The 72,089-nt window shown below is 35.0% G+C and overlaps 5 protein-coding genes, 1 long non-coding RNA gene and 1 pseudogene across 6 annotated transcripts; 2 read left to right on the top strand and 5 right to left on the bottom strand.

Annotated features, from left to right (window-relative positions):
• Positions 1 to 21,547: 21,547 nt before the first annotated feature.
• On the top strand, positions 21,548 to 24,046 carry LOC147511444 (uncharacterized). Its single transcript, XM_086603145.1, has 2 exons — positions 21,548 to 21,684; positions 21,852 to 24,046. Exon 2 carries the CDS (start codon positions 22,153 to 22,155, stop codon positions 23,794 to 23,796), a length of 1,644 nt encoding a protein of 547 aa, XP_086459271.1. The 5' UTR covers positions 21,548 to 21,684; positions 21,852 to 22,152; the 3' UTR covers positions 23,797 to 24,046.
• A 912-nt stretch (positions 24,047 to 24,958) lies between these two features.
• Positions 24,959 to 28,320, bottom strand: LOC147511443 (S-adenosyl-L-methionine-dependent methyltransferases superfamily protein). The gene is made up of 9 exons (XM_086603144.1): positions 28,134 to 28,320; positions 27,999 to 28,055; positions 27,823 to 27,920; positions 27,673 to 27,742; positions 27,493 to 27,541; positions 25,768 to 25,856; positions 25,628 to 25,675; positions 25,476 to 25,535; positions 24,959 to 25,312 (listed from the first exon to the last, which is right to left on the bottom strand). Exons 1-9 carry the CDS (start codon positions 28,191 to 28,193, stop codon positions 25,199 to 25,201), a joined length of 645 nt encoding a protein of 214 aa, XP_086459270.1. The 5' UTR covers positions 28,194 to 28,320; the 3' UTR covers positions 24,959 to 25,198.
• A 2,555-nt stretch (positions 28,321 to 30,875) lies between these two features.
• LOC147511442 (uncharacterized) lies at positions 30,876 to 36,349 on the bottom strand. The gene is made up of 10 exons (XM_086598461.1): positions 36,302 to 36,349; positions 35,906 to 36,028; positions 35,527 to 35,818; positions 35,381 to 35,478; positions 35,111 to 35,224; positions 33,971 to 34,732; positions 33,341 to 33,439; positions 33,064 to 33,205; positions 32,336 to 32,639; positions 30,876 to 31,041 (listed from the first exon to the last, which is right to left on the bottom strand). The coding sequence occupies exons 1-10, from the start codon at positions 36,347 to 36,349 to the stop codon at positions 30,876 to 30,878; spliced, it is 2,148 nt and encodes a 715-aa protein (XP_086454587.1).
• Positions 36,350 to 37,049: 700 nt separating this feature from the next.
• LOC147511441 (uncharacterized) lies at positions 37,050 to 42,762 on the bottom strand. The gene is made up of 3 exons (XR_015219379.1): positions 41,963 to 42,762; positions 40,832 to 41,031; positions 37,050 to 40,056 (listed from the first exon to the last, which is right to left on the bottom strand). It is a non-coding gene; the product is annotated as an uncharacterized LOC147511441 (long non-coding RNA).
• Positions 42,763 to 42,952: 190 nt separating this feature from the next.
• On the top strand, positions 42,953 to 43,826 carry LOC147511440 (uncharacterized). Its single transcript, XM_086598460.1, has 2 exons — positions 42,953 to 42,977; positions 43,120 to 43,826. Exons 1-2 carry the CDS (start codon positions 42,953 to 42,955, stop codon positions 43,824 to 43,826), a joined length of 732 nt encoding a protein of 243 aa, XP_086454586.1.
• A 1,151-nt stretch (positions 43,827 to 44,977) lies between these two features.
• On the bottom strand, positions 44,978 to 46,479 carry LOC147511439 (uncharacterized). Its single transcript, XM_086598459.1, has 5 exons — positions 46,456 to 46,479; positions 46,092 to 46,323; positions 45,914 to 45,990; positions 45,439 to 45,730; positions 44,978 to 45,204 (listed from the first exon to the last, which is right to left on the bottom strand). The coding sequence occupies exons 1-5, from the start codon at positions 46,477 to 46,479 to the stop codon at positions 44,978 to 44,980; spliced, it is 852 nt and encodes a 283-aa protein (XP_086454585.1).
• A 13,326-nt stretch (positions 46,480 to 59,805) lies between these two features.
• On the bottom strand, positions 59,806 to 62,794 carry LOC147511438 (autophagy-related protein 13b-like; annotated as a pseudogene).
• Positions 62,795 to 72,089: the final 9,295 nt, after the last annotated feature.

Here is a 72,089-nt window from a genome sequence, read left to right as displayed (position 1 = left end):
ACCCCTAGATTTACTTCTGTCATCACCTCTAGAACGAGATGGTTTTCTGTTTCTACCTCTCCCTCATTTCTCTGTGGCAAGGATCTTTGAGTGAGAGGAGCTGCCTTTTGAACTCCTTCTAGTCTCCTCATTCAACAAAGACGCGGTAGCCATCTCCATGGTAACGATTCCATCCTTGGTTGCTCCGTGTAGAGAGATTGCTAACGTCTCCTAATTTTTGGGTAGAGAGTCTAATAGAAACAAAGCCTCAACTTCGTCTCCCAAATTAATCTTCATCAAATGCATCTGATTGATGGTATTCTATACTTCGTTAAGATACTCAGACATTGAAGAACCTTCTTGGTACTTCGTGTTGGCAAACTTCTTAACGACCAACACTTTGTTTCCGCCCGACTTCCTCTCATGCATAGAGGTCTTCGAGTTTCTTCCACAAGCCAAAAGTTGTAGTCTCTTGGGATACATGGTGAAAGACACTGTCATCAATCCATTGTCGAATGTACCCAATTGATTTTCTGTCAAGCTTGCTCCACTCAGGTGTAACAACCGTTTTCGGTCTTTCTCCTCCATTCTCAATGGGTTGTGCCAAGTCCTTGCAATAAAGCAAGTCTTCCATCTTGGCTTTCCAAATGGTGTAGTTCTTCCTATTCAGACTCGTTATGTGAGTGTTCACGGAATTGTCCATCTCTACAAGTTATTTAAAATCAAATCTTCTCTCAGGAGTTTTGTCAAACACCTTCCGACCAAGATTTGGATAACACCCTAGGCTAATCTAACCAAGGCTTTGATACTACTTGTTGGGGTTTATACCAATACTAATCGATTCCCCACTACACAGATAACTTGTATTTGAATAATAACCACTCCAATCAACAATCTAAAATATTCCCTACAACCAAACTAACATGCTCAACTCGCTAAACAACTATTAACAACAGATAATAATATAAGGCAGTAAAAGCATACCACAACACAAAGATATACCGTGGTTCGGCCAATGGTACCTACTTCCACAAGAGCTAATCCTTTTATAAAGTGGGAAGAAAGATTACAATTACTCCTTGCAGTCTTTCACCTTACTAGATTACTCCTCTATATTTACGAGATTACTCCTCTATATTTACAGGCTTGTATCTCTATAAAGGTTATCTCTCAATCTTGATAGCTTGCAAGATTGAGTTTTCTCTTACTTCTGTGTTGTCTCCCGTGTGTTTTGACTTAGTTAGGTTTTGCCAAAAACCCCAACTTGTATTGCAAACTAGCGGTCCACAAAAATAGAATTCTCTGAAAAATAGGCATGGGTGCGGGGCGCGCCTTGGCCAAGGCCAAGTCGAGTGTGGGTCGCGTTAAAGTGCCTGGAGGTCGACCAAGGCATGAGCGTGGGTCGCGCCTTGGGCAAGCCTATTCAAAGCGCAGGTTGCGCTCAGGCTTCTGTACGCAAGAAGAAATCCTTTTCTTCTCATGTGAGGGATAACTCCAACAATAAGAGCAAGTACAATAAGGTATATGGGCTGTTAGATCGAGTCAACATAGCATCCTGCACCCCAAACCACAAAAAATTGTTTCCGATGGGGCTGCTATGTAAGTTCTAAATTTAGCTGGTGTCATAAACTCAACTAAATTTAAGGGATTGTATAACAGCTTCTATAATTTAAGAGAAGGGTGGACAACAGATTTTGTTTGTGCCATTTGAATATTAAATTACCAACGGACGGACGACATACTTTGTGTTGTTTGTGCCATAAATTTTTTATTTAAGGGTACATACTAATGAGTGGACGACAAAAATTGCGCCATCTGAATCATTTTATCACTTCAAAATTAAATCTTGCACATGGCTAGCAAATTCGTGGTCAACAAAAATTCAATACATAAATTATTCGTCGAAAATTCAAAATTTTCGATAATAATTTATTTAAAAATTCTACCAAAAAACTGAAAAAAATGCCAAACATATAATTTGTTGGGTATATTACGAAAAAATTGATTACATTTTTTGACAGTTTAAGTTTAGAATGTAATATTTTTTCCAGAATTGCTTATGAACTAGGGAACTATACATACATAACCTACTTTTTCGTTTATACTTACTAACACTTTAGTTATTTGATATTCTTTAGGTAGTGCATGTCCAACTTAAATAGATTTTCAAAACCTTCCATTTTAAAGTTTCAACATACTTTATATAGTCAATTTATTTTATTTGAAAAATAACCTTATTATTTGCAATTATAAGGCTAGACCATAGAATTTGCAAATTAATGTTTAGGTTTGGAGCTTCGCCTTATTATTCATATTATACGAAAAAAACATATAAAACGGATATTAAACGGAGTATTACTAGCTATGATCGTGCATTAGAATTAGAATAACTTGGGTATAAGTATAAGTGCTAAAACAATGATGTGGTACCTAGTTGGTAGGCTATATTGAAACCCCCTATTGGACTTGCTCTAAAGTTACACTCCCCGAAGGCAGGATACATGTGTTATATCCTTTCGATTTAGAAGAATATGTTACAAATTAGAATTCGAATAATTATACATTTTACTCAAAAAAATAATAATAATACAATGAAAATTTTGGATCTACTTCCTCGATCACATGAGAATCTTTACGAAGGTTTTGTCTTGTGAAAAATTAGGTTTATATATGACTCACCATGATTGACTTAAAGAAACTAATATATAGTTGCATCGTTTTGTTGCATGTTTTCCTCGAATTGCACATGTTGTTTATTCAAATGCCTTTATTTTTGTTCAATCATTTATTTAGTTAGCTAAATAGATAACCTATTTTATATATAGAGATGTAGAGACAGATATGATGACAAGCAATAAGCATGAGTTTCATAGCTTTGACGGATTTGTCTAGCTGAAAAAATCAAATGACAATAATTTTAATGTGATCCAAAGCTGTGGCAGAGCTTTAGCATTTAAGTATACTAGCAAAATGACACATGAACGATACACAAAACTTATTGAAGGGAATGTGAACATAGTTAGCAAGAAGAGAGTTAAGTTGCTCCATATTTAACCGTAGTGTCTTCTGCGAAATATAATGCATTTCAACCCTCTTCACATCTTATATGATACATGCACCATATAGTAGGACCATTATGTGTGTTGGCCCATTTGTGGTTAAGGGAAATGTGGAAAACGCAGCATATAATTTAATTGTAATCATATGTTAAAGACCATTGCCCACGTATGCATCCTTCTTATTAAATTTTATTTTGTTTTGTTGTTTTGGGCAAGACTTATGACTTAAATTGATATATATATATATATATATATATATATATATATATATATATATATATATATATATATATATATATATTGATAAAGGACTTAAGTTGATCTTAAGAAAGCTCAAAAAGAAGAATCAAAACGGCAACCGTGATCATGGACAATCATTAGCGTATCGGCCCATTATGATTGTTATCCCACTATGTTCACTTTTTTACTTGTTTTTTTTTTTTTTTTTTTTTTTTTTTTTTTTTATTATTATTATTAAGATGTTTTAAATTTGATTTATATATATTTTTTTTCTGGGAATAATCACATTGCTTTAATTGAGATAAAAATAATTAAGTGTGGTGATACGTGGGAAATTTCATACTGCCTTATTAATGCGAAAATAGTATCAGTTTCCGAAATTGTGTTTTGAGGTGCACATTAGTTATTTTTCTTCTTTTTTGGTTCAAATGTACACATTAGTCATTGTAGTTGGTATGCTGAAACTATGTGAACTCACTCGATCACTGGACCAATATAATATACTTATTGAACTAAAAAAACGTATATAGATATTCGCAAGAAATGATAACTTGCTCACATATCGTCTACGGAATCAATCTAACATTAAAAATAAAATAAAGAAACAATAATAATTTCTAAAAAAAAAATGGAAAGAAAACCGAAGAGATGTAATCACACCACCACAACATACAATAGAAATATATGCTCTCACATGAGGAATAGATCACGTTGATCACTCACTGGTGTTTTTGTAGATCAATATGTTTTTTCACCAGCAGGCCTTTTAAAGCATGCTGCAATAGCATCAATTCAAGGTGGCTGCTGAAGTTGACAGAGTTACATACATGAAAGCCAAAACAACAATATGAAAATAAAATACAATACCAATGGGACCTCAACAATATAATGTCAGTACAACGTATGTAAGAGAAGATGTTATTTGATAAAGCAGGAGTGCGCAAAACATCCTCTCGAAGTGGAGATCATGGAGTCCTAACAAACGCTCATTTCTTGCCTTTTAGGTGCAAATAGAAATGTCAAACCATCCAGTAAGCCCTGACATCCTATTGCAATGGATCGGTCACTTTCTGCAAGGGCAAAACAGATCGGTTATTGTATCGTTCAGATATCAGACCAATTATTACATTTTCTATCACCACCAAAATATTGCATACAACCAATACATGAACAGAGTAGAAATAGAACGAATATACTTTGATGCTCTAGAGACGAACAACAAAATCACATTGAATACCAGTTCCCACGCTTAACCAAGCTTAACGCTGACTGCTATTATCATGGCCCAAAGTGTGTTCCTCTTTTTGGTCCACCAGCCAGCCTGCTGCACAGAAGCTTCATAGACCTTTAAGATTTGAGGTTATGTGTACTATGGAATAACCTGTTGCTATCCATAGACAAAGTTAAGACAAAAATGTATTAAAGGTACGACGTAAATATCACAGGATGCCTTGACTATTCTAGGAGTTTCATCTAATATGAGCTAATCTAAATGTCACAATATACATCAAAACACATTCAAGCACAAAACACTACAATAAAACACTTTTCTTACATCTAAACAGGCCGTCAGTGGCATTAAATTCATGGCTTACTCAGAATTTTGTCAAAGATCGACACACTACTCTAAGATAGAGTGATACAAAATGGAGAAAACATCATATCATGTCATGTCATTGAGTGGGTATGGATGTTATAAACCAACAAAAATAAGGATATTTAGAAGTAAGTTACATAAAATTCATTGTAATTCACAACACCACTCCCATCTTGGCTGGCTTTAGCCTACACCTCCTTCGTTTCGTTAGCACTAAGTCCATGAGGATGATCCGACCAACACCAAAGCATGCACTATCATAGGAAAGTTACATGCAAAAACCTGAATGACAATGTAAAGAAAACTATAAACATATGACCTGCATTCCAATTTAATTTTCGGCTACTAAGGTTGAGTATGCACCTGCATCCCATAGGTTACGTTACTCCTCATGATTATATCCTCCCTGTCTAGTAACCCACAACTTCAGCTCCTTTCTATCACTGCCAAAGAAAAGAAGTAATATATTACACTAGATGGTAAGCCCATCATGTCTATCCCTGCCTCTTTTATCACAGATGCTTATAGGAATTCCTTCCAAATAAAATAATGTTTTCCCTCACCGCTAAACCATAGTTGGAGTTTCGAGTCCCTAACTGATCACCATGAATCAACATGAATGCATTTTACACAGCGGCCGTGCAGAGCTGGAATTCTAAATGCAATACCGAAATACTGGCCAGAGGAATTGAAGACCTGCCAAAGCAAATTTATTCCAAAGATGGATACAAAACATGTTTACATTGTATTTCAATCATCATACAAACGTTAATAAAATAATTCGTACACAATATTATAACGAACAACTTCATGACATCTCGTGTAGAAAAAGAAGATACCATGCATTTATAGACATTTTGGAACTTGTTATAAAAATTATGCAAATGAAGTAAACATGTAATGAGCGTTTAGTCTCGTAGGTTTATAAGTTAAAACATTCAGTAAAGACACGACCAAAAACTGCAGCTCAAAGCACATAAATTAGAAGTTTGCAAGATTCAATCAACTCGAACCTAATGCACAGATGCACGGTGGCGGTGGAGACACCTTTTAAAGAGAGAAAATAAACACAGAGAAACTCAAAGAAGTACCTTCCATCCTCTTCTTTCCTTTGAACTCAAACTTGAGGTTTGAAATTGAAGGGGAGAGGTGGCAAAGGGAAGATAGAGAAACCATTTGTTCTGGTCCAACACTCACATTATATAGTTTAGGAAAACTAATCCTTATACCAGGTTGTTCAATTATTATTTACAACGTGAAATATCATATTTAACGCTGCAATGAAAAAAGGTGCATGGAGGGAGATAATGGAAGAGGGGATAAAAGGCAAGTGGTTTCTTGTAGAAAATATTATGAGTACAATTAGTGAGATTTGAAAATCAATCATCTTAACCAAGGATCTAAAGTCAAATTTCTAAGCAGATACTTCGAAAAATTGCAAATAATATTCACCGAGTGAAAAAGGGTATGAAAATCATACTAACATTATACTGTAATATTTGTTCATGTACTATAGCATCAAGCAGGCTATGACACATAAAGTAAAAATAGATAAGGAGTTCATTTGAATAGCTTTCAAAACTAAAAAGGAACATCTCCTTAAAGTTTCCAACCTTTGCTTCTTAGAAAGAAGTATAGATCAAAAGGAAGTCCTATAAACATAGAAGAACACCATCTATCTCACATTATTTCTTTTTATCATAGTCCAGAAGTTTATGCTAGCATGTCTTTTACATCATGTACGCAGAAGAGGTCAAAATGATGCTAAGAGATAATTTTATTAGTCAGATATTACCTCTCAAGGTCGAGACAACGAACTGAAAAGCAACCTCTTCATAACCTTACTTCCTTGTACGTCTTATAATAATGGAATTGTAGAGTGCCACATCCCATACATATACGTCTTCAAACAGCCAAACCGAATCATCCAATCTGCTGCATTTGGAAAGCATGTCAATAGCTAAAGCACTCAAAGAGTCGTAGGAACCAAAGAGTCTTACAAAGATACTCATGACAATGAATAAACTTTTCCGTCATAGAATAAGTTTCAGCAAGTTTTATTTAATAATCGCAAGGTTGGAATACCTATAAAAAATTAAGTAAATTGCAAAGAAAAAAAAATGGCAAATAATTTTTTTTACTATCCATTGGAAAAAAAAAAACTTTATTATTACCCCAATCATTGTTTAAGTAATGCAATAGGCCGCATGGCAGAATCTGTCATCAATGGTCTTTCTTGAGCACTGAAAGTCTATACTTCCTAAACCTCAAGCACCAAATCTAACATTGAAAGGAGTAATCCCATAAATTATTCAAAATTTGCAACTATGCAATTTGGTAGACGACGTAGCTGACCAAATCTTCCATATATAGAAAGCAAAGACCTAGGAATAAGTACTAAGTCATCTAATTCAACCAGACAACAATGATTGTTAGCTTGATACACGCCAATGCAATCTCTCTTCTTCTTCTTCTTTTTTATGGCGTTATTGATTAAACAATTATGCTGAAAATCTGACCATTCTCTCTATACAATGAATTAGTATTGGTTGAATTGCATGCAATACATGCCAAAAACTTGACCAAAAAAAAAACAAATGAAGTAAAATCACAAAACATTAACTAAAAAAAGAGAACTAAAGAAATAAACTATGAAATTATTGAAATTATTGACTGTTTGTGTAGGTTACAATTTGGCTTTCAATAGAGCAATTGGTACACTAAATCATAAAAATTTACAACTTTCAATAGTCTTAAGTTAAGTGTTGATCAGCAACATACATTATCAAAGTCGTACAAAAACATACGTATTGCAATTATACGAAGCCAAAAAATTGATGCAAACAGATTATTACAAAAGCAATAAACATATTACAAAAACTATTTGCAATTGATACCGAACCTGTAAACTTTGCTTCTTGAACCAAGGTGACTCCTTGTAATGTTTAAGATGAATTCATTTTTTTCAGAAAAAATATAAATAAATAACTATTACAGAATACATTCTCAGTAGTACCTGACATCACCTGGATAGCCTGCAATGACATAGAGAAACTTTTGAAATGACTCACTTTCTTTCAATGATGGACTGATCCCAACCTTAATCACTTCTTCATGATGATCTGAAGTCACCTTAACCATATTCACAATAACAATATTCATGAGCTTGAGCTTCTAAAACACATCATACAAAAGTAATGAATCATCAGGTATGACCGTACCGGCTACATTAAACCAAGTTATATGGAGCAAACTTAACTTGGGAAACTAATCGACAGTCAAAAACCCACTTTGAGATAGCAAAACCGCCTTTTGTAAAATATAAATAAAAAATAAAAAATAAAAACTCAAAGATCAACAAAAAAAAAAACTCATATGAGAAATTACATACCTCTTTCTAAACTCTCTTTTCTCCAATAATCATGTCAGAAGAAAAAGATATCTTCAATGTTGATATGGTGTAGAAGTCTTATTATATGTAGCAACATTGGTTTTCGGAAGATTGCTTCCTTTAGGAGTTGATTCTTCAGCTGCTGCTTCCCTTCTCTTTTGCTTTTGCTCTATCCATTTCCTCAGTTGAGCTTCAACGGCTGTCTTAGTTTTTTCAGCTTGCTCAGCCCTATTCACAGCGTTCTTTGCAACGGACTTGAGCTCCCTAATCTCAAACTTTGCAGCTTCGAGGTCCATCTTCAAACCATGCAATTTGCGCCCCGTATCAGAATAATCAATTAAGTGTGATGTAACATGAGGTGATGATGGTGCAACCTGGTTTGCTCCCTCAGCTTTCTGGACCAAGGATTCATATTATATTCCTTCGCTAAAATTGTAACCTAGGCTTCACTGTCACCTATTTCGAGTTCTAGATATTGATTATATGCAGAAGCTTGGAGATTGACAAAGGTAAAACTTCCTAATCCTTTTTCTGCTTCTATTTTTTCTGTTTGGTTTACCAAGGTAAAGCTCTCAATTGCTTCTTCTGTATCTACTTTCTCCATTTCTTGTTTCAACCTTTTCAGTTTCCTTTTTGGCTTTATCTGCTTCTATTGATAGTTGTTTCACAGCAATATTTTGTCAAGATTTAACACTCTTTGCCTTTTCTTCGGCACCCTCAGCTGCTGCAATCATCGACCTCCCTTTGTGAACCTGTGCTTTAAGTAATGCAATTTCAACCTATGTTGCGAACTCTTTTCCACTGATTTCATCAGTATCACTCTTTGCCTTCAGTATTTCACTTCTAAGCATATCAAGTTCATGATTCAAAAGGATGGATTCCTCTTTTGCACTTTTTAATTCTACTTCTGATTGCCTCAGCTCTGTTTCCAATGATATCATGTAACTTTATCAGAGCTCTCTTTTTCCAGTAGCTTCAGCTCTGATCTTAGCCTGTCCAAGTTATCCATGGCATTAGATGCAGCTTCCTCCAATGAAGCATAGAGCTCTTTTACTTGTTCTAGTTCCGATCGTAAAGAATCAATAAATAGGGTCCTCTCTGACAAATGATTCTCCAAATCTTGCATCATTTCGATTCATTTTCTCATCTCTTCCAACTACTCCTGAGCATGAATTGCTGCCACCTGCAATTTTTTCTCTTTCTCTGATAAAATTATAGAGTACTTGTTCCCTGCTTCAATTGCAGCCACTTTTGACAGAAGAACAACATCATTAAATTCAGAGACGCACCTCAAAAGCTCCTCGGTCTTTTCCTTCTCCATGTCGACAGCTGTTGCCATTAATTCCACTTCTTTCATGGCAGAAACCTTTGATTCCTCAGCGGCAGAAAGTTCAGCTTTAGCATTGTGCAACTCTTCCTTAGTTGCATTCAACTCATTTATTACATGGATGAGCTGCTCTTGAGCGTCTCCAGCTTCAAGGAGCAGATCAGACATCTCCTTGACCTTGGACTCAAGTTTGTTAATCTGTTCTCTTGCTTCTTTGGAATTTTCAATGGCTTGGTCTCTTTCAGCCTCACAGTTCTTTAGCTGAGCAGACAGTTCATCAACAGTTGCATTGTATGATTAGAGCTTGAGAAGAGCTCGCTTGTAAGCATATTCTTTTACTTCCACTTGCACCTTGTAGTTGGCTAAGTCTGTTAGCAGAATCTCCTAATTCTCAGATCTCATCTTACCCTGAAAAATGAGGAAAATCAATTGTCTTAAATCATTAATCACGAACAACATCTGAATATAGTGGGTAGACCAACATCAAGGTGGATCCTGTAACAGTAATAACACATTAATGGTCTAATTATACAGTTCCAACCAAGTGTTAACCATGAATTCACATTAAACTTTGTAAATTGTACCTAAGTAGTGCTTATTGACCTATGTTTTCTTTGATCATTTTTCTGCCTAAACAAAGAAAGTGCAACCTGAACCGATTCAATTGATTTTATATCAATTTCACCCATAGCTTGCTATTTTAAGTTTAGTATGAACCTTGTGGAATTGAACTTGAACGACAGTGTGAAGGCTGTAACACATACAATAATAATACTTAGGAGTTTGGACAGTCCTGAAATTAATCCGATAAAGGTTTTGAGCTGATATATATATATACATAGTAAATGGGAACAGGGTGAATACCAAAAGAAGGTAGAAAAAGACATTCTTCAACAATTGTAACATAAGATTGGCCACCATATTGTGCCTTCGAAGAATGAAGACGCCCACTGACCAAAACATGCAAAAACCAAATTTCGCAAAACTCAAAAGTCATTAACACTAACCTGATGAATATGAAATTGGTACAAACAGGACACTTGAGCAATTCATGAATTCCAGTACGTAGTAGGAGGAATAGTTGTTGTTGGTGTTGAAGCAGTATTAAGATGTTGTGAAAAAAAGAAGAAAATTGATGATTGCAACGATGAGATAAAGATGGAAAGGAAACTTTGTTGGTTAATTTTGAGCCTTTTCAGTTTTGGAGAAGAATGATCTTGACCAAATGAAGAGAGGGGTCAATGTTTTAATGGTGTTGAAAACGGTGAGAGTGAATGAGGGGAGATTTGAGAGAGAGAGAAAGACGTCTGGTTTCCTAGCAATTAAATTCAGTATTAATGTGAAGCGTAACTCACAAACAATTGAATAGTGGCGTGTAGTTGATTTTCCACTTGAATTTACACATACGTCCTTAAGGTACTATGTAATCTTAAGGGTATAAATGGTAGTAAATTTTGAAATGACGAAGTAGTCCTTCTTAAAGGCCTTGAATAATTTGTTTGAATATTTTATCAAGGGTATTTAGTAGTAGAAAAAAGGTTGGTCCAATTTAAATGTCCATGTTAATTATGGTGTACTTTACTAATTGAGATAGACAGAACTTGGGTTGGGTTACTAGGCTAAGTGGCTAACTACTATTTTGGTGGGGATATATTTTCTATGGTCTTTTAGACATTGATCTTACTATTACTATGGTAATTAGATTTTGGTCCAGAAATGCTGAAATATTAGTTTTTGGTCCTACTTCTGTTACTTAACCGTCAGTCAACTCAGTTGGTTGTGGTCATACTACTTGCTCTTTTGAAATGACCAGAATGTCCCTGAGCGTGTGTCACATGCGCTCACAAGTAGGACTAAACTATAATATCTAACTTACAGTAAGAACCATGTCCTAAACGATGACGTTATTATCTGGGTCAAATTCTAATTAATCTTTAAGAGTGAGAGGGGACAATGGTGTATCAATGTGATTCTTACTGTTCATATAAACTGGGTTATGCTATTTATAAGATTTTGTGATATAGTGGATCCAGGTGATATTTGGGCTAGAACCCTAAAACCATTATTTTTATTACAAACCAACATTAAGGAGCATAGTTTTAAACTGATTTGAAGGCGGGGTGGACTGCATATGACGACTTTCTGCTCAAACAAAAATTGATTGGAGTTAAGTCAAAATAGGTTACAAGTTATAACAAAAAAATTACTGATCATGTTCAGTTTTAGTCACAAGGAAAAAGTGGATGGGTGTAGCTGCCTTCAAATCTAGATGCATCCAGTGGTGTAAACACGCATCTCATTCCATGTGTATTTCATATTAAGCTTTAGTTTGTCAAAGACTTATGGGTGCATATATAGTTTTGCATGTTATATCTACCAGTGTAGTCAAGTCAAGCTTAAAAAGCTTTAAAGCCAAAGCACTTTTTAGTGCCTCGCCTTGACCAAAGGCGAGAGGTAATATAAAGGCGTCGCTTTTTATGCTTTTTGTCAAAGGGCATGTGGCATTTATCAATTTTACAGTTTTTTTGTTTTTTTTTTACAATTTTTGCTATACGTGACACATTTACACTCGATCCAATTGTTGTATGATATAAGAAATTGTACAAATTTAGTAAGTTTCATTGTGGAGTACACTTTAAACTTAATTTTGACTAGTTTATGTTAAGTTGTATGGATTGAGAGAAAACACAAAGATGGATTAAATTTTAAATGAAGTTTTACGGGATTCTAAAATTGAATCATGTGTTCTATTTTATAAAAAACTCATTTGACTCAATTCTATCGGTTCATTATTTTAGTTTATTGAAGTTGAGCTAAATTGTATTGAGAGATACGAGTTTTATTTTGCTTTTTACTTATTGCTTAAGATTTTTCTTTTAAATGACTACAATGGTTTTATGTTTACAATCACATAAAATTAATTTTAAAGTTTGGCTAAGCAAATCAGTAATAATTCATGTCATATTTAATATTTATTTTATTTTTTATTTGATATATATATATTTTTTATTACTACGCGCCTCACTTCGATCGGTACATGCCACTTCAGCGCTAAGGCCTGTGGGAAGGTGTTATAGCTTTAGGTGCTTTTAACGCCTTTACTACACTGATATCTACTATAGATGTGGAGTCGTGGAGTACTTAAATGAGCAGACTGTAGCTTTTTGCCCTATTATGAATTATATTTTGATTGCTCCTTTAAAGTGAATTTACGTGATAGAGTGAAATTGGTTGAGAAGCCTATGCAAGAAAAGATAAGTCGTACAAGTCAATGCTAGCTTTTTTCCCCCCTAAGTTAGGGATTAAAGATACCCCAACCTTTTATTAATGAAAACTATAACCTTTGATACAATGTTCCAATTTTATCCATCTCCACGAGAGCAAACAGTCTAGCGTCTAGAGGTGGAGTAAAATACACAGTCTCATGACATTCATAATCACTTAACTTAGACATATAGTTTGCGGCTTGGTTTGTTTCTCTATAAGAGTGTACAAACCCAAGTCTTTCAAAATACTTGCTTTGTTGATTTATCTTCATCACCAGATTCCTGCATAGCCATGGATGAGCTTCCGTACCTTTCAATATGTTCACTGCCTTCAACAAGTCAGACACAACTTTAAGTCTTTCGCAACCAATCATAACTGCTCCTTCCATTCCAGTTGAGATGGCCATGAGTTCTTGGAACAATACAGACTGCTTCTTGGAGGACCCATGATACGCCAATCTAACAACTCCCTGTACATCTCTAATAAACCCACCATATTTTGCACTCCCATTTCTCACCAATCCATCTGCATTCAGGACCAGTTCATCATGTTCAGGTCTGTTCCATTCACACCAGGTCGAGTTATTTTGCCGAAATGTGACATTGATACCCAAGTTGTCAACCATACTTATCAACTGCTGAAAATCAGGAACTTGATCTAAGCACTTGTCTAGGTACAACTTCATCTTATTTGTTATCTTGTTACTAACTTGCAAGGCAGTACCATACCTCTCTTTTGTTCTTCTTTTGTTCCTCTTACTCCGGATACCTTGTACCGTAACACGTGTAAGTTCTTATAATTTCTGACCTACAAGAGTTTGTTCTACATGCCCTCAGAATGGAGTACCACTCTTCCTTCAAATTCAGCACATCTGTTCTCATCCCCATAACTTCCTTCACCTTCTTCCACACTTGTTTAGAGCGAGAAGACACAATAATAGGTGTTTTGAGCTTTCTTCATGTTGACTACATAAGCAGCACTTAGACTGATCGACTCAGAACCTTCTTTTTAACCAGTCTATTATGAGTTGGGAGACATCCTGCAAAAAGCATCCACATAGTAAAGGAATGCTTAGGAATACACAACTTCCCCCAAACAACCTTATACCATTTCACATACGCCCTGATTTTTTTTAGTCCAAGATAAGCAGATTTTAAGGTAAAGTCCCCTGAAGATGTAGGCATCCAAATGACTTGGTCTTCCTATAAGTAATTATTTATGTCAGTACTTTGGATCATGTCTTTCAAATCTCCATCTTGCAACTACAACAGGTTCATGTTCCATCTTCCTCTGTTAATCACAAATGCCACTTTTTCATTTTCTGGCACTTTCTCTGCTAAAAGCAACCTAGCCCTAGGAATTTGCCAAAGTGGGGTTTCACAACACCACGGATCATGCCAGAAGCTTGTACTTTCTCTATTTGCAATGCTATGTCGAATGAATTTCTAGCATCTTCCCTATGCTTCAGGATCCTTCTCCAGACCCATGAGCAATCTGCTAGAGAATCCTCATAGTCCAAAAATTCTTTCCTCTAATCTGGTGTTCCCAAGACCACCTTACCCATATCAAATCACCTTTTTGAGCAATCTTGAAAACCAAACCACAATATGCGGCCTTGTTCCAAATGATTGGGTCAAGTAATCCTAAACCTCCTTGCATCCTACTCAGTCTCATAGTATCATGGTTAGAATGATGCATAGTTCTAGACATATCTGCTCCAGCCCATATAAATTTGTTGCAAAGCTTTGAAACTGTTTCTAGGACTGTTTTTGGTAGAACAAAGGTTTTAGACCAATAAGTTTGAAATGAAGATAGAACTGACTGTACCAGTTGCACTCTGCAAGCTCTTGATAAACATTTGTTCTTCCTACTAGAGATCCTCCCTGTTATTTTTTCAATGAGAGGCTGACAATCTTTTATACCCAACCTAAACGCAGTCAGAGGGAGACCCAAGTACGTAACAAGGGGGTTAATAAGACTAACACCTAAGGCTTCTGCAAGTTCCACACTATCATCAGTCCTTATACTACCGGTCATAAGAGTTGACTTACTCCGATTGAGCTGGAGCCCCGTAGCCATAGAGAACTTGTTCAAAACCTCTTTTACAGCCAAGATGGAGTTCATATCCCCCTTACAGAACATCAAAACATCACCTGCAAATACTAAGTGAATAATGGCAAGAGATTTGCACTTCGTATGGGGTTTAATAGCTTTGGAAGAGATACCCATCTATAGAAGCCCACTAAGTACCTCCATAATCAGAACAAACAAATATGGTGATAGAGGATCACCTTGCCGAAGAACCCTCATGCCTTTGAAATATCCTTCTGGAGTACCATTTACAATAATGGAAAAGGATGGCGTGGTGAAGCACATCATAGTCCACTCAATGAACCTTCTTGGGAATCTAAATCTCTACATGATCATCTCCAAGGCTTGCCAGCTCACTGTATCATAGGTTTTTTTAATGTCGAGTTTGATGGTACATCTTTTAGGATCATTCTTTCTGTTGTAGCCCCTTAAGAGTTCATGAGCCAGTAGCAAGTTCTCCAGAATGGTCCTTCCAGGAACAAAGGCAGCTTGTGTGTAAGAGATGAGAGATGAGATGCATCCTTTCAACCTAGTTGTTAGTACCTTTGAAATGAACTTATAAACTATATTACAACATGCAATAGGTTGAAACTCATAAACTTTTTCTGGCGTATTACATTTTGGAATTAGACAAAGAAGTGTTGAGTTGGTACCTTGATGTATCTGATAGTGCTCAAAAGAGTATAAAATAGCTCTAGTGAAATCATCCCCAACAATCTCCCAACATGATTTAAAGAAGAACACATTGAAGCCATCAGGCCCCGGGGACTTGTTGTCCTTCATAGAAAAGAGGGCTACTTTCACCTCATCAGAAGTGATAGGGGCTGCAAGAAGCTCACTATACAGAGGACTCATTTCTTTGATGTCTAGAGAATCAAGTAACTCAGGTTGACACCAAGCATCAGATGCAACCCCCAAGAGATCTTTGTAGTACTTGATGAAAGCATCTGCTACTTCCTGACCTTCCCTTCTAATATCACAAGAATCTTTTATTGCCCATATTCTGCCTTTACTCTTTTTTTCTTTGATGGAATTAAAGAAATAAGAGTTGCATTTTTCTCCAAAGTACATCCAGTCCACATCAGATTTTTGGATTAGATCTACTTCCTCCATTTTCAACAGAAGGCATAAGTTCTCTCTCGCTTTTGATTTGAGTGCACTAAGAGACGCATCTAGACAGTTCAGAGCTAGTATACTTTGTATATCTTTGAGGTGAAGTCTAGCTATTTTCGTTCTTTTGTTGATACCATGACAGTGTTCTCTAGCCCATCCTTTAAGAGTAGTTTTGAGGTTCTTCAATTTTTTTGAACAACATAAACGATGAGCTACCATGAATAGGTATAGACCATGCTGCCATGAGGGTGTCCCAGAAGGAAGGATGTAGCTTCCAGAAGTTATAGAATTTGAATGGGTGGGGCTTTCTTACCACTTCAGCAAAAGACATCACACAAGGAGAGTGGTATGATATACCTGGTGGCATGAACTCAACACTACTACAAAAAGACCATTGTGGATTAATCAAACATCTATCGATTTTTGACCACTTCCTGCCAACAGATTCACCACAACTTGACCAAGTAAAGAAGCATTCAGATGCATTGTGATCACGCAGTTCAGAAAAATTAAGGCAATCAGCCAGAGGAGAGGTCTCCCTAGGCAGCATTGGTCGATCACCAATTCTTTAATGGGTATAAAGAACATTGTTTAAATCCCCCATAACACACCAAGGGCCTATGGAGCTTCCATGTAGATCATCTTTAACTCTTCCCATAAGAGTAATCTATCTACACTGTTATTGCTACCATAGATAAATGTCACCAGAAAAGGTTCCTAAAGTTGCATCATGGACACCTTACAATGTAGAAACTGAGAATTTTCTACCTCCTTCTCCACCTTTACTGTAAGTGGATTCCAGAATACTAGTATTCTTCCATTAGTATCACTAGAATAGTTGTTCATAGAGTCCCAATTCGGGCAAACAACCTTTTTGACCTCATCAAACTTATCCAACTTACCATTTGTTTCCAAGAGTGCAATGCAATCCAGCTTATTCATCCTCCTAAATTTATCCACCTCTTTAGCTTTAGTGGCATCATTTATTCCTCTGACATTCCAGAAGCTTATTCTACTCATAGAGATTAATGTTTTTTCTTATTCCTTGACCTTGGTGGTCTACCTCTTTTCTTCTTCTGTTTCCCATTCTGCTGCTGCTGATTCTGTTGTTCATTCTAGACCCTTTTTTCCACTGCCAATGGCATTTCAATGTTCAACGGGGTTGGAGTAATTTCATCCTCAAAGAATTCATCATTGTTTTCTGAGAGGTCATCCTCCAACTCATCCCCTTCCGCTACCAAAGCTTCAAACATACCCCTTGTCCTACTGCATAAACCCATCAATTCACCTGTTCTGGTTCGTCTTCTGCATACTGTCGAGGAATATTTTCTTCCAAGTGGGTGACCACTACACTACTAGATAGTATTTGTAAACTACTACTCCCAGTTCCTTCCATTCCATGTTCAAGTACTGGGATAGGCCTCAAAACTGACATCGGCACAGCTCTTGGACTCCATGCGATATTAGACCTCGCACTGCACTCGGTTAGGATAGGTTCAACGTATGGCACCAGTTCTCCTGTAATCTGCTCAGTCCCATGGTTATCGGCTTCAGTTCTTCTACTTGCATTTTCACTGTCCTCATGTGGTGGCCTGGATTCTACTATTGGCACCACCACTTCTGACTGAGGTCCCTGTACCTGTGAAATTTCACTGGAACCTTGTGGCTCTGCAGTATTGACACTCCTTGCTCCGTTGCCTTGAGTTCTCCTCCAAATTTGGTTTCTCATAGTCCTTGAAGGACCTATACCACTAGAACATTTAACCGTTGGATGCCCAAAATTTTCACACTTCTCACAAGAGCTTGGTTTCCATGTATATTCAACACCAATGACCATTTTCCTCCCTTGTACTTTTAGCTTCACCGTATCAGGAAACTTGAAACTCACTGGTATTTCCACACATACTCGGGCAAAAGATAACCTTTTCTTTTTGGTTGTAGCCTCATCCATGAACATGGGAACTCCCACCAAGCTTGCAACATAAGAGAGACCATCCAAAGTCCAAAGCTCTTTCGACACCTGATTTAGTTTTACCCAAATTGGAATTGTACTCACCTTATTCCTGACTGCTTCTACCTCAACATTCCAAGGCTTTAGAATGAATATTCTTTCAGCTATGAAAACTGGCCCATCTTCCAAGACTTTAGACCGATCTTCAGCACAAGAGAATTTGAAGTAAAACAGGTCTTTGTCAGTTTGTCAGTGGTTATCTCAAACCCACCCTTCAATTTCCAGTTTTTTGTAAGTACCTCTTTGACCATCGGGAAGGAGAGTCTGCATTCAAGGAAGTACCCCACAAGATAATCATTCCGAGGAAAAACCACCGTCTTAAAAGATCGGTGAAAATGCTTTGAGAGGAACAGTACATGCTCTTGAATCACTTGTGCCTGTTTTAAACAGAGAGCTCCACGAGAGAGGATTCACTCGGGGTGAGGACGCTTCTCCAGTAGCACTAGATCATAAGAGTAGAACTACACTAAGTTACACCCAATCGCTCACTAAAGTTCCCCAGTGTTGTTAAGTTGAGTGAATGCTAGCTGAATGTATTATTAATATGGATCTCTATGTAGTAAAGCTTCCATCATGGAGATTATTGCATTCTCTTCAAATCAATAATCTCTTTTCTTATGGAGGCACCCACAATTCCATTCTCTTCAAATAAAATGAATGACAAACAATCTAATACCGATTATCGCCGTTTAATATCAATCATGGGGTTTTAAGAAGACCGGTGGAAGAGAGATCAAGGCTTTTTTCTTGGTCTGGGGTATTAGCCTCCGTTGGTTTTGATGGGTCTTCAAAATTGAAAATTGAAAAAAATAAAGAAAAGGAAAACAAAGTTAAGTTGTTGTTGGTGAGGCCGGGGACATGTGGTAACAAATTTTGCAGGGTTACTGGGTTCCCATCCCAATAGCCGGTTATTGCATAGCCAGACTATTACTTATATGTAAGTACTAAGTACAATATAATATAGAGCAAGGTCCAAAATATCGATATCGATGAATATATCGGTGTACCCAAAAACCGATATATATCTAATATTTCGGATATATCTATTTTTTTGGTAATCAGTCCAAACTATTTAAAATATCGGAAATATAAGATATATCGGAAATATATTGGAAATATCGGATTTATATTTTAAAATGGTCAAAAAGTCAACCGATATGTATCGATTATATCGGAAATATCGATTATATCGGCGATATAAAATTTCATATCAGAAATTCCGATATATATAAAAAAAAAAGAATTATATATTCGGTAGATATATATCAAAAATATCGATATCGGTGTACCAAAATACCGATATATATCGGATATATCGGCCATATTTTGGTCCATGATATAGAGAAAGTATATAAAGAAACATATGCAACAACAATAAACCCAAACACTCTTTTAGAGCTATTTTAATAATTTTATTGAATCCACCAAGTGCAATGAAAGGTGCATCACTACCTAAAGGAGCTAAACAATGGTGGGATCTCTGAGTAGACTTTATTCCCTCGAATACCCTAACTCTACTTCTTAATATGTCTTGAGGGGATTTGCACTGTAGTGCCCCCAAATCTAATGACACTGGTCATTTATAACTATTCTTGTAACCCTATCTTTTGCTCAATAGTTAATACAAAATACCTTATAGAAAAATTATTAGCGAAGAATTGATCAGATTAAAAAGATCAATTAGAGCATAACATTGAGCAAAATATATTGTGGGTATCATCATATATTACACACATATATATGGTTAAGTTAGAGGAATAGACCTATACAAACTTTAATTTATTCATCTTACTAACCATGCAAATGTATTGGCAAAATTTTGAAGTGAGAATCAATTTTTGAACAGAACTTGCGAATCAAATGTTGTATAAAGGTGGACTAAGTCTATCTTAATCAACTAATCAACATCAAAATAGAAAAACTAAATCTAATCAACTTCAAAATAGAAAAACTAAATTGAGTCAAGAAGCTTAGTTTACTGCACAATTAAGTTAATCTACTCAATTCTACCGAAAAAAATATTGTATTCTAATAAGTGATAATTATAAGGGTTAACGAGTATTACCCCCCACATTCCATTAGATGGGAAATTAGGGTCCCCCCCCCCCCAAATACACACAAAAAACACGGTCAATCCAATTATATATTTTTTTTGTAGTTTGGGAGGAAATCTTAATTGGCTCATCAACTGTGTGTGTTAAGACTCGTTAACCCTAACTATCTATATCTTAATATTAAAGCTCCCACAAAGGTATTTTTCGAGCTCTATTAAAATTACATGTCATTTTCTATTAAAATGGGAATTTCTCTCCTATTTGAAAAACTAGATTTTTTTTAACAACGGGAATTCATTTATTATTATAACGGGAATTTTTCTCCTATTAAAATAAATTCTAACACTTCTAATTAAAGTGGGAATTATTTTTCTATTAAAATGGGAATTCATTCCCTATTGAAAAGAGAAAATCTAACATATCTAATTAAAACATAAATTATTCTCCTATTAAAACAGGATCTCTCTTCCAATTGAAAAAATAGGTTTTATAAAATTTAATTAAAACTTCATTTAAAACAATTTGTTAAAAAATTAAAACGGGTTAGCGACTAAAACGGTAGTCCCAATTTTCTAAAAAAAATCTAAATATTTTCAAAAGAGCAGGTGCGTATGCACGGACCTATAAGCTAGTAATATCTTAAAGCTGTATAGTGTTTATTTTGCACATTCTTTTTAGTTATACTGTTAGTAGTGATATACATACTTGGACAATGCCATTGAAGGGTTTTACAAAGAATGATCGACAAATAAATTTACTGATATTCCTCTTAAAAGTAGTTGAAGCTAACAAAATATTCAGCATAATCAGTATTCAATACTGTATGAAAGCATTTAGATGAATCAATAAGGATCTCAAATCAGCAAAAATGGTAAACACTAGCAAAACACGCAAAGTAAAATGACATAAAAAATAATAAAAATAAATAATAATAATAATAACGAGATTTAAGTATTTGACGTGTGCCTACCCTCCAATCCAGAAGGACAGGGCTGAAATTCAGAATGGAGGATATCTTCGTTAGTTTCTCTCGCACTCGCTCTGAATTTTGGAGCAGACAAAGCCCATTACACCAAATTTTGGGATTAAATTAAAAGCCCAGGTCTGTGGACTGTGGACTGTGGCCTAAAATCAATGTTGTCAATTTACTACTTGAACTTGACAGTTGACACACATACACATGACACATGCACGCACAAACACAACACGGCATATGATCGAATGCAGTTCTGCATGCTGCAGTTCTGCATGCATCAGTGCATCACCAATTTACCATGCCTTGAGGTCAAATGCTAGTGCAAAATGTTAAGCCAAGGAAATAGTAAGGAGCTCTATTGTTACCTTGTTGGCGAAGATGATGTAGCTTTTTTACATGTTTTTGGGCTGAATCATTTGGGCCATAAAAACTATTTTATAAAAATGTGTCCAGGTCCAAGAGGGTTTAAAGGTTTAAGCCCTTGAAAAAGCTTTTGATCACAGACTCACAGTGGGGTTTCTATATTTCTGTCTTCTTTGTTTGATACTTTTGATCACAGGGGTTTTCACATATCAACAGGTATTACTTTTTCAAATTTACTGACTCAACTATTGGGATCGTAATTTTTCTGCGTGTATGTGTAAATCATAATACAGTAATAATATAATACTATGTTATTTTTTTCATCAAAGTGTTTTTGTTTTTTTTTCCCTAATTTTTTTTTTCTTTAATTGTTTATTAAACAGTTTCAGGTATACCTGCTTGGGTTTTAAGTTTAGGAGTCTTGAAGAAATGATTGAAAAATGAGTACTCTTGCCTTTCTAGTGGTATGGAATTTCAAGAAAATGTTTGAGAATTCGAAAAGAAACATATATTCCGAAGTTTTCCCCATTCCTATATCGATAAATCACATGCACTGGTGTACTCACATAGCCAGGAAAGTTGGCGAGGTTCTAAATTTATGTATACTGCTTACTGTGAATCTTGCTTTTCCTTCATAATTGTTTGTTCTTTGTAGATCCTAAAAAGTATGTGAAACATGTGAAAATGGGACCTGTAGTTCCTTTTTGTGTAGGCAATATTACGTGCTTTCCTGGAACTATATGTGTAGCAAAGACAAATGAACGAGTTGCAGAACACAATTATAGTGGGAGTTTTAAAGATCATGCATTGTCCTTCCAAAATTTTCTCTTGCCACGCTCAGCTTCAGTTAGATTAGTTTCTACATACAGAAGATGGTCTGCTGTACAAGTGCAGCGAAAGTCAAGAATCCCTTTCTTGGCAACCAATGGAACCGAAATAGCAGTGAAGGAAGTTTCTGCTGTTTCTAGTGAAGACACTAGTGAAATCTTTGAAGATTTATCCGATGTTGTTATAAGTGAAACACCATCAGTGACATCTGATGCTCATACCAAACAGAATGTTAAGTCCAATCGACGAAGACCTCTTAGGAAGAGTGTAATGCCTCCTGTGAAAAATGAGGAACTAGTTCCAGGAGCAACTTTTATAGGGAAAGTACGATCAGTCCAGCATTTTGGTGCTTTTGTGGACATTGGAGCTTTCACAGAAGGTCTGATACATATTTCTAACTTAAGTGATAGCTTTGTGACAGCTGCTAAAGATATTGTGTCCATTGGGCAAGAGGTCAAAGTTAGAGTAGTGGAAGTAAGTGTTGAGTCTGGGCGGATTTCACTGACTATGAGAGGCAGCAATGACTCTAATGACCTGCAGCAGATGAAAGATTCTTCTGCTGATAATAGTGGCAACAAACAAAGACCTGCAAGAAAGGAAGCAATCAGTTCCGAGCAGAAGAGCGTGAAGTTTGTCAAGGGGCGGGAACTTAAAAGAACTGTGGAAAACTCAAGTAGAGGTGGAGAAGTTGTATCTCTTCCCAAAAGGGAGGAAAGATTCCTGCCAATATCCAAGGAATCCTTTGAAGACTCCGGAAATATGAGGAAGAGTGTGATGCCCCCTGTGGAAAATGAGGAACTGGTTCCAGGAGCAACTTTTACTGGGAAAGTACGATCAATCCAGCGGTTTGGTGCTTTCGTGGACATCGGAGCTTTCACGGAAGGTCTGATACATATTTCAAATATAAGTGATAGCTTTGTTACAGATGTTAAAGATATTCTGTCCATTGGACAAGAGGTGAAAGTGAGAGTACTGGAAGTAAGTTTCAAGCCTGGACGGATTTCTCTAACTTTGCGAGACAGCAATGACTCTGGTGACCTGCATCAGGTGAAAGGTTCTTCTTTTGATGGTAGTGGCAACAACCAAAGACCTGAAAGAAAGAAAGCAATCAATTCCCAGAAAAAGAGCTCAAAGTTTGTCAAGGGCCAGGAACTCGTTGGCACTGTAAAAAACCTAACTAGAGTTGGAGCTTTTCTATCTCTTCCTGAAGGGGAGGAAGGGTTCTTGCCCATATCGGAGGAATCTGATGAAGTCACTGTGAATGTGTTGGGGGGATCCTCGTTGCAGGTCGGTGAAGAAGTAAGTGTTAGGGTATTGCATGTTACAAAAGGACAGGTTACCTTAACAATGAAAATAAAAGATAGTGAGAAACTGGACGAAGAAGTATATCATGGGATAGTGCATACTGCCACGAACCCATTTGTGCTGGCATTTCTTAAGAACAAGGAAATTGCCAAGTTTTTGGATGAGAGGAAGAATATGTGCGAACTACCTGAGTAATGCTACTGCAGGGGAGGCCAACAATCAGTGATGAAACTTCAGTAGGTCTATTTTCCGTAGTAGATAGAGTAAGAAGTTAGATTTCATTTCAAAGGGGGGCTAAAAGGTTGAAGAACAATGAAGACGGGAGGTATTACAGCCAAAAGAAGGAACAGAATCAGGGCTTAGTAATACTTGATATAGTTAAAAAAAAAATGTAAGAAATATAATTGTTGTTCACTTGTATTTGAGTTGAAAAGTTCTTTTGTTTTATCTGTATCAGAGAGAAGTGAAAGTTAAAAATGTAAAAGATACTTATTAGCTGATTCTGTTGCAGAACATGTCAGTGATCGATACCTAACAGACTAACGTCATCTAGTTAGTAGATAGTGAAGTTATAGTCAAAGTAATCATTCCTAGAAATTCAAAGATCGGTATATATAATTTTGATTTCCAATCTATGCCATGGTTAATTATTTGTTGTAGAAGATTAAACTCTACAATCTACATCGTGTTCTCTGTATCAGCGTGACTAATTTTATCCAAAAAGCCACCTTCCCTGGAGAAGTGTTCTATCCCATATTGCCAATAGCCCAATAGTACTTGGAACTTCCAAATCCTATAGTAGGTTCTTTTGATGACCTACCGACCGAGGGTCTAATGGATAGATAAGGGTCTAATATTTGTTAATCTATTACTCGAAGTTTAGGTCTAAAATCTCCTACTCATTCATTTGGATTTTGTTTGGGTGATTATTAACAAGAATTAGACAAATAGGTCGAGAATCAACGGAAGAATGTAGCATTTTAGGGGATATATGATCATAGTCATAAAAAATTTTGATTTTTTAAAAAAAACGTAAAAAGTCTTGGATTGACTGGTTACCGAATTTCTAAACGAATAAACAGGAAGTCTTCTAATTCTCAATGTTTACCCATTTTTAGTGATTTAAATTTTTTTTTTTTTTTTTTTTTTTGATGATGGATAGACTTTGATTCATTTATTTTAATATTTTATTTTCTAAATTGCAAATATTTGTAGGATATAACAAAACTTTACATATATATTTGCAAATTTTGAATTTGATATATGCTCAAAGTACCTTGACATGATTCACAATCACACACACTGCATACTATTTTATGTTTTAATTATTTATGATTTTTCTGAATTTTTAAACGAATTTGTACGAATTAACGATTTCATCCTTGCCGAATTAAGAACGAATTCCGAATTTGTGACCATGTATACGATACACATTTACAATTGAATAACCACCATTTTCTCCCTGAAATTCTAAAAATTAAGAGCAAAAAAATACAGGCACTTAAAAAGTACAAAGTTTTTGTTCTTTGTATCTATCCGTCTATTATACATTTCCGGTATTATGTATCTACCCTGTCATTTAGTGATTTAGTCCTTGTCACTTTGCCACCCTCTCTTGATTCTTCTGGGGAACAAATCGCCATAAATCAACAGCAATATCAACCTCTTTCTTCTTATGAAACTTGTAAAGTTGGGGCACATCGAACCTTAGCTGAAAATATAACAATGAAATCAAGTGAGATATCTCTAGCATGCACCATTAACATAAAGAGAATCATATAACATTAACTAGCGCATTAATCTACACAGGATATGAGGTGTATATCCTGTTCAGCGGATAAGAGATAACAACATAAAACATTGTAGTTTCATACCTCACATAACACCTCAGCGCTTCTAACATTGAAATTCCGTAACGCTGTCCTTTTCACATGCTATAACCACAAAAACCAGCAAATTGCAGATCATTTGGTGAATAATACTTCATTTATACAGGTTCTACATATTAGCATGAGTAAAAGCTTACATCTCTTGTTGAGGTCTTATGAAAAGAATACACCGCTTGAGAGGCAACCTGAAAAACAAATTATAGAGGCAAACATGGTTACAAAAACTAGATATATAAGATATTCCAAAGAGGCATCAAGAAAATAATTTTGTTCTTACCTTCAATCCCATTTTGAGAAAATCCAAGTCGGCCCCCTTTTTCCTGGTGCCAAAGGGAGGATTCATTACAACAGTATCAACTATCTGACCTGCATCGGATAACATCATAACAATGCATGAAAAGCAAAATTTTGTATATTATGCTATGTCAGCCCCCACATGTGCAATCAGAAATATTATCGGGCGTGTAGTGGGTTATAGTAGCCTAACTAAATCAATGAAATATGTTGTGTAAGATTTAACTCTGCAGGCAATAAATACTTAAAATGAGGATGTTTATTTTGATGAGACTGTATTTTTGTATGTCACAACGCCATTTCATGGTAAATGATCTGGGGTTTTTACCAAATTTCACCAAAACACAGTTACCATATTACCATAAGAAAACACACACTCCACAGACATCATGAGATACAGATACCCATATAATGATAAAGTAACTCAAGTGATCGCATAAACAAGATCTCTTTGATCAATACAATATGGTGTTACTTTTGTGAGTTTGTCCAGTAAAAAAATGGCAAGGTAAAGTGTCGTCAAGAGCTCACCAGCAGATACTTATAGGAGGGGATTCTTGTTTATTAAGAGAGTTTATGCATTCCTCAAGCTACAGGTGCTCTATCTCCATCAGTATTGGTATTTTCTTAATGTGTCCCAAAGAACACACGAGATAATTATAATGAGGATAGTAAAGTCATTCTGGATAGTAATGGTATTCCATCTGTAATGGTATTTTGTTAATGTGTCCCAAAAAGAGCACAAGATAGTTACAATAAGGATAGTAAAGATTCAAACATTCAAGGGGTTTATAGTGATGTTGTACAGGTATTTTAATCAACTGTTATATTAAAATGGAGAGAAAAAAAGAAGTTTATGAACTGTAAGTGCCAGACGCAACAAGAAGAAACAAGATGAAGAAAAGCAGCATAGCATACAGGTGAAAGTATCACTCTGCGGACTCTTTGAATTGGAGGGGAAGGGGAAATAACTCTTACTCAAAAGACTCAAATGTCTCAGAATCCCCTGGATGTCGTCTTACTGCTTTAACTGAAAGTCAACCCTAATGGTGTCTAGATTGAACCCAGAAGTTATCTGAATAGCTCAAACTACCTTTGATTCCACGCCATCCAAAGTCACTATCCAATTTTTTTAACTGACAGTTCAAAACACTGCGTTAAAATCTACACCAGTGTGGATGGACAGGAGCAGAATATGCAACTTTAGCCTTCTGCAAGCGATTAGAAGAAGGGTAAACATCCAAAGGTTTTTCTATCTCTCTCTAGGATCTACACGAAAGAAAAGGGGAAAAAAAATTGTCTGTGTAGTATTATAATGTCCTTTGTAATTCCAACTCATCAAAACACTTATTCATAGTCTATCTTTTACGTAAAAGAAAAAGTTATAAACCCTCCAAATACAAGTAGCCCTTGCAGAAAACCTGTGGTTTAGACGTCCCAAGCAACTAATGAAGTCCACACAGAAGATACCTCCAATTAGGATTAGTTCAAATGGCAGCACGAGTTTCATAAACATGCTTGGCAAACTATAAACCATAACAAGATACAAAGGGAAAGAAAAATATTTAGTAACATGCAAGTTTTTCTACATTTGTAACAGTAACTAGGAAGTAACATGACATCCCATCTCCAGAATTCTATAACAAAATGACAATTAATCTCAAAGCAAAAAAAACAAAAAACAAAAATATAATAGATAAAATATTACCTTTCCATTCTAAATTGTTGATATCACATTGGATTAGTTCCATGTCCACCTGCCAAAACAATCAATAAATTTCAATACAACATGTCAGTTCAAATATATCTGACACCCCAAAACAGAACAAACTGGATAAAACTAAACGCGAACTAAAAATGTAAAGATTGTCAGACAAGTATAAACTACCTCAAGATCCTCTGCATTCTGAGAAGCAAGCTCAAGAGAATCAGAATCAACATCAATGCCAATAGCATATCTGTCACAAACAATCACCAACACGAGTTTTCCACATTACACAACAATAACATAAAAAACGAAAGAAAAAAAAGTACTCACTCTGCATCTAGCAATGCAGCTGCAATGCCGAGTGTACCACAACCACAACCAAAGTCTGCTACCACTTTTCCACTCACATCTCCAAATGAGTTTTCCGCCTTCAAAATATGAGTAAACCAATTGAAACTGTAAAAAATTAATCACGTGTTTTATGTGAAGTTTTATAGTTTATTTACCGAGAAGAGCATTCGAGAAGCAATGTGAGGGCCGGTTGGGTATTGTTCAAGTTCCACCTGCAGCATTATAAACCATATAAAAAGAAGCACTTGTGTGTGTATATATACAGAGAGAGAGAGTAGGGAGTTTAAAACCTTGGGATCAGTGAACTGGTCTAGATTTCCGAGGTAGCTTTCTAACTGCTTTAGCTTCATATTGGAATAAGTACGAGGAGTGGTGTGCGTGTAAATATATCTAGTTAGTTTTGTTAGTTATAGAGAGAGCCCTAATTTTGTGAAGAAGCTGAGGGGGGAATATTCAAGATTCCGACACTGGTTTCGGATGAGAAACCGAAATTTAGACCAGTATTTCAAAAAAATTCCGGAATATTTCGACACTTTTTCGGAAAAGGATTAACGGTTGAAGAATTTTGTCCAACTTTGATCTCGTTTTCTCTGAGAGAGGGAGTTGGGGATATTACCATGTAGGCACAAAAATGTCAATTTTACAAGAAAACTTAGACGCTTCTCTGAACCCATATTGCGTTATGGATTTTGCCCAAGACCGAGTTTAGTGCTTATGGTGTTGCTCCAACATTCCGGAATCTCAATAGGCTAGTGTATATCTGTAATCTTTATATCATTACTAGCCACTTTGCCCGGCTTTGGCCGGGCTTACTACATTTATAATAGAAGAGGATTATTTTTATTTAAATAGTTATTTAATTTAAATATTAAAAGGATCAAATTATTACTTATCACACATGATTTTTGGGTAATTGGTCTTAAAGTTATGGTGGGTGGGCAACAAAGAAACCCAAGTTTTATATAATTACATAACCAACAATGGTAATCATACAGAATGGTAAAAGGGTATATATTTGGTCCATGCAATGTCATGCTAAGATTATGAGTGATCAATTAGATCAATTAGAGTTTCTCATGACAAAATATAACCCAATTTCTTCATCATAAAAAGAAACATAAAATGTTTCATAATGTGCAATATACGGATAATACATTTCCTATTTCCTTGCAACCAATAATACATGATCTCTTGAGGAATAAAAACTTTCCATTAACTAATTTAGTGATACACGTGTGTAGAGGCCTACTTTACACGCTTTTTAAAAATATTTGATTTGTTTTTACACGTTATAAATCATTGACTTGATAAAACACTTATAATCGATAAGTGGTAACCCAAAATCGATTATAACCATGGATGCTAATTAAAAAGCCATTCATACTAAACATTTTAAGTAAGCCATTAAAAGAGTTGCATCAATTACAACTTGTGTCATGCACTCATGGGTAAGAAATATACCTAGTGAACAAACACAATAATAATTTTGTAGCAATGATAGCAACACACCAAGTAGTAACGACTGAATGAGAACACAACATGTATCTTAATAGGTAGGTAAGCATTATATTTGTACTAATAAGAGAAAATAAGAATCCATAGATGTTAGACTTAAAACGTCTTAAAAAGAGAAGTGTAACACTTTTCTATACAAAAGTTTGATCTAGCTAAAGAACAAAAAGGTTGCTATAAGCCTATAACTACGTAAATATGCAGTATTCTTTACCTGCAACCTCTAACCTATATATGAAGTCATAATGGTCTTTCCTTCCTCTAAAATATCATTAATATTATCAGCTACTAAGGATGTTTTGCTGCACTGTACACTGCCATGTTTGCTACCCTCTATGTTTTAGAGATAAAATGTTTAGACATTATAAGTTTGCATATTTTTCCATCTAGTTAATAACTACCATTGTTTGTCACTCCCATAAGACAATATTTCTCCAATAGAATCTGATTCTGGTGAATATTGTTGTCGACCCATTATCGTCTAAGGGTATTCCAATAAGCTGCATCATATCAAATACATTACGCTCTCATCCACTTGGAGATTTTGCAACGAAAAGAGTTTCACTTTTAATTTATAATAGTAAAAAAAAATCACATCTCCTACAAATGGAATAATAACAAACCATGTTTGACAGTTGGTTAGTTAGTTTTGCTATATGGGCCATAGTCCATCCATAGATGAGGTACTTAATAGTTATTTTGAAGCCTTTGAGCTATCTACTCATGTGTTCTTGGTCAATTCCTACAAAATTATAAAATCTATTTAGGGGTTGTAATAGTTTCAACTATCAGGTTGGGGTCGCCCTAGTCCCTAGTTAAATTTATTTAAAAAAGAAAACTGTAGGGAAAAAGAATATTCTCACAACTCCTAGGTATTTTGATGCTTGAGTTATCCATAATCACAGGTTGGTGTTGTCTCTCCCAGAAAGAAAGTAGTGCCATCACAACTGATCTTTACTTGAAAAAACCAACATAAATGAGAAAAAATTATTCAAAAACTTCTTTTAATGTAATAACTAAAAACCAAGCTCATGAAACAAAATCAACGTGGCATGAAATGTATTAGTAACCATAGTAGGTCCTTTATAAGACAACTTTCTGACTCTTAATAGGATACTACTTTTGACTGTTGCCACTTGTGTCAAAGGATTATAAATGAATTCTATATATCCATTCAAGTATAGAGGTGTAGTAATTAGAAGGAAAAAATACTATTTATAATCCCCTAGAAGATTAGAAATAATGTTACAGCCATGGGGCTATTGAGTTTTAAATGCTTGGTAAAAGCAAAATGAATGATCCTTTATCATTAATCGACCAAGAGGTTCAAAGAAATACCATTTCTAATTACTACACCTTTATATTATTAACATATATACTGGTGGAAAAGGAGAAGGAAGTTGCACCTACAAAAATTTACTTGGTTGAGTTGCAATTGTGGACAAAGAAAGCTTTCTCTTCAGAGCAGAAATGGTAAGGAAGTAAAGACTGAAGCAAGGAGAAAATATGATTGTTGCACTCTAATCATCGACAAAAGGCAACCCGAAAATCTGTTCATAATCTTCTAGACATTGTACTTCAAGACCCTCTTTCACATTGACTGCAAACTCATCAAAATCCCTTGTAGGAGTTGCAGTCTCGTTTTGCATTGTGATCCAAGGTTGGCTCAATCCATTCAAAGAGTACCTTAAGAAGGTTACAAAAGTACAAATACATACATCTGATTTTTACTTTTTTACCTTTTGATCTGTCGCCTAATCGGACTAATACTATAAAATAAGGGGGGAACTATCGTTATTAATTTTTTTTAATTTTATTATTATTATTTTTTAAAAGTAAATCCCAGGTGCCCAACATTTGCACTTTTATCTCATCCTCTATTTTAAATCAACTGAAAGTCTGTAACAATGTTGGTATAAAAAAAGTGAAAAAGGAATGTTCTTACTTCTTAGCTGAAAATATTTAAACAAATATCCTGAAATACTTAAGAACCGAAAATGAGGGCAATTCAACTTCTTATGAATTTTGAGATTTTTTGTAGATGGAGTTTGGAAGTTGAAACGAAGTTCAAAATCAATTTAGGTCAAAGTTTCAAGATTGCAAATTTGCGAAGTATATTTTAGGTGTGTTTTGTTTTATTTATTTATTTCATTTGTTCAGATTCCCCTACACAAATAGAGAGAAAGAGGAATTAAAATCAGGTATATCAAAAACCATGAAAAGATTCAGTTAAGAATTCTTGAGAAAACCCATAGAAAATAATGTAAAAAAAGTTATGGTTACTAATCACTGCTCCTACCAAGAGTCATTCGCTCAAATGCTATTAATTGTTCATGAGCGTATACTTTTCGAACACAATCTTGTTTTTGTTATTCACAGGATAGTAAGACCTCATGAGTTTAACGGTAAACTTTTCCAAATAAATCACTGATCCTTCAAATTCACATTAATTAATATAAATAAACATAGAAGAAAAGAAGTGAAAAAACAGGACCACTACTCATCACTCCCAGTCAAATCTGTAAATTGTGGCTTTTTTAAGCCTATTGCACGTAATTGTACAACGATAAGATTGTAGAACCAGAGGATTCAATTCAATTCAGTGTATATTTACTTGATTGAATTCTAAAAGAGATTACAATTGTTTATATAGAGTTTACAAAATAGGAAACAACACAATTCGGTGGTTTGAGAAACACGGGGCGCGGGTCGCGCCCTGTTTAGGCTAGAGAAGGGCGCGGGTCGCGCTCTTGCTATTGGACATCTCGAAAGCCTGAGGCGTAGGTCGCACCCTATACACACTATATTTGAGCGCAGGTCGCACCCTATACATAGAAAGCAGAATACAGCTTTCTACACTCCCCCTCAAGTTGGTGCATAGATGTCAATCATGCCCAACTTGTCAACTGGGCTGTCAAACACCTTGTGGGATACACCTTTGGTAAGAACATCAGCTAATTGCTCCTCAGAGGTTACAAACGGAAAACGAATAACCTTCCTATCAAGATTTTCTTTAATAAAATGATGATCAACCTCCACATGCTTTGTCCTATCATGCTGAACTGGATTATGTGCAATTTGAATGGTGGCTTTATTATCATAATGTAAATCCATAGGCCTTTGAAGTTCGAAGCCCAATTCCATTAAGACAATATGAATCCATAACAATTCACATACTCCCTGTGCCATACCTCGAAATTCAGCTTCTGCACTCGATCTGGCAACAACTTTCTGCTTCTTACTACGCCAAGTGACAAGATTTCCACTGACAAAAGCGAAATATCCTGATGTAGACCGTCTATCAGTTTTATCACCAGCCTAATCTGCATCTGTGTATCCAACAATATCCAATGCATCATACTTTCCAAATAGTAAACATTTGCCAGGTGCTTTTTTCAAATACTTCAGGATACGAAAGACTGCATCCATATGTTCTTCACTAGGACAATGCATAAATTGACTAACCACACTCACATCATAAGCCAATATCAGGTCTAGTATGAGATAGATAGATTAACCTTCCTACACGACGCTGATACCTGCTTTTATCAGTAGGAACTTGGTCAGAATGAATGGCAAGTCCGTGATTCATCTCAATGAGTGTCTCTATCGATTTGCAATCCAACATCTCGGTTTCAGCAAGCAAATCAAGGACATACTTCCTCTGTGAGAGTGAAATCCCCTTTTTAGACCTTGCAACTTAAATACCCAGAAAATACTTCAGTTGTCCTAGATCCTTCATTTCAAATTCCTTCAACAAATACTTCTGCAATTCATTTATTTCCTTCGGATCATCTCCTGTAACAATCATATCATTAACATACACAATTAGAGCTGTAATCTTACCATCCTTGTGTTTGATAAACAAGGTATGGTCAGAATTGCTCTATTTGTACCCAAAAACTTTCATTGACTGTGTAAGTCTTCCAAACAAAGCTCTTGGAGACTGTTTCAGGCCATACAAAGCCTTCTTCAGTTTACACACCTTCCCAACATCTTTGGGATGGTTCTTCACACCTGGAGGCATATCCATGTATAGTTCGTCCTCCAAGTTCCCATTCAGGAATGCATTCTTCACATCAAGCTGGTGGTGCAAGGGCCAATCTCTATTTGTTTGCAAGTGAAATTAAAAAATCCTCGATCAGATTGATTTTCTGGTCGCGAAAGTCTCCTCGTAATCAATTCCATAACGCTGTGTGTATCCCTTGGCAACCAATCTCGCCTTATATCTATCAATAGTTCCATCTGCATTAAGCTTCACGGTAAACACCCAACGACATCTAACAGTCTTCATTCCAACAGGCATATCAACTACCTCCCATGTTACATTCTTTTGAAGAGCTTCCAATTCTTTATTCATTGCTTTTTTCCATTTTGAATCTTTCAAAGCATCCTGCACGTTACTAGGAATAGATACAGTAAACAATTGATTTATGACAAGTGCATGGGTTTCAGAAAGGCTATGGTTAGACATGGAGTTAGCTATAGGGTATTTAGCATTGGCTTTGATGTCTGGTTCATATTGTTTCTTAGGAACTCCCTTACTAGCTTTTTGTGATTGTCTAGGTTCAAGAGTTTCTACCCCAACAGACCCATTAAAGGTTATAAGAGGTACCTGAGGCAAAGCATTCTGATCGAGATCTTCAGTTATTGATGTAGAAGGCGAAATGTCGTGTACTACAGTTTCAGATACATCCGGATCATATGCTTCTGTCTCTACTGTTACAGGATCAATTTTTGCTTCAGGAACTTCAAATCGTTCATCCAAGTGTTCCAATTCTCCAAAGACATCAGGATTCCCTTCACCGCCACTCTCCCCCTGAAGGGAAGACTGGGAAACTCTCCCTGAGTAATACGGGTCTGATTCATGGAATGAGACATCAAGAGATATATACATCTTGGAATTAATCGGATCATAACACCTATACCCCTTCTGAAACTCAACATAACCCACAAAAATACACTTCTTCACACGAGGATCAAGTTTACTTCGTTCTGGTTGTGGGATATGAACATAAGTTGTACATCCAAACACCCGAGGCTCCAAGTTAGGCATAGATGGGATGGACAAAAGTGTATGGAGTTTCTGATAAGGATTCTGGAACTCAATTACCCGTGAGGGAGTATGGTTGATAACATAGGCTGCTGATTTCACTGCTTCACCCCAATAGGATCGAGATACATTCATGCCAAACAAGGAAGCACGAACAACCTCCAACAACTGCATGTTCTTTCGTTCGGCTACACCATTTTGTTGGGGGGTACCAGAATTGGAGGTTTGATGACGAATTCCAATTAACCGGCAAAATCCAGACATGAGGCCATTCACAAATTCTCCACCATTATCAGACTGAAAGACCCTGATCAATTGTTGATACTGCGTCGCCACCATTTTGTAAAAATCAGTAAACATCCCATATACATCACTTTTGTTTTTCAGTAACGACACCCACGTCATTCGAGTGCAATCATCAATAAAAGTCACATAATATCTAGCTCCAGAAAATGAAGAAACTTTAGCAGGACCCCAAACATCAGAATGAATTTTCATAAAAGGAACATGACATCTATTAATAGTTGGTGAATATGAAATACGGTGGCTCTTGGCCAGTTCACAAATGTCACAATGAAACTTAGACTTACTAACAACTGAAAATAACTGAGGTTGCAACCTCTTCAAATAATTAAAAGATAGATGACCTAACCTAAGATGCCATAACTACACCACTTCTTTTGTATTCTCGGCCCTATTAACCTGATTAGCTTGCCCCAGAAAATTCTTTTGTTTCTCTCCAGTTTCTGTCAAGTCCAGGTAGTACAGTTTCCCCTTTCTAACACCATAACCAAGAATCTGTCGAGTCAGAATGTCCTGAAAAACACAGAAAGATGGATAGAATGTCATAGTACATGCAAGTGCGAGGATAATTTGACAAATAGACAATAGATTATAAGCAAGGGATGGAACAACTAAGATAGATTCAAGAGTGAGGGTTTTAGATAACTTAATAGACCCTTCTACGCTAACTGGAGTTGGAGTACCATCAACAGTAGAAACAACGGTCTGAGGTGAAGGTCTAAGACTTTTCACAAGGTTAGAGTCATTTGTCATATGGTCAGATGCACCTGAATCAATTATCCATGTATTATTCGAAATAACCTTACCATTCATACCTGATTGCGCGACACTAATCGAAGCATTGTCTCCATTCACAACATTAGCAATGGCGGGCTTGCTTAAATTCTTTCGTGGCCTCTTCGAGAAGTCCCACCAATCAGGATAACCAATCACTTCATAACATCTCTCCTTGCTATGACCCAAATCTCCACAAACACCGCACTTTTTATCTGCCCAAAGATTTGATTTACCTTTAGGATGGCGTGGAGGACCAGAAAAAATTGGAGGAGTTGTCTTGCTATGAACAGCCAAGACAAAGGATTCAATTGATACAAAGCGCCCCATAGCCTGTTTCTCAGATTATACCTTACGAATGTAAGCATAGCTTTGTTCCAAGGAAAATTTAGGTTCTTTCCGAAGGATCTCTCCACGCACCTGATCATACTCCTGATCTAGGCCACGTAAAAACATATGAACACACATTTTGGACATCGTGGACGTTTTATGGACTATAGCTTCAACACTGTTATTATGGGAGGTCACCCTCTGATCAACCTCCTGGAACATAGCCACCAATTCGTTGTAATAAGAAGGAATAAGTCTCCCATTCTACTTCGCTTCAAAACACTTCGTATTCAATTCAAAAATTCGAGTTTCATCAGAGTCATCATAGAAGGTCTTCTCCACAGCCTCCCAAATATCTTTTGCAGTAGGAAGACGAATATAACGGTTCATAAGAGAAATCTCCATAGAATCAATAAGCCAGCTTTTTACCTTTTCATTATATGTTGCCTAAACTTCATATTCGGACAAATTTATAAGCGGTTCAACCTTTGCGCCAGTCAAATAACCAAGCTTTCCCCTTGCTCCAATCCGCATCCGCATAAAAGGAGCTCAGATGGTATAGTTAGACTCATCTAATGGAACAGTTTTTGGGAACGCTGAGTTGTCTTGTGTGGTGTAGTGGTGATGAATGACGCTTGAAGAATTGTTGTCAGATTCAGCCATTGCAGAAAAAGCGATTTAGGTTATTGAATTGAAAAAAAAAAAAAATACTTTGTGAGAGAGGTTTAAGATTCAAGGATTCAATAATGGGTTTAAGATTCAAGGATTCAATGCAGCGGATTTCAATGGTTTGGCTCCGATACCATGTAGAACCAGATGATTCAATTCAATTCAGTGTATATTTACTTGATTGAATTCTAAAAGAGATTACAATTGTTTATATAGAGTTTACAAAATAGGAAACAACATAATTCGGTGGTTTGAGAAACACGGGGCGCGGATCGCGCCCTGTTTAGGCTAGAGAAGGGCGCAGGTCGCGCTCTAGCTACTAGACATCTCAAAAGCCTGAGGCATAGGTCGCGCCCTATACAGAGAAAGCAGAATACAACTTTCTACAAAGATGAATGCAGGCAGCACAAATTGATAGAAATTGAAACTATCAATTAAGTTGGGAACTCAAACATAAATAACAACTCGTATAACATATTATGAAACTAATACACTTAGCATCTCTTCTTCCATGTTAAATTAGCTTTAAAACACTTTGTGACAGTGATTTAGTGCGACAAAAAAAGTGGGCGTAGTAATTTATAAGGGGTAAAACCTGCATACATAAGTTTTATGAGCTTATCCCAATTTACAATCATTATAAGCATCAATGTTTTGAGCCTAAAAAACATATTATGTGTCATCTTCAACTCAATCTATATACAAATATAGGAAAACCAAATGGTATCAATAAGTGGCAAGGAAGCACGATAAAGTTCCTGAATGGTAAATGGAGATATAGCACCAAGTTCTTACTTTTGCAACCAGGGACTTGTCTTTCTTTTTTAAACTTTCATAATACAATACGTAGACAGAAATGGGCCCCCATTTTTCCTCAGAAAGAGCACTAAGATCAAATCCAGAATCTCCTTTTCTTTGAATGTTATTATGAGCGTTATTGTCAAATCCAGCCGTAGATTTGTGCCCTTTATCTCGTGACTTTTTCGCTTTCCTCTTTGATGGTTTCCAGACATAGCTTCAGGTCACCTAGACTTCTCAACCACATTGGATGTTGTCAAATCTTCCTTAAACTGCGTAGATGATTCTAAACAGACACAGCAACAACAATTTTAGCCTTAACCAAAATGTTCAAAGTTCTAAAGACAACAAGACATCAAAGAAGCACTTCTAGTTCATTTGAAGATTGATAGTAGATGAATTTTCGTAATTCAAGGATATAATCAACAATGAAGACAAAGTCGTCTGCTAATGAAGACAGAGTCATCTGCTAATCTTATGGTAACGATATTTAAAAGGGAAATCATAGGGGAAGAGGCAAGTCGGGCCCCAAAAATTTAGGTGCTCTTAGTGTTTTAATTTTTCTTCAGTTCTCACAAAATGTCAAATCTTCCTTAAACTGTGTAGATGATTCTAAACAGACATAGCAACAACAATTTTAGCCTTAACCAAAATGTTCAAAGTTCTAAAAGCATCAAGACATCACAAAAGCACTTCTGGTTCATCTGAAGATTGATAGTAGATGAATTTTCGTAATTCAAGGATATAATCAACAATGAAGTCAAAGTCGTCTGCTAATCTTATGGTAGTGATATTTAAAAGGGAAATCATAAGGGAAGTGGCAAGTCAGACCCCAAAAATTTAGTTGCTCTTAGTGTTTTAATTTTTCTTCAATTCTCACAAAATGTATATGATTAACGCCCTGCAACCCCACAAAATTTTATGCATAACAGAGACAAATAAGGTAAAATATAAGTTTAACTCAATTACATAGCCTATATCATGAAAATTCTACCTTGGACTGAACCATATAACAAATTTCTAGGATCAAATCATGACTTCACAAAAATGAAACAGAAGTGATACAAACATTTAACTTTTACATAAAAATCGCAATACTTACCTTTCAGCACGTCTGACCCAACTATATCTGTAATTGGATTATTAAATTATCAATCCTAAGTATCAAAGTGTATGTCATTAGATTCATCAGTTCCAAACCATGGTGAAAATGCACACACCTAAATTCTATCCACACCATATTCATATACACCGAAGTCATTTGAACTAAGCAAAGCAGAGTAAATGCCAAACTCATCACAGGCTCATCATCGGAATCTAAAAGTTAAATTTTTTATAAATATAAATGTTCAAAGAAACTGATGAATTATAAATTACATTTAAAGAAAAGGGCTAAACTTCATACATATTCAAACTAAGTCCACTTGCGGACTTCATATAGAGTGAAAATGTGAAATGTCCCATAATTAATCATCCAAAAAAAAAATGGTAATGATAGATCAAATGTGGTGGTCTCTCTATTCAACCTCTTGCTACGACTGTTTAATAGAGATTAGTCCTCTCACCTACTTAGAATTGCTTTGGTAATAAAATTTAGGAACTATGTCAGTCTAATAGAAAATGAGGACTAACAACGATGAAACAACAATAAACTAAGAAGTAAAGTACAAAAGCCTCATAGTGAGATTCCAAATAATACTGTCGGAATGTATTGTTCTCGGTATCTTACTGCACTTTTTACCTAGTCTGTATACATTACAATTAGATGTCTTTGCTATGAAGTTCTCATGACTAACCTAATACGTACTGTAGTGGAAATCCATAGTGTTTTTCCCTTATATGCTGGTTTTGCATACCTATACATGGTCCCTTTTAAGGATGCATGGTGTTTGACCATTGCAGTTTATAATATTTGCCAACGGACTGATTGACATCATCTTGTAATTGAGATTGGAGGATCACCATAGCTACCTAGACTGACCAACGCACGTCAAAAGGAAAAGGATAGACTAAAAACTTTAACTTAAGCCCAAAGAAACACAAAATAAAAATGGAATACAGAAACATGAAAATTAAAATAGACTAACACCACGTAACACGCATAAATCAATTAAGGGATAAAAAAGGAACTTACCTGGTTTGAAAAGAGTTCCTTGGGTAATATTTTTTTTTTCAAATTTTCGGCATATATGAATTATGCTGAATTCTATAGTAGCTGACCTGACTGTAGCATCTTTGTGTCCTGAGACCTTAGTGCATTCTACATGTAGAAGTTTCAAAATGTGATGCATATAACACACACAAAACAGACGTCCACCAAATAAAATATATATTACCATAAGAAAACATCAACAAAAGAGAAATATATAGAAATTTATCAATTGCAACCAAGAGAAAGAACAGTTGTGGAATTCCATCAAACCTCCATGTTATAGCAGCAAGCTACCATCTCATTTTGCACTTCTTCTCACTATCAAAAGACGATCCCATATTGTTGAAGGAAATACCTAACATAGATTTGAAATATTATATATTTAAGCCTAAGAAAATAACTTCTATTGCAGTCTAAGTTTATGCATAGACTACATGTTCCTCAATATGAGATTTAAAACTGAAATGTTGAAGCGTAACGTTGGTGAAGAGAAATGGTAATAGAACTCAAAGCACAGATTTACTGCTTCGATGAAATCTCGCGTTGTAAAATGTTGTTCCCTGATGACTTTGTCTCCCAAGGACTTCAGACTCATTGCAGACAGAGGGCAAGCATTCTGAATCTAGGGAAGAAAATAAAGTGAAATTAGTGAGAGAGCGTAAGAGGAGAGAGGCGGGGTTACATTAATCATACTTACCTTGCTAGAAATCCAAATAGAAATAAGAGCGATGAGCTGGATAATCCCTTTGTTGAACTTCATTTAGAAAAGTTGTGCGACTCCCCAAAGGTTAGCTTGGGGATCCTTTTAAGAAGAACTTTAGTTGGGCCTTTTATTCACTATGGTATATCTAGAAGGGTCATTAATAGAACTAAAAGTCTTAACGCTGCAACTTTGTTTAGTTCCATGTAGAACAATGTTAGCATATGGGTCTTGCACCCTAGATATGAGACTCAGTGTGTTAATGATGAACCAATCTGGCGCTTGTGTGTTTCAATTTTTAGACTCGGGTCTTGATTTATCTCAAACCCCAATTTCTTATGTCTTGCCCAATTAGACAGCATAAAGCAAGAGTACTCCGGGCATAAGAATTTGTGAACAGCTAAAAGAACCTTGGGATTAAGAGTTCTATAAACCTCAACAGCGAAATCCAAGTCCATAGTTTCATTAATATCGATCGATTCTTCTAACTTAGTGACTTATCAAACCAAAAGGGAAAAAACAATGAAAATCAAAAAGAAGGAAAAGAAGTAATACAACACCTATAGAGAAGATAAAACTACAACATTTATTACCATGAGATATCAAGAGAGACATAAAACTACAACATAAAATTGATAATTAAAACAAAAAATATGATAGATTAAAAAGAAAACCAAACTTTTATTTAATGAGGTACCTGAAAATTGAAGATATCAATGGATGTTTGCTTCAAAAGCCTCTGTTGGTCATCCTCTGCTTCAATTTTTCTCAACCATTTTGGCACCCGGTCATTATTCATACCAGGTAGAATTGGCACTTGCGGATGTCACTCCCATTGGCGCTAATGTAATCATTGAATGCCCTGTAGTGCCGCATGCATCATATCCGCATTCTCAACTACTCAATATGACGGATTCAGCAACAAAAGAGAACAGCAGTAAATGCACCGAAATATTAAAAAAAAAATGATAAGTATATAAGGTAATGTCAACACGGTTATGATAAATCAGTAGTCTGTATAGTCACGTTGATGCATTAGAGAATCCCAGTAAACTTTGAAAAATAAAAATTGGGGAAAAAAATATTAAATGTAGTCTTTAATCACAAATAAAAACTAAAGTAGATATAACATCCCCTCACATAAATGAACAGACACAAAAAGAGAATAAAGAAGAAATATTACTAAATAGAAGGCATGAATTCCAAAAGTACATCAACACAATTTCTATGACCTTAATGCGTTGTAGGACTTGAACACTTCAGAGTCTTAATTTTAGAATGTAGTACCATCACATGGCATCATATCCATTACTTATAGGAGAGTATTACATCACTAAATTTAAAATATCTGTACGTAGATTATTAGTTTAGGGTTCGTAGTACGTAAAGGAAATCTAGGGTCCAGTCTTTATTGCTTGCAATAAATTAGAGGATCAACATGTAATAGAGAATATAACTTCCAAAATGCTACAGTAAAAAATCATATAAGAACTTAAAAAACACTCCCGCATGTAGTTGCTTTTGGGTACCTTTTATTGTTAATGAGAAGCTCCTCCCGTTTCTTTTTCAATGCCGACTCCCTCTAGTAGTGAAGTTGTGATTTATAATAACATAATATAATAACTAATCAAAGTGCCAAAAACCAATAAATGATTGATTATTTGAGTCATATTTTTAGTAGATTCATTGTGAAAAACTAATAAATGATTGATCAAGATAGATTCTCTAGAGCAAAATTTCATACAATTCTTTTCACCTAGCTTTAATTTTTTTTCCGACTTAATCCACACAATTAAATGAACAGATGAATCAAATTGTAGAATCATACCATGGTTCGAATCCGCTTGCGCTCTTATTCACTGAGGATGAATTGTAGTTTCAAATGCAAGTGCCCACATCCTTTGAGGGGAAATGAGTGTTACCATGTAAGAGAGAATGTGGGCTACCACTGATGAGATAATCCCTATACCTGGTTGTCATGCCTAGGAACAATTTCATATCATTTGGAGACTAATTTACCAACTGTTTCTTCTAACATGTTTTCAATAGTCACAATAGTTTTCTTAAAGATTGTATGAAAAAATCGTGTTTTGTAGAATGAAAAAGGAATAGAGTTCGAACTTTGTGTGCAAAATATTGATCTATTAGTATTTTTCTCCTTTGAAGCATACACCATTTCTTCTGAAGGTTTTTTTGGATATACGTATACTGTACCATATGCAGCAAGGAGGTGCAGGTGCTTAAGCACTTTGTCCACTTCACCCTTCGGCGCTTAAAAACAAATTTGGTTAGAGTGAACATATCTCATATATCCTTAAATTCTGGATCATGGTTACATACCATGTTTGGTGTGAATTAAAGGCGCTTAGTGTCGAAAAGCTTCACATATAGAGCCAAATTTCGCCTTGGACGTATTGAACGACCGACCTAATCCCTAGTTAACTTTTAGCAAGTCTGTTTAATTATGGGAAAAAGATAGGCGAGTAACTTTACAAAACTGGCGTAACTCAATAAATAGTTACAGACAGTTCAGTACCTAGCTATTGGCGAAGTTCAGTGAGGAAGTATATAGTTGGTAAGGTTCGTAGGAGATGTTACTTGTTACCATTGGATTCTAGGGAGGCAAACATTCACATTTCTCACAAATATATTCGAAAATAGAATTAAAAACTTTGAAGGAGATTTGGAGTTACTTACTTGCCATATACTATAATTTGCGGGTTTGCACCATTTTCACTCAGGGTTAAGTTGAACTAATGTGTACCATGGGAATTTCATGTTTAGTTGCGAGCAATGTACTTATTGTTTAGTGGAACTAATGCGCCATGATGATTTTAAAGTTTGTATATTATCTTGCACCAAAGACTATTATTGTTTCTTTATATGAACCTTAGCAGAATTGACATTTTGTATTTTCAGAACAATATTTGGTTTTCTTTTTATAATCTAATTTATTGTTCTTTTACAATACATACCAAAGTACAGCTACAATAATCACCACTTCAGCAACTCAAACTGTTCCTCATGAAGAGAATCGTTCCTTAGGAAGAGGAGGAGAGAGAAGGAGAAAATACAGAGGAGTGAGGCAAAGACCATGGGGCAAATGGGCAGCAAAAATAAGAGACCCTCACAAAGCTGCAAGAGTATGGTTAGGTACATTTGATATAGCTGAAGCAGCAGCAAGAGCATATGATGAAGCTGCTCTTAGATTCAGAGGTAGCAGAGCAAAACTCAACTTTCCTGAAAATGTTCAACTCCAACCATCTCTACCTATGTCACAGCCAACCCAAATCTCCATTCCTGATTCTCTAACACCCCATTCACCAGTTTCCTTAAATCATTCTTTGTTCTTTCAACCTCCATCTTTTCATCAACAGCAGCTTCAAAGGCCTGATATTAATGCTATGAGAAATTATATGGAGTATACACAGTTATATGGGGGTTATAGTGATTTTCATACACAACCCCCTAGTTCATTACATCAAATCTTTTGTTCATCATCTTCAATGGCTTCTCCTTTCGTTTCTTCTTCTTCCACTTCTCCTTCATTTTCTCTGTTTCTAGGCCTTTCAGAAAATCAGCATGCATGTTATTTGTTCCCACCAGAAAATTTTGATCAAAGTGGTAGTGTGTCAGGTTTTCCACCAGGGACTTCACGGTCGGATTTTGGTCACTATCCTTCTTCTGGTTGATTTATTGAGTTCTTTCTACGTTAATTAGTTTCTTTTACATTTTCTGTTGTTTTTATTGTTTCTTGGTTCATCAAATGTAATGAAATAATCAAATTTATTCACATCTAAACAGAATTACACATCTTTATTCACTTGACATTTCTCTGTATTCTTGATGGGCCTAATAGTTTTCCATAAAGAAGTTAGTGGGCCTAATAACAAATCCACAGAGAGTAAAAGGAAATCTTGTTCAAAATATCCGAAACTCTCGTTACAAATTTCATACATTCCGGAAGTTTTTACTAATATCGATTTGGTATTCCAGTTCTACCTTATAAACAGTAGGTACTTTCTATTTTAATTTAACAGCGTAATAGTTAAGCAGTCCACGTCAATATTATTTTTATTTTATATATTAAGACAGCGTGAAGCCTAAGCAGTACACCACGTGTAAGAATGAAGCAAACCGTGAACCATATGTCTATACACATATATGCCTTTGTATCTAACATGATGACAACCGACTATTGTTATCTACTCAATGAATAATGAAAATCAATCCTATAAATATAGGCAAATGATATATAAGACAAAACTATCAACAACCACTATGTCCAGTATTTGTGTGAATTGTGGACCATTGACACACTCTCTAGTAAGTGCACAGAGGATGTCATAGCCCATTAACAATTTATTCACCTCTACACTATAAGGTATGGAGTTTGTCTTGGAAAAGAGATAGGTGGTTAGAATTAAAATTGCATTTAGTGGTGATCTAATGATCATGTAATTCGTGATAATAATGATGGTGATGACGGACAATGTGTGCAAATCCATGTTGCAATTTCAGTTTTGAACTTCATTAATAATAAAATAAAACTGGACTTACATCTTCGCAAATTTGTTGGCAGTATTACTTTAAATCAATATGATTAGAAAAATCCCTTTAGCGGAGGACGACAATGAATCCCTGGTAGATTATATTGAAACAAACTTGATGACTTGAGCTGCCTCGAACCCATTTTCTCCTTTCTTTTACACTTGCTCACTGTGAAAGCAAAAAAAAAAAAAAAAAAAAATGAATTTAATAGAATCAATTTTCAAATCAAAGAGAGAAAAAGAGTTGTGCATAGTGTTTTCAAATGTAAATCAATAATTTAAATAGAAAAGTGTTAGAATTGAGTGACCTTCCATTGTTTCTTTTCCTCCTTTGATTCCATGCCCTGTTGTTTCACTGATTTCCTTTCTTTCTTTTCCTCCTTTGATTCGTCACCATGTCGTTTCTTCTTCTGCTTATCAGATCTTGATCCTCGAGCTTCTTTGACATTATCCACTGGGAGCTTCTGCTTTCCTCGAAAAGTAATTACATGAGTGCCAATCCTTGGAACTTCTATTTTCCCTAGATGGTTATCCAGATTTGAATATGTAGATACAATAGTCTCACAGAGTCACAATCCCACAACTCAGACTCACCATTTCTTTGACATTATCCACTGGGAGCTTCTGCTTTCCTCGAAGAGTAATTATATGAGTGCCAATCCTTGGAACTTCTATTTTCCCTAGATGGTTACCCAGATTTGAATATGTAGATACAATAGTCTCACAAAGTCATAGTCCCACAACTCAGACTCACCACTACTTTCCTCCACTAGTACTACCTCATCATCATCATCATCACACATCTCGCCATATTCTGCACACCGCCGAATCAACTTAGCAGATGACTCCCCAGCTTCACCATTTTTTGACCCCTCATTTTCACAAACGATATCCGCAGGAATTTTATACTTGGCATCAAGTTCTAGTTCATCTTTAACATGGCCTTTAAGGGAAAAATTAAGTTTATCTACAAGGCTTTCGTCCTCGGCAACAACAGAACCATTTAATTCACTATCACTTTCCGTCTCGTACTCCCGAAGTGTGAGCTGCAACAAAACAGTCAAACTGTTAGAGCATTTCCAATGCAAGGTTACCAACAAAGCTACCCTTGCATTTGGAAGCTTTGTTACTATAGTTGTTTTGTTTTAAAAAAAAAGACAGAATAATGGTTTCAAAAAAAAATTAGGCAGCCTCATTGACATTACTTCCATAAGAAAATAAAAATTTACCATGTCAAATTGTTCATCTAAAAGACGTTGAACTCTTGGCTTCTCCTCAACAAATTTGCTATATATCTTCTTGTAAACTATCCAAATCATGAACCAAGTCTCCCTGAAAAACATTATCCGCACGCTCATTGCTTACTATGCGCTCTTCATTCAAATTTATGTTCTCATCCAAACTTACCACCCTCTCCTTCTTCCGGAACATTTGCCTGCACAACAAAATCCTCTTCCAAGTCCTCCACATCCGAACCAAATCGAGCCATGTCACTATAATGGTCAAGTAAAGCCGATACTTCTGGACCAACAAATTTCTGAACCTTCACACCAACCGTATTCGCCGCAACTCCATAAATAAAATTATCATTAAAATCGTCACCAATTCCTGACACATTCACTCTTGATGCATCATAAGCCTGGAAAACATAACTCAATGAATACCCAAAAACATTAAATGAAACTAAATTTGTTAATTGTAACTAAACTTTACCGGAGCGAAAGCTGATCAAGTTTAGCTTTACTATTCTCATAATAAGCAGAATCACCACCTGAATTCTTGATTTCGCACCCATCATCTGGAAACCCAAGTTCCAAAATCTCTTTCCTAATACGGCTTGAAGAGGAAGATCCACCTGGAACCCGAACCGGTTTTTTATTTACTTCTTTTTTTTTTTTTTTTCTCATCATAAATTTCAAGAAAGATCTGTGGGTATTAAAAATTTGGGAAATTTTGGTTCCGCCTTTACTATTTCAGTGCTAAGAATCAATTCTATGCCTGTAAACACACATATTAAATGTGAGATAAAGAGATTAAATCGAAAAGTTTAAAAAAGTATTACGTAGATCAAAGCAACTGGCAACGGATTAGTATTATATATCATTGGAGGACAAACCAATTCATTCAAGGAAAAAAAACACACACACACATATTACCTTTCTCAGTGTACCACTCGGGCAGTAATCTCTCGCCACCACTCCCAACACATACATGAAATCCCGGTGAAGTGTTTTTTTTTTAAGATATCAAAGACTATGAATACTGAGTAGTTGAGAATGCTCCCAGTGACCCACGTCAGCCCCCCTTTTTTTTCTCTTAGATTGACACATCAGATTTTACAATAATTCGGCATAAAAAAAGGAATTCTACGCCCTTTTTTTTTTGCCCTTTTTTTGCTGATTTCAATTGTTCGTAATCCAAAATAGGTAAAAAAAAAAAAAAAAACCCCTCTTTCCATACTCTATTTTCAATTGCATCTCTTCAAACTCTCTCTCTTATTCTTCTTCCAAACAAAAGATAAAAACACAAAATCCTTCACGAAAAAAAAAAAAAAAAAACTCTCCATATGCGGAGAGTTTGGAAGAAGAATAAGAGAAAGAGTTTGAAGAGATGCAATTGAAAAGAGAGTATGGAAAGAGGGGTTTTGTTTTGTTTTTAATCTATTTTGGGTTACGAACAATTGAAATCAGCAAAAAAAGGGCAAAAAAAAGGGCGTAGAATTCCTTTTTTTATGCCGAATTATTGTAAAATCTGATGTGTCAGTCTAAGAGAAAAAAGGGGGGGCTGATGTGGGTCACTGGGAGCATTCTCAACTACTCAGTATTCATGGTCTTTGATATAGCAGTCCCTTTTCTAGCCTTCTAAATGTGTCCACGTCGGTTGACAAGGGGATTACGAAAAAATAGGAGAAAAAAATTAAAAGAAGTTTAACTCGACTCCACAAAATCCGACTTTCTTCTTAAGTAGAAAACCAAAAAATCATGGCAGAAAAAAACAGAAACAAAACCTAGAAAAGAATTCACATACACTATCTAAAACCCATCACACCTTTTTTCAAAACCCAAACAAAACTTATTCTTCCTCTTCCCTCCCATCCTAATCTCATCCTATCAAGATTAATTTGCTGGATGTTGATCAAAAACATTCCAAAGTATTACCCTCGGTTTCAAAAAGTTCACGGTAAGTTATCTTTTATCCATCTTCTACATCACCCTATTACGGTTCTTCTGGTTCTTCTGTTACATGAATTTGTTGGGAAGGTATTAGTAATGGCCACAATTGTTTTGAGGATGATGAGCACAAACAAAACTCCATTCCACATCTCGCTTCCTTGAGTGCCTAGATTAAGTTTTGCACACCACACACATGACACCAAATGTAATTGGTATCTTAGAACTCATGGGACGATGTTTGGAGATGGAGGAAGAAATGAAAATGCTGAAAAAAGCCTTGGCAAAACGTAACAGTGAACTGCAGGCGTCGAGAAATATGTGTACTAACACAATGAGCAAGCTTAGAAGTTTAGAAGCACAGCTAGAGTCTGTTGATCAGCAAAGAAACTCCTCAAGATTGAATGTTCAGACACCTATTGATAGTGAAAGTAATCCACTAAGCCCGATGTCTATGTCTGAAGATGGGAGGGACGAGGAAGGAAGCTGCACAGATTCTTGGGCTACGACCTTAGTTTCTGACTCTCACAAGTTAAGAGGGGGAGGAACATTGACAAACCTGTCAAGGCTGAGAACATGAATCGGCTGGAACTTATGGATGATTTCCTTGAGATGGAAAGATTGGCATGTTCTACTGAATCCAATGGAGCTACCTTTGTTTTAGACAATCCAAGTGATAAGAAAACTGAAAATGAAGACCAATGTTCATTTATCAGCATCAGATTCAGTCCTTGCTGATGGCTGTTCCTCCCTAGAATTTCAATGATATTTAGGTCTAAAGCAAAGGATGCCGATATGAGGAGGATTCAAGGTGTCATGCAAGATGCTTATTTGCAGGTGAAATTAAAATTTAAGAAGTGTAAGATTCTTTTTCTTTTCTTTTTTCTATTTCTTATTTTTATAATTTCAAGTCTACATTTATGTTTCTTTACACGATACTGCTCGATTAGTTTCAATTTATACATCTATCTTTTGGTTGACATAATGCAGTTCCAAGTATAACTGTCCCTAGGACTCTTGAGTTGGCTACTCCTCAGGTTATTCTTTGAACTCAATGTTTCCTCTGTGAGGCATAAGCATACAAGGGACTAAGGCTTAAAGTAGCTTGAGTTTGTTTTTAATAACTTGATGAAATCAGATAGGGAGGCATGAATAAAGAGTATATATAAAGTTCTAATAGAAGGGTTTATGGAGGTTTGTAACTGTTGCACATTCTTAACCTTTCTATTATCATAAAAGGATCTCTTAGATAGTGAAAACCTTATGGATAGATATCTAAAACAAATAGTTCATATGATCTTTTTTCCTTCAGATATAAGCTGAGTCATAGAATGGGAGAAAATGTGAAGTTTTTTCCATTTGCCAACTCTATGTTTCTTAGCTTAAGGTTGACTCTATGTTTCAATAGTTCGTGTATGCTATACCTTAGAATCGCATCTCTGCAATTTGAATTTTTTAATCAGTTTTCAATGCATTATATGTAAATTTGTTAAAAAATAATATGTGAAATTTATTATTCGTATATTGTAATGTTCATTATGATTAGTGTGGATAGAGCACTCTATATTAGTTTTGGTTCATTACTGTTTTCTCAAGAAAACCTTTTTTTTTTTAAGTAGAATTTATTGGAAAGGACGTGCAAAGCACTGTTACAGTTAGTGATTGAGAACATAACAAGTTCTGAAACTGAAAGGAAAACATACAGGGAACTAAAAGAAAATAACATCCCTAGAATAGTACATCCCCAGAGTCGACCATTATCACATGAGGCCAATCCAGTACCAAGTTCCTGAATTGGTATTGTCGCCTTTTCTCATAATTAGACATCCAATACCACAACACCCCTTTGATCTCCCTAGCCGTTTGTGAGACTGAACATTCTTTATTCCTGAAAATATGATGATTTATGTTCTTCCATATTACCCAAATAACAACATATGGTAATAGACTCCAAATAATCGATCCAAAACTCTTCCCTCTTCTTCTCGGCCAATTTGCAAGAAATTCTTCTACTAAAGCGGCTTGCGCTAGCAAAGGAAACGCCATAACCATTGGTTGGAGCATGAGAGTCCATACCTCCAAAGCAAAGCGGCAATGCAAGAACACATGACTAATGCTCTCCATAAGCATATTACACATAGTACAAATGGGAGAAACCATCGTACCTCTACGAACTAGAGTATCCTCCATTAAGGTGCTCCCAAGCATGACACACCAAAAGAAGAACTTCACTTTTAGAGGAATAGGGATTTTCCAGACAACTCTTGAAGGAAAAGGGGTGGATATTTGTTCCGGAGGACGATCATATTCACGGATTTTATCATAGAAAGAGCTAACAGAAAAGGTGTTGGTCTTGGTCCACCGCCATAAGCAACTGTCCACTTCATCATTCAATTGGACTGTCTCGAGTAACACGGTTAGATTAGCATATTGTTAGACTTCCCAATCATTCAAACATCTTCTCAAAAACAAATTCCATGCAAAATGACCATTCTGCATGTGTCCAAACTCATGAACATATCCCTTTTTATTAGTGGACGCTTGAAAAATAAGAGGGAATTGGTCAGCCAGAGGCACTTCACTGAGCCATACATTCTTCCAAAATAAGCATTTCTGCCCATTTCCCACTCTTAAAATACGGCAGTACCTTCAGTATGCCTCTCTAAAGGCTACAACCGTGAGATTGAGTTGTTTCCTTGGGCCACCATCTTTGGTTGTCATTGCTATACTTTGCACAAATCACAGCATGCCAAAGAGAGTTTTCTTCCACCATGTATCTCTATAGCCATCTCCCAAGTAGAGCTTGATTCATGACTACAAGTTTTCGCAGCCCGAGACCCCCCATCTTCTTTGGGTAAACAGACTTTCTCCCAATCTACTAGATGGTATTTCCTTTGTTCATCCGAAGATCCCCAAATAAAGTCACGAATCAATCATTCAATAATTTCAGCCACACCTTTCGGAATACAAAGTAAAGACATGACATAAATGGATAAATTTGAGAGAACACTACTGGCAAGGATCAAACGCGCCCCTTTAGACATTAGTTTACACCTCCATCCACCGAGTCTCCTTTGAACTGTATCGATGACTGGCTCCCATGCCTTCTTGTTTCTGTAAGTTGACCCAAGAGGTATACCTAGATACTTACAAGGGAGTTGTTCGACAGCACACCCCATTGCTTGAGATAACTCAGCCAAGTGTTCTACCTTCCCAACCGCGAGAATAGAAGTCTTTGCCATGTTTGTTTTCAGACCCAAACGGCTTGGAAAATAAGCAACACTGCTTTGATAATAAGCAACTGTGAGACAGAAGCATTAAGCAAGAAGAGAGTATCATCTTCGAATTGAAGAACAACAACTTCATGACCATTCGCTGCTGCTTTACACCCTCTAATATAGCCCAAATCTCTTGCTTTAATGACCAATCTATTTAATGCCTCCATTACAATGTTAAAGAGAAAAGGAGAAATAGGATCCCCTTGACACAAGCCTCTCTGGTTGCGAAAATACCCAGCAGGAGATCCTTCGACAAGCACCAAAAAAGAGGCAGAAGTAATACAAGTCATAATCCAATTCCTATATCTTTTCCCAAACCCCATCCTCTTTAACAAATAATTCAAAAACTCCCAGTTCACATGATCATATGCTTTTGATATATCCACCTTGCACACAACTCCATTATCCTTATTCTTAAGTCGAGTATCAATACAGTCATTAGCTATCATAGGCCCATCTAAGATCTGTCGACCCCCAACAAAGGCACACTGTTGCTGCTGTGAAATAATTGATGGTAGCACCCTTTTGATTCTAGTGGCGAGGACTTCAGATATTATCTTGTAGATTCTACCGACAAGACTAATCGGTCTAAAATCCGTTAAAGATGTAGCGTCGGGTTTCTTAGGTATGAGTGTGATGAAAGTACTATTGTTTCTTTTGTCCATGGTCAATTGATCTTAAAACTCCCGCACTACGTCCATGAAATCAGATTTAAAGAAATGCCAACACCTTTTATAAACACACATTTGAAGTCCATCTGGTCCTGGAGCTCTGTCAAGAAAACATATGTCATTACTGTTTTCACTTTCAATGCGAACACAATACCGCTATTATTGAGAGAGTCCAAATCCTAAAGCTTCATATAGGTTCTTGGATAATGACCTATAACAATAATAGGAATTTTAAAATTTTGTTTGTGTTCTTGCTGGTAAGTTTTGTTTTCACTGAACTGTACTGCTAGGTTAAGATATCAGATCGATACAGAGCTTTTTCCTGTGTTTGTGTATTCGAAGAACTTATAGATGGTGCAACTTTCTATAATCAAATTGTCTATGAGACTATGATTATTGTTTGTAATTGCAAATATTTTTGGTGTATTAGTTTGTATTATGTCTTATTGAAGTTCACCCTTGGGTTCGGGTCGATCGTGTAGCTCCTGATGAGCGAGCCTCTTGACTCAGCTGTCTTATCTCGCTTGAAGCAATTCTCGGCCATGAACAAGTTCAAGAAATTAGCAATCATAGTAAATACTCCGTACCTATTTTACTAATTAATGATACTTCTTTGTCAAATAGCTCAAATTGAGCACTGAGATTAAGGTGCTTTGAGGGTCTAGAGCAAAAAGTATTTACTTGAAGCATTAGATCTATCACGAATGTCTCAAAGTGTATGATATATTCATCAATAATAATAAACTTCTATTGATTCAAACTCTTTCATATTATTTTAAGTTCAAACTGTTTTCCTTTATGTTCAATATCACTAAACAATCTCATATCTTTTTTTGTGTCTGCCTTTCAATCACTACAAGCTCAATGCTGGAAAAAAGTATAATGTCAGCGATTATACAATGATCCGAACAAGCTTAACACAATTCTTGAAGGATAATTGGTATGTACTTATTATTTTTCTTTCTCATTTCTTATGCACTTATTCATTTTCAGCAAATTATTGATGCATCACTGATTGTATAAAATTGTAAGAATTCAATTCCAAGGATTGCAACCCTGAAAACCTAATAGTGTGTTTCCATTTTAAATTTCTAATATAACTCTTTGATTTTTATTAGCGCAATGCCCAACTACCTTAACTCTTGAGTGGCTCCAATATTTGTCCTTCCACCAGTAGCTTTCCACCAAAATCCCTTCAAAATAATGAAAACATCTTGATAAAAATTCATGAAGCAGCCACAAAACACAACTAGATGGAGTGATAAGAAAAAACTAAAGAGACCTTTAACCAGACTTTTCTAAAGAATGGATGAGAACACTATTAAACCACTGATCGAATGATTGAATTACATAGCAAGATGCATGATATCAGTGCAAACTCCAAACTAATTCTTTTATTTTCTTTTTACAAGTAGAAGGGGGAGGGGGGAATAAACAATAGACTGTGAAAGTGGGAAGTCTATGGAAGTGCTTTTTACAATAGCACTCCCAAGTTTTTCTACAATAACACTCCAGAGTTTTCAAAAACTCAAAACCTTGCCAAACTTACTACACACTACAAGAGTAATCTCAGTCGATAAATCTGTAGTACTTCTTAGTATCACCGAGCAGGTTCCGTTTACCATACTTTTTATACCATAGTTTATACCACACCCCCTTACAAAGCGAATTAAGCGCTAATAATTTGTGGATATGATCTACTAACCATAGATAACATCTCCACAAAAATTCATCTCATTTGGAAATCTCTAACCTAGTTAAAAGCTGTTGTAAACTTTGAATTTTTTTTAACAGTTTAGATTTTTTGATTTTGCAATCATGTTTTGACATAGTTAAACATTATCAAATGAGGTGAAATTTTATAGAGGTGATCTTCATGGTCAGTTGAATACATCCACAAAAAACTAGGTTATAATTCATGTTGTAAGTAAAGTTGTGAGGTGTGGTATAAAATATGGTATGAAAAGTGTGGTAAACGGAACCTGCTCGTAGTATCACACTTAACTTAAAGAATGTAATAATCATTTTCTTTCAAATGTGCGCGTGAATAGAGCTCTTTTATGATTAAGTTTGCTTCAGGAATATATACTATCTTTGGGTATTGTCGGGTTTCCAGTTTCACGAAATTTGACTGAACTCCTATTTTATAGTGAACTAAGTATGCCTCAATGTTTAGATCGTTCTTTAATCATTCATTTTTTTTTCGTATCATTTTTTTTAAAATTTCTTTATATGTGTGGACAAATAGTGCCAGTATGTATAACCTTATGTTGGGCTATTGCCGAAATGGTTGTATGTATATGTATGTAATTCGTCTAAAGACCTTGGTATCGGTCTCAAAGCTCTAGACTTCTGTAAGTATATGTATTTTTTAACTGTATAGTTTTCCATTCAGTACTGATTTTTCCAATTGATTGCATTCACTTACCCACTTTTGTTTTGCAGTGTAGTTTTCACTTAACAGGTTAGTGTTTTTCTCTTAACCAAAAAGAAGAAGGAAAAGTTGGTATCAAACTTTCATTGGAAATTGGAACTTTTGTTGCGTTTGTCTCATATTATTTGTCTTTGTTGATGTTTGCATTTGCTTGCACTGCTGTAGAAATCATCTCCTCTGAGGGATCTCTATTTAAGGAATCAAATGAAAAAGTAGCAGTATGATGCCCAACACATGGTAACCGACTACACTTTTTTTTCCCTTAAAACACTTAAAAACGTTGATCAATTTAAAATAAGTGTATGAGCATCTCCTTGATTGATTTTTTCTTTGTTCATGTCCTATATGTGTCTCTGTGCGAGTTTTAGTGTTTAGTATAATGAATTCCTAGAGCAATATAATTACGTACCTTTGTCCAGTGTTTACTCTGGGGATGATTGTAGTAATGGTTATGATGAATGATAAACAAAAGTTAAAGAAAGAAAATTTAGGAGAATAAAACCAAAGATGTAGTAGAGTTTTACCTTTTTATTCTAAGCTTTTGTTATCTTTGCCAACTTATCCATAGTGATGTTATATATATACACACACATAATAGGGACTCCACGCATATAGAAGTCTAATACAATGGGAACTCTATTATCCTGTTTTGGACTTGTACGACTTGTCTTTATTACAAAGATATCAATATTGGAATTAGGGCTGGATATGGACTTTAGGATGTAATCTTGATTAAAAAGAAATGAAAAGTATTAAAGTTTTTGGGTTGGACCTAAAACATTTATTAGGTGTTATAGTTTTTGGTTTTAGGATGTAATCTTGTATGTTATTTATGATGTTTATTGATGTTGTGATCAAATACTAATTAAGTCAAGTTTAGATTCATAAAACATGATCCGTTCTAGAATAATAACTTGTACTGCTGCTGTTGTTGCTTCCATTCCCTAATATCTTTGACTTTGAGACGGAATTGAAGGCGTTGAATGAGATCTTGATGACGGGTGGCTCAAAGGCTGAGAATTCTCTCTATCCAAGTATGAATAAAATTATACTATAATATAAATTAAAATGGTAAATTCAACTAAGAAAAAATAATTTCTTCGTATTTAAAACAAAGTAACTAATATTCAGAATAATAAGTTTTCAATCGGATTGCAGTTCTACTCGATTGAGTCTTTTTCTAGGTGAGAGTCTGGGCAATATCATTAGCTGTTGCGATCATTGGAGTCTTTGATAATGTTGACTATTTTCGCATATTTTGTACCAGTTTTCTTCAATTCGATGTTCTATTTCTCCAAATCAATGAATTGTTGCTGAACGCCAACGTGGTGAACTTGAAGAGATTGGAGTAGTACACTTAGATACTGATTTGTCTCTTCAAGATTGTTTATTTGGATTGTTGCTTCTGCAACTTGACTACGTCTCATCAATAATTCTTTGAAGTTGAAGTCTCTGATTTCAAATTCATAGATATGATGCATATAACCAAGTGCTTCTTCAATTGCTGCATTTTCTGATTTCTACTATGTTACTTCGGGAGTTTTTGTGAAAGTTTTAGTCATTTCTTCATTTGTAGCTAAAACTGGTACTTGTATAGTCACATTTGAAGTAAATTTCTCTCCATCTAAAATGGTGTTGTATATAGGTTCTTCATAAATATCGAGTGATAGTAGTATGGTATTTAGTATTGTTCTTCTTGAAGCTTGAATAACTCTAGTGTAATCCATTTCTCTGCAATAAACAATTTTATCAAGAATAACAATATGTACGTCTTAGTTTAGAATGTTTATAGTAGAATTAACAACAACTAAGTGTGCAAGGCGGCAATTTTTTTAAATGATTAGGGATTTGATGCTGTTGTTTGAAAGAAGCTATTAGAATGTTGAATGATAATATCAATTTTGCTATATAAACAATAAAGACTACACAATTTAGGTGACCAAATATTTCAATAAAAGACATCATAAAAGAAACGACTAAAGTAAGGTAATAGACCTAATTGAATCAAATGAAAACTCTTAAACACCTTGATCAATTTAAAATAAGTATACGAACAGCTCCTTGCTCAATGAAAAATCATACGTCTGCGCCTCAGTCTGGGCGGGTCCTTTGAATTTGAATTTCCAAAATCCAGAGTCCAATATACTGTGTCACTTCCAAGCAAGGATAGTCCCTTCGTTCACTCTACTTGAATTGGCTTTCAGTGGTACAAGGCCCTACTCATGTTGGGTGAATCGAAAATATGGTAGATTACCTAGGTGTTGAAGATTGGAGATAAAATTACGTACCTTTGTCCAGTCTTTACTTTGGGGATGATTGTAGTAATGGTTCTGATGAATTGATAAACAAAAGTTAAAGAAAGATAATTTAGGAGAATATAACCAAAGATGCAGTAGAGTTTTACCTTATTATTATAAGCTTTTGTTATCAGCTCTTTTGTGGGGAAACTTTACTGCATCTTTGATTATATTCTCCTAAATTTTCTTTCTTTAACTTTTGTTTATCAATTCATCAGAACCATTACTATAATCATCCCTAAAGTAAACACTGGACAAAGGTACGTAATTATATCTCTAATCTTCAACACCTAGGTAATCTACCATATTTTCGATTCACCCAACTTGAGTAGGGCTTTGTACCACTGAAAGCCAATTCAAGTAGAGTGAACGAAGGGACTATCCTTGCTTGGAAGTGACACAGTATATTGGACTCTAGATTTTGGAAATTAAAATTCAAAGGACCCGCCTAGACTGAGGCGCAGACGTATGATTTTTCATTGAGCAAGGAGCTGTTCGTATACTTATTTTAAATTGATCAATGTGTTTAAGAGTTTTCATTCGATTCAATTAGGTCTATTACCTTACTTTAGTCGTTTCTTTTATGATGTCATTTATTGGAATATTTGGTCACCTAAAATGTGTAGTCTTTATTGTTTATATAGCAAAATTGATATTATCATTCAACAGTCTAACAATTCTTTCAAAATTTATGATGGCTTAATGTTGTAGCTTATACTTTATGAAATAGTTACTTCAAACTGTCATCACCTCAATTTGTGGGAAGCCATGAGAAAAGCTTATTATATGCGTCAATGACTCCTTCATTGACATTTAATTTCAAAAATCTTCTGTCTCTTTTGCAACACTAAACTCAACCACCTAATTTTCAAACAACAACATCAAATCCCTAATCATTTAAAAAAATTGCCTCCTTGCACACTTAGCTGTCGTTAATTCTACTATAAAAATTCTAAACTAAGACGTACATACTGCTAATCTTGATAAAATTGTTTATTGCAGAGAAATGGATTACACCAGAGTTATTCAAGCTTCAAGAAGAACAATACTAAATGCCGTACTACTATCATTCAGTATTTATGAAGAACCTATATACAACACCATTTTAGATGGAGAGAAATTTACTTCAAATGTGACTATACAAGTACCGGTTTTAGCTACAAACGAAGAAATGACTAAAACTTTCACAAGAACTCCCGAAGTAACACAATTGAAATCAGAAAATGCAGCAGCTGAAGAAGCACTTGGTTATATGCATCATATCTATGAATTTGAAATCAGAGACTTCAACTTCAAAGAATTATTGATGAGACGTAGTCAAGTTGTAGAAGCAACAATCCAAATAAACAATCATGAAGAGACAAATCAGTATCTAAGTGTACTACTCCAATCTCTTCAAGTTCACCACATTGGTGCTCGGCAACAATTAATTGATTTGGAGAAACAGAACATCGATTTGAAGAAAATTGGTACAAAATATGCGGAAATAGTCAACATTATCAAAGACTCCAATGATTGCAATAGCTAATGATATTGCCCAGACTCTCACCTAGAAAAAGACTCAATCAACTAGAACTGCAATCCGATTGAAAACTTATTATTCTGAATATTAGTTACTTTGTTTTAAATACGAAGAAATTATCTTTTCTTAGTTGAATTTACCATTTTAATTTATATTAGTATAATTTTATTCATACTTAGATAGAGAGAATTCTCAGCCTTTGACCCACCCGCCATCAAGATCTCATTCAACGCCTTCAATTCTATCTCCAAGTCAAAGATATTAGGGAATGGAAGCAACAACAGCAACAGTACAAGTTATTATTCTAGAACAGACCATTCTTTATGAATCTAAACTTGACTTAATTAGTATTTGATCACAACATCAATAAACATCAGAAATAACATACAAGATTACATCCTAAAGCCAAAAACTATAACACCTAATAAATGTTTTGGGTCCAACCCAAAAACTTTAATACTTTTCATTTCTTTTTAATCAAGATTACATCCTAAAGTCCATATCCAGTCCTTATTCCAATATTGATATCTTTGTAATAAAGACAAGTCGTACAAGTTTAAAATAGGATAATAGAGTTCCCATTGTATTAGACTTCTATATGCGTGGAGTCCATATTGTGTGTGTGTATATATATAATAACATCACCATGGATAAGTTGGCAAAGATAACAAAAGCTTAGGATAAAAAGGTAAAACTCTACTGCATCTTTGGTTTTATTCTCCTAAATTTTCTTTCTTTAACTTTTGTTTATCATTACTACAATCATCCCCATAGTAAACACTGGACAAAGGTACGTAATTATATTGCTCTAGGAATTCATTATACTAAACACTAAAAGTCACACAGAGACACATATATGACATGAACAAAGAAAAAATAAATCAAGGAGATGTTCGTACACTTATTTTAAATTGATCAATGTGTTTAAGTGTTTTCATTTGATTCAATTAGGTCTATTACCTTACTTTAGTTGTTTCTTTTATGATGGAAGTTTACTAGGAATTCTATTAGGATCTATTTATATTTCATCAACAACATCTCTATTGCTCAATGAGCTTTTGATATATGCCAATGGAAATTATTCCAGCCAATGGTTTTTTTTTTTTTTTTTTTTAAATGATAAATAGAGTTTTTTGTCTAGCTACCTCTCTATTGCTCAATGAGCTTTTGATATATGCCAATCTCATTCCCGCTAAGTTCACATTGACATATGCAAAGCTGAACATTGATGTATTTTATTGTTATATTTTTTTGGCTCTTAATGTGTATGGGTGAAGTATTCAAGTTATGTAGAAGCAAATTGAATTGGTTAGTAAGTAACAACATATCAATTGAAACGACTACTCATAATCAAAATAAAGAGTGGTTATAAAGAAAATTTCCCTTCTCAACTAATTGTTTAATTCCTCTTTCATTAAAAAAATAGCTAAATTTTATTTTCTTTTGCAAAGTAGTAGAATCACTACAATCAGGTAATAAGGTGTTTTGTAAGGTCATTCATGATAGCTTATTAACAAGTTGAGATTATTTTAGTAGTTTAGATTTTGTTTTTCAGTTTTTAAGTTTTACACAAATAATAATATACCAATAAATGCTAAACTTATCTGAATTCTTATTCATTTTGCAGGACATTGAATTTCATATACGCAGAAAAAAAAAATGGAATACGAAACAGTGATAGATGCCAATATCATGAAAAGCAATATTGGAAGTGGTCCTAATAAGGAACGGAATTTACACACCACCAATTTACAAGACCACATTGAAAGTTAACAAATATTCTTCTACAGTTATTGTGGACGTACCAATATTGAAAGAAATCATGAAAGAGGATGCGGATGAGTATGACAAGATATACGAAGAAAGAGACACATTGGAATCATTTTGTGGAACTGTACAAAATTGTGAAATCGAATCAGAGAACGAAGCAGCAGAACAAGCTATACAATTACTCTACAACGTGTATCAATATGAAGTTAGAGATTATAATTTCAAAGAACTCCAAGAAGCTAAGAAAGAAAACAAAGAACTCCGAAAGATAAGGAATGACGCAAAAAAAGAAATAAATGAACTAAAGGAAGCTAATAGACAATTTTTTGAAATGAATCAATATCTCCACAATGACATCATGAAATTTGAACAAGAAAACAAAGAACTCAGGACAACCATTCCAAAAGGTCAAGATAAGAATGCAGAAATGGCAAAGAGTGAAGAACACAAAACAATATACATCAGTGACAGTGAAGAGAATGATGGAGTATTAGAAAATGGTGAAGAACACTTGACAATATACATTAGCAACAAACGAATAGATTTTTTTATTTTATTTTACTTGGGATTATTTCATTATTTCCTCCTGTTCAACTTATTTAAATTTCAATAGTTAAATGGGACTTCAATGATAGATTTATGTTATATTGATATATTTAATTGAATATATGATGTTTAAATAGGATAATGTCCAAAAATATTTGCCAGGTAATGCTGAACTCTTGCCAAGATTGGCTATGGGGATGCTGAATGGAGCACTTTCAGTGCGTAAAAGAGCATTAGATAAATGATTGGCTATGATATAAGTGGGTGGGAATGGGGAAAGAGATGGAGAGAACATAGGAGTTGGCCAGAATTCATCAAAACTTATATTCTTATTAGCCAAAGCTGCATCATAGGAGTATAAATTCTCAGGTGTATTGTGTGGCACACTCCCAAGTTGGGGTTGATGGGAACTGAGTTTAGAAGGTATAACATGGGAATTTGAGTATGTTGGTGATGGTTAGGGAGATATTGAAGGAACGGAGTCTCTGAAAACGCCATAACTCCAGCTATAACTCCTTGCAAACAACAAAGAAGAAGGTGACCCCTGTGACTCCAATACAGTCTAAGGTGGAGAAGGGAACCTCTTAAGGGGATTAGTTGTCGGACTCCCAACATAATCTGGTATAAACCGTGGGGACATAGGTGTCGATGGTTCCGAGTTCACATCTGACAATGTCGGGCAATACAAGACAGATAGGAATATCCTACCATAAGAAGTTTCAACAGGTGTAAATCCAAAATGATGCATCTCCTTCTCCTCTCTATGAGTAAAAGGCTCAACAAAAGAAGACACCTTATGAGCAAGACTGAAATTATGGATCTGAGCAGACGAATTCAAGTATCGATATAGTTTGTAAGCAAGTAATATCCTAACAATCATATACAAAGATCTTAACAATATAATCGACTTCTTATACAAAGAATGAGAACTATTACCACCATTACTCTTATTCCCACGTCCAGAATCTTTACCACTCTTCTGGCTTTCATACTGCACAATCCACCTCTCTATAATCCTCTCACTCTTTGTTTCGATCATAAACCCTTCCCTCCTTGAATTCCAACTACTAGGAAACAACTGGTCTTGCCCACTAGGTTAAAAACCAACAGGATCAATATCCACTGGCCTCTTCACTAATACAACATCAACAACCATAGGTTCCAAATTACTCTGTCTCCAAAGGTCAAGATTCTCTAACACCGCCGGACATTCTTTAAGTGCTAAATTAAACCATTTATCTTTAGGCCTAACATGAGAAGACGAAGTTGGAGATGGAGACGACAATAAAATCTGCTCTCCACTATAATTACATGACGATACACAAGGTCACCACCTTGATTCAAGTATAATGTGTAAACTTCTAGCAAAAAACTCAGCTATTATTTGCTCGGTTTTCAGTGGTTCAGAAGAACCAATGATGTGATGATGCCATCTTTTTTTTAATCCATTAATACCCTTGAACTCAATTCGGCCTCATTGGGGTTGTCCACGTCAGCAGGAGCATTAAGAAAAAGTAGGAGAAAAAACTGCCCAACTAAGAGTCTCAATTAAATTCGGATGTCGTTATATGAAAAAAGCTTTTGAACCTCTTTTCAAGTTTCTATTGTCAGTTAATAAGATGGGAACTTCTATAGTTATCTATTTCTAATTTGGATAAGTATTGCTTAATTCAACTTCTACACACGGTACAAGTCCAAAGTAGCTGCACTTCTAAAACTAAAATAAGACTTTTTAAACCTATAAATACAACACAACAATGCCTCAAGTAATATAATTTTGGGTTAACAAATATTAACACCCCTAGATGGCCAATTAGGCCTTTTCTTTGTAGTAGCTCTAAATCCTTGTTTATGATGATAAGTAATTGGCCATCTAGGGGAGTAATATTCGTTAACCCTATAATTTTAAGAAAACTTATCATCATAAACAAGGATTTATAGCTACTACAAAGAAAAGGTACACATGACAATAATTTTTTTTTCAATCTTGTTAGATTTTTTAATAGTATTAGTTAACATGTGTTATTTTAATCCATGAATTCAGCATAAATATTCAAATCGATAGTTATATGCTTTAGACTGTGAATTTCAGACCATGACCAGTACTAACAACCACAAGCCTAGGCATCCTATCAACAAGTCCTAATTCTTTACACATATGAAAACCTTTATAAAAAGCATAAATATTCCCAAGATTTCCTCCAGGAATAATAACCCAATCCGGTACTTCCTAATCAAACTGCTGCAAAATTTCGATCGCACCTGTTTTCTGCCTTTCCAGCCTCAAATAATTCAAAGAATTCACAAGATAAATAGGCAACTCAGCCGTAATCTCCCTAATCAACTCCATACAGCCATGAAAATCCGTATCAAGACTCAAAACAAAAGCACCATTCGCAATAGGTTGAACCAATTGCGCCATCGATATTCTATCCGTAGGTAAAAACACAATGGCAGGAATACCAGTTGATAAGAGCCCAAAACTGTAGTTTTAACACCTTAACAATCATACTTTTAGACCAATTATATGAGTAATAATTAAGAATTAATACTGATTACGTGTTTTTATGAATTTCAGGCTTCAAAGTCTATTATGTGCAGAAATGTGCCACTTTAGCGAGATAAAGGAGAAAAGGTCGGTTGCTAAGGAGTTCTGTGAATAAAGGCCAAGATTCAAGGAGACAAAGCCTTTGTAAAGCCCGGTCAAAAACTGAAAAGTCAACACGGGCAGAAACAGTGCACAAGTCAGCAGAACTTCCGAAGGCCGTATCTTTGGACTCAGACCTCGGAATTGGGAGTATCTTATGTCAAAACGACCGGCTCAGAAAGAGCTTTCCAATGGTCCAAGCCTTGGCCCAATCAGAGGAGCAGAAGTGGACAAAACATCTGTCGAAGCCAACTGCAACTGAATAGCCCATTTTGGACTAAAGAAATTGGGTTTTGGGCCCGATTTTCCGGCCCAAAATATGGCTCCAAGCCCATGCACGATTTTTGGATCTGAAAGTATAAAAACAAAAGCTTGACTCTTTGTTAAAGGTAGTTAGGTTAGGAAGCTAATGTTAATGGAGTTTAGGGTTAGAAAAATATAGATCTAGATTAGTTAATTACTTAGTTTTCATTCCATTAATTAGTTTCATTCTTTATTTTAGATTAGTTATTTAAATCATTGAATATCATTCATTAGATAAATAAAATAGTTGTTATTCATTCAATCATATCTTGTTCTTATTGTTCGATTAGATTTATAAAGTTAAGTACTTATTCCATAATGACATGTTCTTATTATTGTTCTTGTGTTGGGAATGATAATATAGAAATTTCATATCAAATTATTACTCTCACCATTGTTCCTTTTGGTTTGATTAGTTGAATTCAATTTAAGTTTAGACAGTTAAGAGTGGAACGAATCCTTACTCATTATATTGCATGATTATGTTTTGAGAGTAAGAAGAATTGATTTAAACGTAAGAACGGTAGGATTACGTATTAGTGTTGTTAACATTAATATTTAGGATTTTTACTGTTTTTACGGGTTATCACCAGTGACAACGCAATAAGCAGAAAATAAAACAGTCATACCCAAATCTTTAAACTACCAGTATCACTAATCCCACAATGTTTAACCAATAAATTAAATCATTCAAACCCAATATTTCTTTGACATACCTTTCAGCCCAAAACAAATTAGAATTACCTTCAAATGCACTAACAATATGGTCACCCATTCATTTTTACTCCAAATGCCACATCCATAAGGCAAAGTAGTTTTTCCAATACGTGAATCAAATAAAGTTTTTTTACCTATCAAATTTTTTTAATGCTTCCATATCATGTCTAATAGGTTGATATACAGTAAAAGAACATTAGGAACTAATTACTCATATTTGTACCATATGTACATGACTATAATCTTAATAAACTTCTTATTTTCTCTGTCTTCTTATTTTTATCATACATCTTTGTCTGAAAGTGTATGTTTTTATATTTTTAGGTGTGAATTGTCAAATTCCATTGGAATCTCAATATGGATCTACAAGAAGCAGAAAATGTATGATTTTTTAAAATAAGTATATTTTTTTTCAAAATGTGTATTGCTACATTTAGTTATTTTAATTAAAAAAATAATCTTTTACTTACTACAGTACGTGTGAACATAACACTTTTCCTTGGCTATCTTATATAAAAAAATATAAAAAGATCACTATGGAGATGAGGGCAGAGCAGTATTCAAGAGGGATTGAAGTGTCATTCAAGCCCATGCTGGAAGAAATAATGAAAGACATAAATCTAGATCAACCTTTTTACGAAAATTCATTTCATAACGGAATGTACAATGCAAGCGTCAGGGTGAGAAATGATGTAGTTGGTGTGGAAGGTACGTCTGAAATCATAAGTTTTAAAGGAGTACCATCAAAATCCCTTGAAGAGTCTGAAAACACTGCAGCAAGACGGGAAATTGAGTTTACACAAAAAGTTAATGAATTTGAAGTTGTTGACTACAACTTCAAGGACTTGAAAATCAAGCGAAAGTTCATTAAAGAACAACAAGAAAGAATCAAATTCCTCGAGAAATCAATGAATATCAAACAACGAACAAAGGCAAGTTTTTCATTTAATATAATTTTTCATATGTTATATATCACTAACTTTTAAAAGGTTAGGTTGGAAGAATTGAAGCACGTCGTGGAATATCTAGTATAGATATTATAAGTATTATTTTAGACAATACCAAGCTCATGATCAAGGAGAATAAAGAATGGTACTCAAGTCTCAACAAATTCAATAAAAAGATAAACAAATTCAATATTCATATTTTTTTGGTTAATTGTAATTTTTAAGTGTTTTACTAACTATAAATTGATTTAGCGAATTCAATTTAGAAAACTTATCCCTCTAAAATTCAAAGATAGATGATGCATTGCACCAAAATATTAAAGATGGACAACCCATAATTTTGCAATGAAATATTGGGAGAAAATCAATACAGGTGTCAACTATCAATTGACGTTCCAATCTTTAACATCAAAGATAATCACCCATTCTAAGGAAATTCAACAACTCGAGAAGATTCAGAAAATTCAGCATCAAAGAAAGCAATTGATTTTCTACGCAGTGAGATAAGCTTTGAAGTAGTAGACTATAACTATGAAGAAATAGAAGAAATTATTTGCAACGAACTTGAGATTGCAGGAAAGAACGACACGCTTAAAAATCAGTGCATACAAATTCAGGAAGAAGAAATTCAGAGTCTGAAAGAAGATATTGATTATCTAAAAGCAATTATAAAGAGGGAATGGTAGAATTAAGAGAGTTATCTTCACATTATTAGTGGATATTTAATTTATCTTATGGGACTATGTCGTTGTTATGATTATTCTCTCTACTTTGTTTGAGTATCTTATTATTTTTAAGTCATGAAAGTGTACAAGTCAGTATTTTATCCACACAGTATTTTCTATTTAATAACAATAATGTTTTTCACGTAATTATCTGTTCAATCTTGGAGATGAGATGACTTATTAGACATTTTTACATATATAGAATCATATGTTTAGTAATTTTTAAATCCAACAATTTTCTATATGAAACACAGCAAGAAACCAATCCTTGATGAAAGGGTGATTCTATGCAAATAAAATGTGAGACTTAGAAAATACAGTATAATTAGGTTAAGAGTCTAGGTTTGAAAACAAACAATTGATTGATAAATTAAGTTGATCACAAAGAAATAAACAATAAATGATTCAAATAAAAGAAAAATATGAATTTAAACAACCATGACAATTATTGTTTAGGTGCTACGTTGTCAATATATGTAATGCGATTATTTAAAAACAAAACAAACTTAAAAAAATTCAAGAGATAATAAAACAAATAAAGACAAACAATGAAATAAATAAATAATGAATAATTCATGTAATTAAACAAAATAGTAAATGAGGATTTATGAGTTTCAATATTACCTTCTTCACATGATCATAAATGCATATATCTTACCAACCTAGGTTCCTTTTCTTCATGTAGCAGAGATATCTCAAACAAACAAATACATAAAACAATGAAATTCAAATAAGGGAATACGGCCAGACAAATTGGTTTGGAAAGGAAAATAATAATGCACTTACATTTCAGTTGGAATTAATTAGATGAGGTATCCAGCTAACATTCACTTTTGTCCATTTCTCCAATGTAGCCAAATATACAACAAAGATATCTCAACAAAAACACAAGAAAAATAAATAAAAATAAATAAAAAGTAAAAGCAGAGGATATATAGCAATACTAAAAAATAAAAAAGTAATTAAAAGCGGAGATTCCGAGTCAGGCAAACGGGTAGAAATTAAAGGTCAATAAAATTACTTTAAAACTTACTCGGCAAAGTGAACTTTTCAATCCAACTTGATGTCGAAGTAATAAGGCATCAAAATAATGTCCATTTCTCCATGCAGCCAAATCAAACTTGATATACAGCGGAGATATCTCAAAAGAAAAAAAAAAGTCAAAACAGAGAATATATTGCCATACAGAAAGCAAAGTGATTAAAAACGGAGAATCCGGGAAGGAAAATAGACGGATAGGTTAAAATTAAAGATCAATACACTTACTCTGCAAACTGAACTTTTCAATCCAACAAGATGAATAGATGTCGCAGTAGTGCTTGACTAGAGATTTAGACCATTTGGGATATTATGCACAAGACCTACAATATCTTCACCTGCTAGAAGGCTACACACTCCTTGTAATAAAAAAAAACACAAAATTAACTACTACCCAATAAATAACATGCATTTCTTAGCGTCAAGAAACTACATCAAATAGAACACAAAAGTTCCAAATAAAAGCACAATACTTGATGAAAAAGAATCAAACAAAAGTAACCAATAATTACATAACTGTGCCAATCTCCCCAATGCAGAGGCTCACATTTCCCTAAGCTGTGTATCTGGAGATTGAAGCATCTCAACAAGAGGGAGGACAACTCCTCTGTGGACAATGTGCACCTGTAACAATCAAGTTATTAAAGAAAAACAATAATAAAATATGCATCAATAAACTTCTTTACATCCCTATGCTCCTGCCCTATCTCTAGGAGTTCATCCTCCACTAGCAGGTTCTTTTTCTTTTCCAACGCTTCTTATTTATGAAAGTTTGTCACTATTGAATCCGTATTTAATTTTTAGTTTAAATTTATAATACTAGCTTAAATTTCATATATGATTTACAACTATGTTCCTTTATAAACTATAATTATGACAAGGAATTGATACTAAGACTGTGTCATAGTATTTAAGATTTATAGAGAATTTTAAAGCCGCCTTGCAGATTTTGATTGTTATATATGAAAATCAAAATCTTCGATTGCAGTTATCCAACTAGAAAAGGTATAGGATTAAAACTTGTGTAGAATATTTTGTCCCACTTCTCGCTTCTAGCAAAGGTAACAAGCTTTTAGGAACAACACCCTCAACAACTCTTATGGAAGAAGTATCTAGGTATTTTTCTACGAATCTTGCAAGTAATGAAGATGATGCAGGAGCAATTTCTGATGGTTTAAAAACCACTGCATTTCCAGCTGCAATAGCTCCAATGATTGGATCAAGAGGTAACACTACTGGAAGGAAACAGAAGAGAAGTTTAAAAATGGTACAACTTCCTATAGAGAAACATGAAGCACTATAAAAAAAAACCAAAGAATATACTACCTCCAAAGAAATGTCATAGTTTTTAGAGTTCTTTTCAGCAAGATATGGCAACAGTTGAGGCTCCTGAAAAGTGTAGTGTTAAAAAATAAGCTTTCACGCAAGAACTATAATCAAAAGAAAGGGATAGCCTTACGGATTTTGTAACAATGAAAATGGTTGGTTACCTGTTTAGAAGCATCACAAGAAAAGGGTTCCAGAGCATCCAGTGTTACTATCCAAGGGGATATTGTTGTTCCTGAAAACATCCAAGAGCACAAAATAGGCTATGGTCGTCAAAATTAATGAATGGAAATGCAAAACAGTAAACATAAGAGCACAAATCCTTTATTAGAAACGCGGAATAGTAAAACTTTGCAGCTGTAATTTTGTGGTACATTGAACTCAATGTGCTTAACGAGCCATGGAAGATTATGGTTCACCAAGCAGTCAAGACAATATCTACAGCAGCAAAATCATGCTAAAATAAAAAGCAAAATTTCATGCCTTGATAATGGTTATATGAAAATTTTGAGTGAAATTGGTCCAAGACTACTTTTTCAGGTTTAAGTTAAATGATGTCCAACCATTAATACTAGCACCAATAAAGGAAAATTAAAGAAAACATTTTGTTTCGCAAAAGAACTGAATAAAGAGAGCATACAATCCACAGAGCAGCTAATAATCTTACCTTCAACCAAAGTTGAATCCACCAGAAGGGACTGGATGCTTACTTCCTCCAAAGTTGAAACCAGGCTGTGTAGCTTCACCAGGAGGATCTGTTGCTACCTCCCCATCATCCTCCAACCAATAAGTTTCAAGAATTTTCACTACTTTCTCATAAAAATCAGTGTTGTCATGGCTTTGGAGGTTCTCAATCTTCTCTAAGCCTTCTGCCTCATCAATAAGTTGAGCAAAGACATTCATGCCTTCAGTGTGGCCTGCGTTCTTCTCAGCTTCTCCAACCTTCAAAATATTCTCAAGCCGTTCTAGACAAACAATAACTATTCTTGGATCAGGGCAAATAAGTAGATCACATAATACAACCCTAGCTCACAAGGTACCTAACATCCAGGACGACAAATAGATAAATGCCCATTCAAACTATAATAATTAAAGAGGAAAAAGAAAATGAAAAGAATCATACTTAGTTTGCTCATTATCGCCACCAGAAGTAGCATTTGAGATTGCCCAAGTAGCTTCTTTCTTGATATCAAACTCAACAGTTTGCAGAAGATGGACATGAGGTCTAATAATATCAGCCACAATCACAGCCTACACAAATTAGAAAGTAGATATTAATCTCATGATCAATCCATATACTATAGTAAGCGGCACAACATCCAAAAATTAGTAAGTACATCAACGGTGGTAATAAAAAACACAAGTGTTCCTTGAATTTTTAACATGCTTATATATCAAGTAAGTTAATTTCTTTTATCCATTTATACTTAATGGTTTAATAGATCTGTCACAAGGACATGCCAATTCCTAAAGATAAATACCTCATTTGACACCCTCCATGCACTAGGCAAGTAATCAGTCACAAGATCCAAAGAGGCCAAAGAAATGACATTCAAGACAAGGAATGCAGTAAACCTGCATATCTTCTTTATTTCCAGCTATGATGTTGGAGATGGTCCATCAAGCTTCTTTCTTAATACTTTTCTTATGATTGTGCGTCAACAAATTCAGAAGGCATGGAAGAGCTTGCTGATTGATGATGAACTAGGGAAAATATATAAATTAAAAAATTGAAACACAATGCAACCAAGCAGTATCGAGGTGTGATAACTCAAATGAGCAACTTTCATAAGAAGTGTAAGTGTAAAACATGGTTGCTCACTAAAGTACCAATATATAAAGTAGTAAAGCTATTGCCTAATATATAAAGTACCTTACCCAATATATTGTGCTTATGTAAAACACAATATAACTATTGCCCACTTTGTTATGTCACTAATGTATAAATATATCAAATTTCAGTATAGTTCCTTTTCTTATTTCATCTAGAGCAGGCTGATCAGACTCAGTCATTTTGGGACCGGATGTACAACAAAACCTATTTTCCTAAGTAGTGATTCTGGACTACTAAAACGTGCACTGATCCTCACATGAGCATCATTAACCCTCCCCTTGGGAGGGTTTTAGCTCATGATCCTAGGAAAGAGATGCAAAGATATGTTGGATGTATGCTAAATTCAAGAAGAAGAAGAATGCAAAGATGAATTTTTAAGCTAGAAAGGAAGAAATTTTATATAGAAAACTATCTTAGCTTCCATTAACACAATTACACTTAACTTAGAAAAATAACATAAATGAACATGGAATGAATGGAGTGTGTCCAAAATGAAATACAAATCAGCCCATTTCAAGCTTTCTCCCTTTTCACCCAAGTGAACCAACTCCCACCATTAATAACATTAACTTCTATCTTATCTCCAAATCAAAACAAATTGATACCTTGCATTTTTTTTTACACTATTAGCACCTAAATCTATTTAACTTCATTAACGTCATGCAAGGTGTCAATTTGTGCCAATTATTTGCACATTTTGTCTTGACTTGCATGATGACTCATCCAATCCTGTGGGCCCACATAGTGGGTCCACGTGCTGTATCCAGTGGCAGGCTAGTCTTTTGACATTTTTACAACTTCCTGCCTTTGCGTAGAGTTCGTCGCACTAATCGTCTGAGCAGCTCACTCGTCGAAATTAGAGTCCCGGTTCAAAGGATATGAGCTTCGGAAGTCTGATGCTTATGTGCACATAATCCCTTTCTGACTTGGAATCGTCCTGTTGGAGTTCCTGGGCTTTAGGCGGGTTTTGTTAAGCTTTGCATGAGCTAACTCAGAAAGCTTTACATATACACACTATTCCGTGCTTAAATACTGACTTTATCCTCATTTTTACGTTGGTTGTGCAAACTTACAAAACCACGAAAATACGATTATTTCATGATTATTAAACACATAATTAACCGAAATGTTACGTCTCTACATGACTTTATAATATAGTTTTGGGTGCTTATCACAAGCTGAAGAGAAACACTCCCCTATAGCTATCAAAGACCGCATTTAGAGCGCCTTTGACACAATCTACAATTATTTTCACTAAAAATTGCAACCTTTGACACCAACTTGGAATTTTTTGCTTTAAAAATTGCTGCCTTTGACAACATAGCATCCATATACTCGGATAATTTTCTCTGATTCCCCCTATTAGGAAATAAGATCTTCGAACTAAATCTTTCCAACTCATTAAAACTGAATTTGATCCACCTATGTTCTCATTTATTGGTTTTACTTAGTTTCTCAATGATATTTGCATATAGGTCACCTCTCAACTCCTTTTCAATATAATTTCTATTCATTGTGTCATTAATAAGTCACATTACAACAACATTGATAGAAGAAAATCATGCGAAATTTCCAATGGTTTCTTCACTTTATAAATAATTGATCTAGAAGACAAAACCAGATGTAGAAACGACATAAGAAAGGCAAGCAAGAGAACTCCAATTATGCAAATACCTTTGAAGAATCTTTTAGCTGCCCCTTAAGACCAAGTAATTGAACCAGAGGCATCTGTGCAGAAAGGCTACCTAAGCTTCCAGCTGTTGTGTAGTGTATCAGCTTGGAAATAACTGCAAAAGCACAAATATATGTATGCATTCAACAATCATGTTAAACTTGACAAAAATTTGGAACAATAACATTAGGAACTAAAGATAAAACACGAATAACTTGAATCAGTAGCACATAATTATTTGTATACATTCAAGGATTGCTAAATACTGATAGGCATTTAAGTCAGATACAATCATACATATAGGTGCGCACGTAAGTAAGATTTCAATGATTGCAACATACAGATAGGATAGTTCCATAATGAACCTTGTAGTAAAAAAGATGGTATATGATAAACGATATTTTATTCGAACGTTTATTTGGTTTTCAGTTACTTATTTTCTTAAGTCCGAGGTCCACAGTCCAAAGTCCGAAGTCCAAAGACCCAAGTCCAAAGTCCAAATTCCAAC

This window comes from Coptis chinensis, chromosome 3 (assembly GCF_015680905.1).
Source record: "Coptis chinensis isolate HL-2020 chromosome 3, ASM1568090v1, whole genome shotgun sequence".
Taxonomy (NCBI): Eukaryota; Viridiplantae; Streptophyta; class Magnoliopsida; order Ranunculales; family Ranunculaceae; genus Coptis; species Coptis chinensis.
Note: the sequence above shows the minus strand (reverse complement) of the source record. Positions and strands in the feature narration are given on the sequence as shown.

Bases quoted from the DNA above. Each gene is read 5' to 3' on its own strand.
- LOC147511440 (XM_086598460.1), top strand. From the start codon at position 42,953: ATGCGCCATGATGATTTTAAAGTTT. The intron at 42,978-43,119 runs GTATATTATCTT...ACCAAAGTACAG, and splicing joins CCATGATGATTTTAAAGTTT to CTACAATAATCACCACTTCA.
- LOC147511444 (XM_086603145.1), top strand. From the start codon at position 22,153: ATGGGACCTGTAGTTCCTTTTTGTGTAGGCAATATTACGTGCTTTCCT.
- LOC147511442 (XM_086598461.1), bottom strand. From the start codon at position 36,349: ATGCGGATTGGAGCAAGGGGAAAGCTTGGTTATTTGACTGGCGCAAAG. The intron at 33,440-33,970 runs GTACCTCTTATA...TTGCACCACCAG, and splicing joins ATCAGAATGCTTTGCCTCAG to CTTGATGTGAAGAATGCATT. The intron at 31,042-32,335 runs GTTTGTAACCTC...AACCTTCTTAAG, and splicing joins AGGAAGGTTATTCGTTTTCC to GTACTCTTTGAATGGATTGA.
- LOC147511439 (XM_086598459.1), bottom strand. From the start codon at position 46,479: ATGGGTGCGAAATCAAGAATTCAG. The intron at 46,324-46,455 runs GTGGTGATTCTG...TATGTTTTCCAG, and splicing joins GTGCGAAATCAAGAATTCAG to GCTTATGATGCATCAAGAGT. The intron at 45,205-45,438 runs GTGAGTCTGAGT...ATAACCATCTAG, and splicing joins ACTAGTGGAGGAAAGTAGTG to GGAAAATAGAAGTTCCAAGG.
- LOC147511443 (XM_086603144.1), bottom strand. From the start codon at position 28,193: ATGAAGCTAAAGCAGTTAGAAAGCTACCTCGGAAATCTAGACCAGTTC. The intron at 25,857-27,492 runs GTAATATTTTAT...TATCCGATGCAG, and splicing joins CAACAATTTAGAATGGAAAG to GTCAGATAGTTGATACTGTT. The intron at 25,536-25,627 runs GTAAGCTTTTAC...TTGTGGTTATAG, and splicing joins ATAAGACCTCAACAAGAGAT to CATGTGAAAAGGACAGCGTT.